The sequence below is a fragment of the Bidens hawaiensis genome, unplaced genomic scaffold, assembly GCF_021521415.1.
Source record: "Bidens hawaiensis isolate Kalapana, Puna unplaced genomic scaffold, B.hawaiensis_p1.1 tig00042700_1, whole genome shotgun sequence".
Classification (NCBI taxonomy): domain Eukaryota; kingdom Viridiplantae; phylum Streptophyta; class Magnoliopsida; order Asterales; family Asteraceae; genus Bidens; species Bidens hawaiensis.
The window spans coordinates 1-67,701 of NW_027497566.1; the positions used below are offsets into that span (position 1 = coordinate 1).

The following is a 67,701-nucleotide window of genomic DNA, read 5'->3' on the forward strand; positions in this document are numbered from 1 at the left end:
GGGGAATAATTGCTAGTAACGTACGTTATGAATACATGACACGTATATGATTGCTTACACATGTAATGTGTCACAAAAACACTTGTTAAAGTCACACACGATTCACAAACGAAACACGAAACATGTTATGTGCATAGGTATTATGTGCCGGGTCTAGAGACTCGATAATATTCCGACACTTAGAAAAATCTCTTTGTTGTTTTAGAACGTTAGAGAGAGTTTTTTGGTGACGCGCATCTTGGTGATTTATTTTGGGAAATTCTTCGCAAACAGTGAGTTTCACCTTCCCCTCTTTAAACTGTTTTCAAACGCTTTTCACTTGGGGGAGATAACATACTCCACAACGCATTTAAGATTTTGTTATAAATTATATATCACTTGTAAAGGCTAAGTGGCAAACGAAACATTTGAAGTCCTACACATCGAACCGGTTAATATTTAGAATAGCGAGTCACTGTTGAGTAGTACTACTGGGTTTGACAAACCCCACCCAACGCTAAACTCGACTGGAGGTCGAGCGGGTGTAATTTTGGCTAACACGTACCATGGTCTGGAGGACCTGGTGACAAGGCACTTATTAAACGAGTCAGTTTCGGTGTCGAACACTTAGTAATACTTGTTGTATAGACTAGCTACCTATCGATATATAATTTGACATAACACTATCTGTAACGCAAAACGCTGTAACGCTGTAACGCAAAACGCTGTAACGCTGAAACGCTGTAACGCTGTAACGCAAAACGCTGTAACGCTGTAACGCTGTAACGCAAAACACTGAACGCAAACGCTAAACGATTTATTTTTATATAACTTGTGAACTCACCAACCTTGTGTTGACACTTTTAGTATGTTATTCTCAGGTAGCCGAGGCGGGCGCGCGGTTTAGGAACATGCATTGTTTGAAAAACTTTTAACTATGCAAACTTACTTTTAACTGTTATCATTGGTTTTTAAATCGTCCTGCGTGACGTAACATTGTTTCTATGGTTTTACGCTTCCGCACTTATTTTCATTTAAACGTTTTTATGGTTTGATTATAACTGATGATTCCGATCCTGCCAGTTCACACCCTCTGACGGTAAAACTCCGTTAGCGGATTTTGAGGGTGTGACATATATCAGAGTTAAAGGTTGTAAAGCGGAAGACTTTTAATAAAATATTATTATATTCAAAAGGTTTGAAACACCTGTTAAGTTATACAAAAGTGTTTGGATATTAAAACCATGATTTACATTATTTTAATATTAAAACATCCTGTGAGCCATCAGATCGTCTAACGGCTATCCTCTGTCTCCAAACACCTATTCTTCATTACCTGTAAAACAGTTATAAAAATACGTCAGCAACACATGCTGGTGAACACGCCGACACAAAATATTTTAAGTTACTCAGTTATCCCCTCGGGTATCTTGTGACCCGGCCCATCGTGGCTTAGGAAACAACCAAGTTAAATATACTATTATAAACCTCCAGTTATACTTGAAACCTCTCAGCTATACCGCAGCATCGAGGTCTTGGCAACTATTCAATATACACGAGATAATCCCCTCTCGGACATTACTTGGGTCCGGCCCAACGTGGCGGAGGCATTAGCAAGTGTGGTGCGGTGTGCCCACCGTCTGCCCACATATGTAAGGATCCAGACAAACGTATACAATAGCCTGAGGGCCAGTATTACTTTTGTTTATAAAGTTTTAGGGATATAATCCCATGCAAACATTAAAGACTTTGTTTTATAAAAAGTTGGACGTATTCACCTTTCTTCTTGGTTGGTGTTTCTCACCAATTTGTCTCGTTACCTCGGACCTATAGTACGAGAATAACATTTTATAAGTACTAGATCAACGATCTAGCTTCAAACCTTTAGTCTGATGCATAACATTTACCTTGACATTTTATCTCTTTATAAATATAAGGACCTCTAGTCCTTTCTTTTTAATCATTTATAAACCTTTGTTTCTTCTTCGTGAAGAAAACATATATTTCAAATTCTTATTATAAGAAATATAAAATCTTTATATAAAATAAAGAAGTATTATTTTATCTATAATCTCGACTTTATAAAATCTTATTTCCACTTTATAAAATCAAGGTACGGGCTATATCCCTGACTAGGTCTAAGCCATTTATATTATAATAATCGGGCAGAACCCCTACATTGAATGGCTTATTTATAAAAATGCTTGTGCTTTACTTGAACAGCACTTCTACTTTAAGGTAAGTCGAGAGGGTATTTAAGTAGGGTTATGGCACGCATCTCGAGGTAAGGCTTGTCGGGATATCGCCATCTCGGATTATGGCACGTAAATCGAGATAACGTGTAATTGGAAGTATGAGTTGGATGGTGAGGACCACCCCCCATGGCCGGCCTATTTATAGAAATTTTTGTGCAACTTCGCGTATCGCGAAGCTGCACTAGCTTCGCAGAGTCGCCGCGTAGGCTTGCCATGTGTCGCCACGTGTCGTTCCTGTCTCTCCACGTGTACTGCATCTTCGCGTATCGCGAAGATGCACAACTTTGAATCTGTTTATTTTTAGTCCCTTATCTTTTGGTAACTTGCCATATCTTGATCTTATCATCATCCAAAAATACAAAGGCGGCTCTTAAGCGGCTCGCGGCGATGCGAGCGTGCGCCATCATAGCGCCCATCGCCCTTTACCCGAGCCCGTGCGCGTCGGGTGCTTCGCACCCTCCGCTAGGACTAGGGAGAGTGGTTGACCATTTAAGAACATTTCCATGGAATGTTTTCTCCTTATAAAGTGCTTTATTTTTCTTTCTTTTTCCGATGTGGGATGGAGTCTCCTTACTCCATTCCTTAACATAAGCTACTTCCATTCTTTGTCTTATTTTTCTCTTTACATTTGCCATGAATATTTTTAATCCTTAAGTTTTATTTATTTATCAAATTTGGACCAAAAGTTTTGTGATGTTACAAGTTGTTATTCAATTGTTTGTAAAAAAATCCTGAGCCTTAACGTCAATCGAGCCGTACGGACTAAAACGCGCAAATATTCCAAAACCGAAACCAAGTAATTAAACTTATAAAGTCTAAGGTTAAGAATGAAAACTTAATTATTAATTTTCAACTTAAAGGATTATGAAACTTTAAGGTCCAAAGTGTAAATATTATTTAAATTATATTATTAAAATATCTAACCCTACCCCGCCCCCCCCCCCTTCCCGTTTTTCCGGCCACCGTCGCCAGTGGCGGTGCCGGCAATCCCAAAACAACCTCCAAAACCTCAATCTTTGACCCGTATTGTTAGTTCAATGTGTTATCCGCCAATTAACAATGATATCTAGTGTATTAATTATATTATAACAACCTGTAGCCCCGAATTAAGCTCGTGATGCCCACCTGATTTCCCGGAAATCAAATTAATTTGTTTGACGCGTAGACGCTCCAATTAGTAGTATAAATAGGACCCCCGTTTTCAACCCAGCCCGCTCATTCCCCTTAATCCCCTCTAATACAGTGATTTTTCTGTAATTGGGAGTTCTTTTCTTAGATTTTTGACGACCTCAATCTTGGGCAATTCTTAACGAAAACAGGTAATTAATATATGGGTAATATCGGTTTTCACACAATTAACAAAACCCCTAAACTTATTGAGTAAACATGGAACAGATTAATCGATTGTAAATTATAGGGTTCATAGGTAGAAGACAAATTCTGTCATAATATATAAGTAATTGTTTTCATATGTTAACTGAATGATTAACATGGTCTAGTGGTTAAGGTTCTGGTCTCGTACACGCGAGACCCGGGTTTCGATCACACTTTAAACCCTTTTTTTTGTATATTAATGAAATATTGTTTAATTCAGAATGTGTATTTAAATAATTAAACTGCTTCCATTAACGAATATCATTCCTAGTCCAACTGGTTAAGACATGAAGGTTGTAATCAATTAAAAATCATAATAAATTTATAAAACCCTCTTTAAATAAAATAAAAATTTTGTAAAATAATTATAAAATATATCTCACCATGTCACACTTAAAAACCGAATTTTCCGTTTTCGTAAACCGTAATTAAAAATCGTTTATTAATCTTTAACGTAAACTTTATTTTACTAAAAATCACCTTGCTAAATCATGTATTATATTTTCGACTTATAAACCCTAGTTCAAGTATTTCGAACATGCAACCTTCATATCCTTTCCGTTGAAACACTTATATCGTATTAGTAACCGATTTCCATTCAAACCTAGTAATAGTATTATAATCAAAAGATATAAAATTTATAAAATATTAACAACCTTTCAATGTAAGTTATACAATAAAACAACCCTGTACGATTATCGATTAAGTCTCGTATTTACTTATTATAGTTAGTGCGGATCGCTCGTTTCGGCTTTCGTGACGCATTCGATTCTTTGCCATCGTCAACGCTTTCGAGTTTTTCTTTTTACCTCAACTCATAAGGTGAGTTTTCACAACCCCTTTTTAAATGTTTTCATATTTTGGGGTAGCATATGTATCTATTTCAAGATTTACAACTTTGCTTACAAACTACAATTCATATCATGGACTTGTATGTTTACTTGCTTATTTGTTATATACATGGATTTCAAGTGGTTGCCTCAATAAGTATGATCATACGCCTCCTTTGCACTCAGGTCCATTTGTATCGAGTGAAAAAGGGACCTCATATCCGAGTACGTTGGTAGCCCCAACTGGAAAGGACATTCGTTTGTTCTTTACACTCAGGTCCATTGCATCGAGTGTAAAGAACCCTTACCTGCGCATTTTACAAGTTTTCATGGAATTGTATGGTTTTTACGTAGTATATCAAACTGTGGAAATCTCACCAGCTATATTTATAGCTGACCATATTTTATACATATGTTACAGGTACCATGATTAGAGGTTGAAGTATTTAAGACGCTTAGTTTATTTAGGGTATTCAAATAAACGGATTACTATTATTGTTTATCTTTGATTTAGATGTACTTGTTTACTCTGGAACTTGTGTTACATGATGCTTGAAATGAATTAATGTTATTATTGTCACCAGATAGTGTTACGTGTGTTTGAACAATTTGTACATCACACTCGGGCATTTCCGCTTAAGCCAGGGTGTTACACGATCAATGAAAAAAGAGATTATTTTAAGAAAGTGAAAGAGTCTTCGCGAAAGGACATTGAGAGTTGTTTTGGTGTTCTTCAAAAACGTTCGCATTTTGTTAAAAATCCATGTCGTGTATGGTTGTTGGAAAAAATGAAAAGTGCTATGTATGCATGTATCATATTGTTAACATGATCATTGAAGACGAGGGGAGAGCAATATGTCCAACCTATATACAGGACGATGATCCACCACCAACTCTAGCAACTTTGGAGCAGAGACTAGAAAACGCGTATTTCGTGCGTTCAAAAGAAATACATGACGCTCTTATGGCGGATTTGGTCCAACATGCTTATATGTTTCGGCGCCTTCTGGGTGAAAATGAAGAAGAGGGCAATGATGAAGACCAATACGAGTTCGATGATGAAGACGAAGACCACTGCGATGGTGTTAATGAAGATGAAGACAAAGATGAGGACGAGGGAGCTGAGTTAGTTTTTTTGTTTTACTGTAATGTTTATTTTCTTAATGAAATGTTGTTTGTTTAGTTTTATTCAAAAAAAAATAGAAATGCAAAAAAAAAAAAAAAAGAAAGAAATTTATTGAGTAATGCTTGCTGTAGAGTTTATGACTACACCTATTTTTGATAAAATATTGAAATTCTGACTAGACCGCCACATGGCTTGAAATGCATGGAGGTTGGGCATTATGACTACACAGAATAATTCGTCCACATATGCAGATGGCGAGAAAGTACAACCGCACTGATGTTGCCACTCCAGCCTTGGCTAAGTGATAAAGACTTTTGCCGTTGGGAGTGAAGACTATGGTTCAAACCTTTGCATGTTAATAGATTATTTTTTGAAGTAGTTTAAGAGTAAGAGTAGAAATAGATGAGTATTATAACCTTAAGATGCATGAATGTTATTTTTAAATAAATTAGTTTGCTGCTAAGAGGTCAGCAACATACTTTATTGCCTGTTTGCCTTCAGCATTTAGCTTGGTCATGACGATTTGATTAGATTTGAGGTAATAAACGTACATGTGAATGATTGGCCTCCTGTTTTGGCATATTGCTCTCATATATTTTAGTAACTTTTTACTTTTACATTTGATTACTAAAATAACTTCTAATTTAAAAATCAATAAATATATTTAGTGGTCTACATGGTGTTTTAATAAAATATATAAATAGAACTACCTTATTCCCAAAGTCAACTTTTTTATAATAGGAAGTAGGAAACATGTATTGTATTTCCATTGAGAAACTTCTTTCAACACATCCATTATATAATCACATTTAAGTAAACGTTCACTATTACTTCAACTATTATCTTTTATTTATATATATATATATATATACACACACACACTAGATTTTATCCCCCGTATTACGGGAGTTGTTTTACATTATTCGTTTTTAATATTTATATATGTATATTTGGATTTTACTTTTATTTATTGTAAGAAAGTTAATAATTAATATACTTGAGGTTTGATGATGAAATGGTTTCACAAATAAATGATATGTTATAATCCGGTTTAAAAACTATCTGGGTTTGATGATACCCATTACCCGTTTATTTTCTTTATTATAAAATTGTTATTTTAATTATAAATAATATCTTTTTTTAAATAAAATAAGATATTAATTTTTAGTATATTCAAATCAAATATTTGATGAGATTATTTTTTTAACATAATGAGATGTTATAACCCGTTTAAGAGCTATCTGGGTTTGGTGAGATCTTTACCCGTGAATTCAGGTCAAATGCGTGAGAAACCTTCATTTACAAATAAAGTAATCTGATGGCTTGAGAGAATGGTTGTTTTACATTTTTCGTTTTTTAATATTTATTTTATGGATTTTAATTTTCTTTATTGTAAGAAAGTTAATAATATACTTAGGGTTTGATTATGAAAGGGTTTCATAAATAAATGATATGTTATAACCCGTTTAAAAGCTATCTGGATTTGGTGACCCACGACCCACCTGTGTTTTTTACTATAAAATTGTTTATTAATTATAAATAATATCTTTTTTTAAATGGATATTAAATTTTAGTATATTCCTATTTTGTAGGATTTGCATTTCAAATAATTGGTAAGACTAATTTTTAATTTAATGAGATGTTATAACCCGTTTAAGAGCTATCTGGTTTTGGTAAGACCCATACCCATGAATTTGGGTAAATCAATATGAGGTCTCCATTTAAAAATCAAGAAATCTGGTGGATCCCATAAAAATGGGGAGCGACCGCATCGCGACACATATGATTTTTGGGTTTTCGTTTACATATATATATATATATATATATATATATATAGGATGGTTCAGAAGAGAAATAAAATTAGAGTGAGAAGTGTGAGAAATTAATCTTGGCCATTGATTGTGTTTGATCTATGGTCATTAATTAAATGGCAAAGTTGTAATACTTATGTCTTATATTTAATTGATTTTAAAACAAAAGATAGTTTAGTATTTTATTGTGCAAGAGTTATTTAGGAAATTTTCCTCTCTTAATTGGATTTCCAAAACTACTGTAAATTACTTTGTGTTACATTGATGAAGATCCACCTAAACGTGAATAAGGTCAAGCTTTTATATATACAGATTGTCTTCGTATATATAAAGGATGTATACAGATGATACTTTTGTGTATTATATATGTAATGATTAATGTTGTGTAGGGAAATTAGGATATGAAGGATATAATGTGTAGTGTGTGGGCTACATGTTTGTTATTTGTTTATTTGTTATGTATGATGTCAAATTGTCTCTCTCTATATATATAGTTGACACACACATATATATATATATGGTGCTACTGTGTAGTATGTGATGATTGTTATGTAGGCTAATTATGTTATGAAGGATATAATGTGTGTTGTGTAGGATTCTTATTGTTGTATGACATATTTGTTGTGTTGGATACCATGTTTACATTCGTATTGTTTATGTTGTTTTGGTGTAGGAAGAATGTTAAATATTTTTAGGTGTAGGAAGAATGCTTAATTTAAGGACAATATGACGAGGAAGATTATGCTATTAGGCATCAACACGAAAAGCTAAAAGTCTAAAACATAATCCTACACAAATTTTAGTAAAGCCAATAATCCTACACAAATGTGTAAGCCGACTGCGTAGGTACTGAACATAATTTTACTTATAGGAATTGTGATATATATTTCATGTGTAGAGATCCATATGACTAATTGTAGAAAACGTAAACTAGTTGTGTAGGTATAAGTTAGTTGACTGTGCTTTATATAATAACATTGTTTATGGTATCTTGTGTATGTAGGCTATTTACTTTCTTATGTAGGCAATAACTCTAAAACCGTGTGCCAACGATTTATAATTTATAATGTGTAGGGAAGCTTATTTGCTGTGTAGGATGTCGTGTTTATAGTTATGATGCTTATTAGTTTGTTGAATATGTATTTTGTTACGCAGAATGCCATATTAAAGTGTATGAAGAATACTATGTTTGTTTTGGAGGACAATATGAAGGCATTCAAGGGAAAAATAAATTGGGATTGCAATAATTGGCTTCGGAATTTTGGTCGAAAGATTTCACAGACAAAAATATTGAATTTAAATATGGTATTATTATTATGTAAAAAATATGATTTAAAGATAATAATAATGTGGTTATGCTAAGTTACTATATTTGTGATTACTTACCAAAAATAAAAGTTTTAGTATTTTACTAATCTACCCTTATGATTAAATAAATCAAAAAAAAGAAAGAAAAAAACTTGATTAGTCAAAGCCACTTCTCACATTTCTCACACTAAGATCACTTCTCTCTTAAACTTAAGCCTATATGTATATATATATCTGTGTGTGTGTGTGTGTGTTTAAGTTTAGAAGAGAAATGATATTAATACGAGAAATAAATATGGCGTACTAGTTAAATTTTATGTTTTAAATGCTTAAAAATAAATGAAAAAAATGTAAATGCAACAATAAATGCATTCTCTCTTTAGTCCATGTCTGCTTGTAACTCTTGATAAGGTAACAAATAGGTCTGCTTATAACTCTTCTGTGTGACAAATAAGGTTCTTCAAGTGCATTCCAACCCTAATAAATAATACTGTATCCATGAAACCAAAAAAAAAAATCCATGCACATAAAATATCATATCTTTTAATTAATTAATATGATGCTATTTGAGATCATCTGCTCATGTTTATCCAAAAAAAGATGATTGTCCAAAAAACCAAATTGCCTGAACTTTGATTATATAATTATCCTTAGAATCTTTAGAATTTGAAATTGATTGATCATGATAAATTTGTTGTCATTAATATTCCGTGTATGACAAATTTTTAATTAGTTTTATATTTACAATTAACAATTGTATAATCAAGCAACATATAAAACCGAAAACTAAAACATAACAAAATGATTTGTTTCATTTCATGTGAATGTATTTTCCGGGAAAATGACAAAGACATACTAACCTTAAGTCATGTTTAAAAAAGAGTGAGTTAGTAGAATATTAGAAGATTTAAAATTACATAAAGTGAATGTAGTGATTATTATTTATAATAGTTGAAAGTATTGGATTAGGATTGTTTAAAATTTGAATACTAATCCCATGTTATTAGTTAATATTATGGGAAGCTTTTGGAATATTTAATTAATCGATATATATATTTTAACAACTTATAGAAGAAACAAAAGTACTAAATATTTTGGATTTTATGCAAGCATGATAAATGGCTTTTAACCAGATTAACTTTTTTTTTAAATTAATGTCAAAATGGAATATCCTCGAAATGTAATGGGGAGCATAATTAAGTCATAAATAAAAAAATAATAATAAATATTTCTATTAAATTATATTATATTAAGGCGTGAATCTTAATGAATTTTTATAATATATTTTAATAATAAAGGTAATAATTGTACTTTTAAAAAAATATTGTGTATAGCCTTATTGTTTTGAATATAAAACATAATAAACACTTTAATTATGTACTAACAAACAGGTAACACCAATATAACCCAATTCATTGTATTTGTATATTAATAAACTTAATTAAGTTAATATAATACTGAAATTATGTAAATAACTGATAAAAACGATATTATAGGTTTTAATATCCTAAATGACTTTTGGAAAACACAAGTAGTGGAATGTTATTGAAACAGATTTTTTGGTTTAACATTTTGAATGATTTTAATTAAATAATTTGTCTTATAAGACATATTAAATTAAATATATTTAAATATATAAAAAGTATAAATCAAGTCATAAAATATATGTTTATGAAGCATTTTGATTTGAGTTATGGAAAAAAATACTGAAAACTAAATATTGATTTTCTTATTGATAAAACCCTTTATGCTACACAAAAAAATCATATAAACAAATGACAGATACTTTATATATAAATCACTATACATATGGATTATAATTATAATATTCAATTTCAATGATTTAATTCTAAACACCAAGATATATATATATATATATATATATATATATATATATATATGAATGTATGTATGTAAGTATGTATGTATAATAGGTACTCTCCATGTTTGCAATATTTATATAAAATGTTTTGAGAAAATTAAGAAATAAACATTTTCCTAAGTTCAAATGCGTATGAGAAATTTTTAAATCCAAATTTAAAACCAATCTTGTATTAAAAATTATGCACGGCCATTCGCATTTTAAAAACAATTTGTAGTTTACCATACAAATCCAAATTCTTCGACAATGATGCATCTTTATTTTCTTTAATTTGCAATTGTTTGTGACTTTAAAATTTTATTCTAATAGACCCGCAACTTCAATTTTGATATTTTTTATTTTCTTATTTCACCATTAATGCTAATGAATGAATCGATATGATTTACATTAATAAAAATATTGAATTCATATATTGAAATGGCTTAAAGAATAAGGACTATATATTGAAATGGGTTAAAAAATGAGAGGATGGCTATGAGATTGACAAGTGGCAAGGATATGTAGTCTTTTATTAGATACGGCGGTGGGAATTAGGGTTTGTTATTTGCGTTGGGTGTGCTATGAAAAGAAATTGACAGAATAATAAAAGGACCCGGAAACTATTATTTGGGCGAGTTGACCCGAAATAAAGACCATTTATTGAATATTGGTTAAAAAAATGAGGAGTGATGAGAGCTTGACAAGTGGCACAATGAACTAGGTTTTTATTAGAGTAGTAAGATAGTTTGAGGACCGTGTATTATACGGGTAATTGATGAAAATTTTAAACTTTAACCATTAAGTGAAATACAGTCAACAAATATCGTTAATTTACAATTCATATTAAGATTACAAAAATTACATAACTAAGATCACACAAATATGCTACGAATAAGTAAAATTTTCCTTGTATACTACATTTGTGATTGTATTGGTTGGTATACATTGTTTATCAAAAATAAAAAATTTAAGTCCATGTCTACTTATAACTCTTGATAAGGTAACATATAAGTCTGCTTATAACTCTTTTGTGTGACAAATAAGGTTCTTCAAGTGCAATACAACCCTAAATAAATGAAAGTTTATCCATGAAACTAACAAATTAAATATAATATTCATGCACATAAAATATCATACATTTTAATTAATTAATATGAAGTCATTTGATATCATCTGCTCATGTTTATCCAAAAAACATGATTATCCCAAAACCATATTACCTGTACTTTGATGAAATACTCATTCTTACAATCTTTAGAATTTGAAATTGGTTGATCATGATAAATTTGTTGTCATTAATATTCTGTGTATGACAAATTTTTAATTGCTTTTTATTTTTACAATTTACAATCGTATAATCAAGCAATATGTAAAACCGAAAATTAAAATATAACAAAATGATTTGTTTCATTTCATATGAATGTAATTGCTACGCAAATGACAAAGACATATTAACCTTAAAGCTATGTTCAAATAACAGTGAGTTAGCAGAATATTAGAAGATTCAAAGTTGCATAAAGTGAATTTAGTGATTCTTATTTATAATTGTTGAACGTATTGGATTAGGAATGCTTAAATTTTTAATACTAATCCCATGTTATTAGTTAATATTATAAGAAGTTGTTGGAATATTTAATTAATCTATATATATATATGTGTGTGTGTGTGTGTGTGTGTGTCTATATATATATTAACAACTTATTAAAAAGAAAAAGAAGCAAAGATTTCGAATTTTATGAAAGCATGGTAAAATTACTTTTAGCCAGGCTAACAATTTTTTTTAACTTAATGAGAAAATGGAACATCCTTGAAATGTAATGAGGAACATGTTAAGTTATAAATAATAAAAAATAAAAATAATAAATATTTCTATTAAATTACATTATAATTAAGGTGTGAATTTTAATGAATTTTTGTAACATATTTTAATAATAAATGTTATAATTGTAATTTTTTTAAAAAAAATTTGTGTATAGCTTTATTATTTTGACTATAAATCACAATAAACACTTTAATTATGTACTAACCAACAGGTAATATAAAATTAACCCCAATTAATTGTATTGTAAAAAAATAAAATTAATAAGTTAATATAATATTGAAATTATGTAAATAACTTACGAAAACGATATTCAAAGTTTCAATATCCTAAATGACTTTTGAAAAGAGAAAATATTGGAATGAGAGTGAAACAAATTTTTTGGTTTAAAATTATGAATGTTTTTCATTAAGTAATTTGTCTTATATGACAAATTAAATTAAATATATTTAAATGTATAAAAAATATAAATCAAGTCATAAAATATATGTTTCTGAAGCATTTTGGCCTGACTTTTGGAAAGAAAATATTGAAAACTAAATATTGATCTTCTTATTGCTAAAACTCTTTATACTACACAAAAAAGTCATACAAATAAATGACAGATAGTTCACATAGTAAATCGTTATGCATATGAATTATAATTATAATATTCAACTTCAATGATGCTAAACACCGATATATATATATATAGGGGTAGGATCTAAAGAGAACTCATCTTAAAGAGAGAACTATAGAACTATTAAAAACTATTTTTAACTTTTTTTTAAAAAATAATTTGCGATTTTTTTTTCTTTCCTTCTTTTAATAAGATGATATTGTTTCTAAAAAAACGGCGATGTAGTGCATATGTGCACTAATGTGTATTGCATATATACGATAGTGTTTTATTATATATAATACAACACAATTGCATTATACAATACACACTATTGATTATATGCAAATACAAACACTAATAATTGTACTCGAAACAAACTATCGCATATACGTAACACAACACTAATGCACATATGTACTTGAAGGGGTATGCACCCGCCTTAACATCGAGCGGGGCGGGTCAACCCACAAGATATAGACAAGAGGCTTGAAATCAGGATGTCATGAAGACACAAAGCCAAAACCTATGCTCGTGGCGCATATCACATATGCTCACGCATCACATATGCTCACGCATATCACATATGCTCACGCATCACATATGCTCACGCATCACATATGCTCACGCATATCACATCTGCGCGTGGCGCATATCACATATGCTCACGCATATTACATATGCTTACACATATCACATGCTCACGCATATCACATCTGCGCATGAAACATCTGCCCGTGAGAATAAAGAGAAGACCTTGCGCATCCCCGGGATAGGCGCATAAAGGACAACACAACAAATGAGACAATAGTCTAATCCAAATCAGGATAAGGACAACCATGATTGTACTCATCAGACAACCTTCCAGAAGGTATCTTTTAAGGAATAAAAAATGTGCTGATGTTGACAGCTGCCAATGAAGGGTGGACAACTCAGCAAAACCCATGTGCCACCACGTGATGGCACATGGGTCAGGTAAAATACCTTGGTCAGAGAATAATCAATGAAAAAGCACCAGGTGTCCTAAGTACACGTGGCGCGAAGCAATAGGAGGAGGCCAAAAAGGCCTAATTGGGTCTGAGCCCAATCATTGGAAACCCTAATACTATAAATACCACACCACCTCCACAGTTGGGGTCAAGCAAGAAATATATTCTGAATCCTTTACTCATTTTCAGATTCTTAACTTCTCCTGCAATATCTTATTCTCACACCGGAGGGTTACCCCAAAGAGGACCCCTCTGTCCCTTTCTGAGGGGTAAGCTCACGGTGCTGTTCGTTTTGTAGGGGGAAGAACTCGTATCTCGGAAAACCATCGGTGATATAGCACACTCATACCCGAGGAACGTAGATCGAATACAAGTAAGTCGATACACGTTTCTTCATTGGCGCCATCACCTGTTACAACGGCAACAAAACCACTATTTCATCAGTTTTCTCTCTGAAAATCTTCACCATGGTTTCCGGTGTTCGAAACAATGATCAAGTTCTGGAGGATAATGAGCTTGAGGATGTTAATGAGGGACATCAGGTTCTGAGGGTGCCGCGTGACACTGCGCGCACAACCAGTAACCATCCCTTCAACACAACACCTCATAGCCATCCTGAAACTCCCCCAGACGATCTCACGTTCCAAAATCTGACTGGTACAAAACAAAAAGGACCAATGGGTCCGGAAGTTGAAACCAATGACCCTAAAGAATGGCTCATAAACGAACAACGGCGTTTAATGGACAAATACAATGAGCTGGTAAAACACAAAAAGTTAGCCGACTTAACACAAAGGCTCGCATTTGATAAACAAACCATTCAGGGAACAACAAAAAAGGCGCGCGCGCCGGAAGACGGTCATTCTGTTCACACCGAACACGCTGATATTAGTGATGAGGAAGAGGTGCACAGCATGAGGAAGATGCGAGATACTCATGCAGGAGGTTCACAACTTCGCGCACACATGAACATATCACCTGGAGCCAAAGCTGATATGGATCTATACACACCATACAATCCACAAGCGAAAGAGCAAGTGGACGTAACCACACCATATAGGCCAGCCATCTTGGTAAAACATTCAAAATACACTGAGCGCATTGCGAAGGCTCCCAATCAACACAAAACCAAGATGCCAAGTGGTTTAGGCAAGTACGATGGTACAACAGATCCAGATGATTTCTTACAAGGTTTTTACAACACTGGAAACCTAGAAAGCTGGACGATGCCAACATGGTGTCACATGTTTGCTCGCTGTCTCACGGGCGCAGCGCGTGTCTGGTTCGAAAGCTTGCCGACAGGACAAATCGATGGGTTCGAAGAGCTATTGGAAAAGTTCCAGGCTCACTTTGTACAGCAGCGCAGACACACGCGCGACCCCGATGACATCATGCACTGCGTGCGCAGGAATGATGAAACCATTGAGGACTACATAACTCGTTTCAATCAGGAATCTCTTGCAATTGGAGGCATCACTGAACAACTTTTGCGCGTTGCCTTTATACAAGGTGCGCGCAGTGATCAACTCCGCAGAGCTCTCGTGAGCAGAGAAGGCATGCCAACCACTTGGGCTAAGCTTATGGAAGCATCGCGAGTCTTCGCGCGAAATGAAAAACAAATTGCCCAAGACAGAGCAAGAGATAGAGGGCATCAAACAGAAGCACCACGCAACAATGAAAGGAGGGGCAAACAAAACTCCGTATGGTCCAGGTTGCAACAAACCAATTATTCTCCCGCAGAAAAGCAAGCGCAACAAAGTTCACCCAGCCCCAAAAAGACATTCTTAATCGCGGAGAGGGTGACAAGAAGGAAGGCGGCAGAGAGCCTAATAAACCTCTACCAAGAATATGGACTCCCCTCACCAAAACGCCTTCGCAAGTGTTAAGCACAGAGAATGTCTAGTTTAAAAGCCCCAGGCCATTACTCCATAAGGGACCACCAAACAGTGGCAAATATTGTGAGTTTCACAAATCCACAGGGCACAACACCGATGCATGCCACCATTTGAAGGATGCGATCGAAAAAGATGTAAAATCAGGCAAGTTGGCTCACCTAGTAAAAAACCCAAGACCAGAGAACGAACAACCAGACGGAGCCTCAGCCAGTAAAAAATTCAAAAGAATCTGTGTAGCTGAATGAGGAAGGCAAGGGCAAAGATCGAGGAAGAGAAGCGCGCAAATCCAAGGGGATTGGCGCGAGCAACAAATAATCTTTCCAAGAATCAGAGTAGGCCCGTCTATCAGCAGTCCTCTAGTCATCACTGCACACATCGCTCATTATGAGGTGTCAAGAGTCCTGGTGGACACCGGTAGTGAGTCAGACATCATGTATGAGCAATGTTTCGGGAAGTTGGATCCAGAGGACCAAGCAAGGCTCGAAGTTGTGAGTGCACCAATCTCAGGTGTCTCAAACGAAATTATTCACCCCCTAGGTCAGATACAATTCGAACTAACTATGGGGGATGAGAAGCACAAGCGAGCTGAAATTGTCAACTTTCTGGTCTTGCCCACCACTTCATGCCATAGTATGATCTTGGGTAGAGGAACGATTGCCTAATTCAACGCCATACCGTCACCAGCGCATGGCGCGTTGGGGTTCCCAACACCAACAGGAGTAACATTTGTGTATCGAGATCATTTATGCGCAGTAACAAGTATACCTCGAGAAGGGAGAATGAAGCTTCCAGTGGCAAACAACGCGCCAGAGGAATGGATTCTCAACCCAAAATTCCCAGAACAAACAATCACAATCGGAGCTACGATATCAGATGACACAAGGGTGAGAATGAAAAGATTGCTCACAACGTATACGTCAGTCTTCGCTTGGCAACATTCAGATATGACTGGGGTTTCGCGAGACCTGGCGCAGCACTCTCTCAACACATTTAAGTCTGTAGAGCCAATTGCTCAAAAGAAAAGAGTCATGCGAGACGAGAAGGCAAAGGCCATGAATGAGCAAGTAGAAGATCTACTGCGTGCGAATATCATTCGCCCAATACGATACCAAACATGGGTAGCCAATCCTGTGATGGTAAAGAAGAGCAATGGGTCATGGAGAATGTGCATTGATTTCAAAGACCTCAACAAAGCGTGTCCAAAAGATTGTTACCCCCTCCCAAACATTGACGCGAAGGTGGACTCTGTGGCGCCATTTAAGCTCAAATGTTTCCTGGATGCCTATAAGGGCTATCACCAAATTCAAATGGCACCGCAGGATGAAGACAAGACTGCTTTCAGAACTGACAAGGGTGTTTTCTGTTACAAAAAAATGCCCTTTGGTTTGAAGAATGCAGGAGCCACTTACCAAAGACTCATGGATGCAATTTTCAACGAGCAGATTGGAAAAAACTTAGAAGTCTACGTGGATGATTTGGTGATTAAAAGCAGGGAGGAAAAACAAATGCTCAAAAACATCGAAGAAACCCTTCGGCGCCTAAAGGAAGTAAACATGAAGCTCAACCCGAGCAAATGCACATTCGGCGTGGAAGAAGGGAAATTTCTCGGCGTAATGGTCACCAAGGATGGTTTCAGGGTGAACCCAGAGAAGGTGGAGGCTATCCTCAGCATGCCCTCACCATCCACCATGAAGGAAGTTCAAAAGTTGAATGGTAGATTGGTATCAATTAACAGGTTCCTAGCAAACCATGCAAGCAAATCTACCCCATTCATTAACACATTGAGAAATTGCTTAAAGAAAAGCCAATTCAAGTGGACGCCTGGGGCCGAGCAAGCTTTCAGTGAGATAAAAGAATGTCTGATAAATCTGTCTGCGCTCACAGCTCCACTACCTGGTGAAACTTTAACGTTATACCTGTCAGCAGGAGAATGCGCCATTGGCGCAGTATTGTTGGTGGATCGCAAGGGAATCCAAACACCAATTTTTTATGTAAGTCGGGTGTTGACAGATCCGGAGACGCGCTACACCATCATAGAAAAGTTAGTTTTATCACTAACGCATGCGTCGCGCAAGCTTCACAGATATTTCAATGGTCATTCTATTGAAGTCCTGACTGGTTACAACATCCAGCAAGTCTTGCGGCGTCCCGCGCTCTAATGAAGGCTGACAAAATGGGCGCTGGAATTAGGGGAGCACACGATCACCTATAAGCCTCGTCCAGCAATCAAGGGACAAGTCTTAGCTGATTTCATCGCAGAAATCCCTGAAGGAAAAGTCGAAGAGGCTCAGCGCGAAGTAGACCCTCCGTAAGCCAATAATGAAGAAAATGTTTGGAGATTATTCACTGATGGAGCTTCAAACAACGAAGGGTCCGGCGCAGGCCTCAAACTGGTGGATCCAGAAAATCATGAGTATACCTACGCAATCAGGTTGGATTTCAAGAGCACCAACAATGAAGCTGAGTATGAAGCCCTGCTGGCTGGTTTGCGCATCGCGCACAAGTTCGGAGTTAAAAAGCTAAAGGCTCATGTAGATTCATACCTGGTAGCAGCACAAGTCAATGGCCTTTATGATGCTAAGGAGAACACCATGCCTCTGTATCTAGAGCAAGCGAAGAAACTCACCGAACAATTTGACTTTTTCAGAATCATACACATTCCGCGCAGGAAAATAAGTCCGCCGACGCACTAAGCAAAATGGCATCAACCAGCTTCGATCATTTTGGCAAAGATGTCAAGGTGGAAGTAATGAGCAACCCGTCAGTGGGAGCGAAGTCTTTTCTTGTAATTCATACAACACCTTCATCATGGATAACTCCAATAATGGAATTCTTGAAGGAGGGAAAGGTACCAGACGATCGCGCACAGGCGAGGAAGATAAGACACAAGTCGCAGAACTACGAACTGCTCGATGGTACGTTATATCGACGCTCTTATCTTGGACCACTCATGAAATGCCTAGACGCTGAGGAAGCAAGCTATGTGATCAGAGAGATACATGAAGGAATCTGCGGAATACATGCTGGCCCTTGCATGGTGGTCGCCAAGGCAATGAACGCAGGTTACTATTGGCCAAGCATGTACTTGGACGCGTTAAAAGAGATCCAAAAATGCAAAGCGTGTCAGAGCTATGCGCCAAATACCATGCGACCAAAGAACAACTTGATTCCGGTGACCTCCGCATGGCCTTTCCACAAATGGGCAATCGATATTGTGGGTCCCTTACCACAAGCGCAAGGGCGAGTAAAGTTTTTGGTAGTGGCAGTAGACTATTTCACAAAATGGGTTGAAGCCAAGCCACTAGCAAAAATCACAGCCGAGGCAATGAAGCAATTTATTTGGAGCCACATCATATGACGTTTTGGCCTGCCAATGGAAATTGTGAGCGAAAATGGCAAACAATTCACTGACAGGAAGATATCCAGTTGGCTCAAGGAATTGTGCATCAACCAAGTCTTCACTTCAGTATACCACCCTCAAGGGAATAGCCAAGTGGAGCGCGCGAACCAAAGCTTGATGAATGGGCTGAAGAAAAGGTTGGAGGGAGAATCCCATTCATGGGTTGAGGAGCTACCAAATGTCCTATGGGCGCACAGGACATTAAGCAAAACCAGCAATGGCGAATCCCCGTTCAGCCTAACCTATGGAACGGAGGCTATGATTCCAGCAGAGATTGGATGCCCATCCTATAGAGAGCTCATGATGAGTAAAAAAGACAACGAGCAAGAAAGGAGGTTGGATCTCAACTTACTTGAAGGGCGCAGAGAGGCGGCTATCATCAGTGAAGCCAAATACAAGAAAAAACTAGAAAAATATTACAATCAGCGCGTGAAAGAATGCCACTTCAAGAAGAATGATTTTGTCTTTCGGAACAATGAAGTTAGTCGCGCAATACCCCCGGGAAAGATGTCTCCCAATTGGGAGGGACCTTATCATACATGTTTCACACTTCTCTTTATTAATTTTGAGCAATATGACAACATTGTATTGACATCAAACTAAAAATAAAACGAAGTAAAACATACATGCGCGAGCTTCAAGCTCAAACGCGTTAACGAGTTTCTCTAAAACGTCAGGGCCTTAGCCCAATAATATGAGCCTTAGCTCAGGGCCTTAGCCCAATAATATGAGTCTTTGCTCAAATTACTCATAGCATCCATCCTACGTATTGCGCAACTGGACCATAAAAATACCTAAGCACAACTAAGGCAAAGCACATGCCAAAGCATAGTTGTTAAGGTCTCAGGTCGGGGCCGCGCATGGGATTATAATGGATATAAGCAGAGTAACACATACTAACACGTAAAGGCTAAAAAACTCATTCATAATTCCCTATAATAAATGCACGATAACGTCGCGCAAAAGAGGAACAATGAAATGCTAAGGCACGTGTCAGCATATTCAGAATATTGCAAAATAACTTGAAATATGACAACTGTTAAGGATTAAATAAAATAATTTCCTTACAGCCTTGTCCAAGTTTCAATGTGTAAGCATACCTTATATTCAACGAGCACAAACATGCAATATAAAGAGACGAATTGGGAATGCGCAAGATGCGAATAAGGGAAAAACAAAATTTCATTCCACAAACATAGAAGTTTACAAATTTACAAATGATGAGGTAAAAACTACAAATACAAAAAAAAAAAAAAAAAAAAAAAACAAGAAGGGCTTTTCAAGTCTCTATATCAATATCAGCCTCTTCATCGTCCTCATCATTACTTCCTCCCTCAGCATCTGGCGCAGCCCACTCCTCGTCATCTCCAAACTTACCATAATCAAGCTGTTCGTCTTGAATATAGTCGTCTTCTATTATGATAGCGTCAGGAGTAGGTCCTTTGGCCACGCCAGAGCCGCTGGCAGAGGTAGCGTTGCCCGCGCCATCATCACTGCCACCAGTTCCTTCACATTCATCAAGTAATTTTTTTAAAGCGCCAAGATCGGGCTGGTCAGCAAACGCGGCTATCTGCAAGTCACAAGGAACAGTATGAGTACAAAAGATTATGAAAATAAGTCAAGTAAACTCATTAAGGTTAAAATACCTGCTCAAGGATGGGAATTGGAGTATTCAGGTACTTCTCCCCCACCTCAGCCATGTCAGCGCAGACAACGTCGAGCTGATAAGGGTAGTCGGATGGATTCTTCTTTAGCATGCCATATTCATAACCATCCTTAAACCCTTCAGCTCGACCCACCAAGCGCGACGCCGCATTACAATCCATCACAAGGGTCTGAAACTCGTCTGAGTATTTCATCGCATAAGCGCAACGAGTCACACCCTGTGAAATCAGCCATTGACGGTCCTGCGCGAGGGAAGAAACAGACGTCTCAAGAGCAGGGATCTGAGAGTTTAACAACTCAACAGTTTCCTTGGCTTGTTTTAGCTCTTCTTTGTCAGACGCCGCTGCCGCCAAGGCTTCATTCTTTTCCGCTCGCGCAGCATCGAGCTCTTTCTTCAGGCGCGCAACCTCACTCTCCAATAAAGATTTGTCAATATTAACCTGCGCAATAGTTTGGTCACACGCCTCTGCTTCCAACTCCAGGTCACGTGCTCGACGCGCGTACTTGGCCGTGTCTGCCTCTGCCGCTTGCAGCTTCTCCCGCACAGCTTGCAGCTCAAACCCGCGCTTCACAAAAGCAGCGTTGGCACTTGCCCGGTTCTCGCTAAGTTCTGCTTGGAGTTTCTCAGCCCTCTCTCGGGCATCAGAAAGATTCCAAGCAGAAATCTTAGCCTTTTGCTTGGCCTCCGCAAGGGCATCACGTACCTTTATATAATCATTGCGAAGCTCTTGGGAGGCAGCAAAGAACGCAGACCCAGCAAAAAGGTGGTCATTAAGCAAGTCCACGCGAGCGCGGTCCTCTTGAAACCTCCTTTCAGCTGGAGGAACAGAGTGAGCCCAAAAGTCTTCACATACGCCCATGGATTGGAATGAGCTCTCTTCAGTGATATTCCAGCTCGGGCGGTATATGTGATCGGCTCCCTACAAACACAAAGCAACGCAAAGAAAGTTTTTAGTTATCTAAACACTAATTTGGAAGTCTGCACAGCGGAGCAAAATAAACTTATACCTGCGGAGAACCGGCAGAAAGGTTAGCGCCAGCTGGCGAGCTCCTGCCCGCCCCATGAGAAAAAGGCTGCGCCACGAAATCTCGTGGCGCTATAGGGCTTACGCGGCCACCATCAGAATCTTCAAAATTAACCTCCTCATCATCCTCTATAACAGGTCTCTTCTCCTGCGACTTGGAAGAATCAAAAATAGTCTCACGAGGAGGGCTGCGCGCAGGAGGAGGTGAGGGAGGTCTTGACGCTGTTAGATCAGTGTGTAAAATAGTCTCCTGCTCCTTAGTGATCCCAATGAGAGGAGATTCAGTACTTGTTGGAGCAGGAGCAGAACTAACGGCGCCAGCGCTAGCAGTGCCACCAGCAGCTTGTGTGCCAGCTATAATTCCTATTAAAAAACCAACAGGGAGAAATGATTCATGACTTGAACTAAAGGAAAAAATCAGACAATCAAAGCGCAATAAATACCTTGGCGCACCGCAGTCCGCGAATTAAACATCGCCATGAAGTCCATTTTCCCCCTTTTCGAGGGTAAAACAGGGGACTTCAAAACAACCTTCGGCGTAGCCTCGGCACCTTGCTGCGCCTGAGGTTGAGCCACCAACGTTGCCGGCTCTACAAACATTTGAGTGAACAAAGCTTCATTAATAACTATCAGAATCACGCTCATAAAACCACAAAAAATAAACAAAGTATACCTGTTGGAGAAGACGAAACAGCAGGCACAGCACCGCTTCCCTTGTCCCCCGCGCGCAGAGACGAGGTGGCGGCACCATACCTCGTGTGGACGGGAGGACTGCCCACACCTTGAGGCAAAGAAGACGAGGAAAACTTGGAAGTAAAACCCTTGGTTTTCTCAAGTCCCTTTGCCTGAGTAGGAGGAAGATTCTGGGCAACAGAGGCATCATCTTTTTTCTGTTTTTTACTGGCCCCTGTGCCAGTTTTGCCTTTAGCCTTGCGCTTGAGTTTTTGCGCTTCAGCTTCTTCCTCCTCCACTTCCTCTTCCACAAGCTCCAACTCATAATTAGCGAGCGCATCTACAATACGCGCAACAGAAATGTTAAAACCAAATTTGGTACTTTAAGGGCCTAAGCGCAAATACAAAGGCTTACCAGGCGCATCGCTGTAAAAACAAAATTCTAAATCGACAGGGATGAACATATCATCGAAGCGATCAGGGAAAGCAACTTCCCCAGCGCTCAGCGCGACAGAGCCACCTTCCGTATGCTCGTCATAGGCGGCGTGGATGTATTCCTTGCTTTCTGCATAAAACAAGACAAGTGATATCAGCAAAACGAATTATACTCGCGCAAAATTAATGCAATGAATAAACAACCCACCTGAGCCATCAACATGGATGACAGGCTCAGTCCCGCTGTCAATCCACCTCTTGCTCATGCCAACCCCCACCAACGCTTCCTCGCAAATTTTCCTGGCGGGGGATGGTTCAGCAGATAACTTCTTAACCCACGCGCCAGATGGATTCTTAAGAACGTCATCATCCGCGGGCGCGGAAGTAATCGCGCGCATAGTCATGCGGATGGGAATCACACCAGCCTTGATATAAAAGAATTTTTCAGCCCAGTCATGAAGGCTTTTGAAGGAAACAGTGCAGCACTTAACCTTCTGACTACGCGGTGTGAATGAGAACCAAGAATCTTGGATTTTCGGCTTATAAAAATATTGAAAACGCCGAGGGGTGGGCTCCTCGCGCTGAGCTTTACACATGAACTCAAAATGAGTCATGCGCACTAGTCCACAGGGATGAACCTGAGATATATGAATCCCGTAAAACTGGAGGAGCGCACCTATAAACCTCGTCATTGGAAGACGAAGATTACAGTGGGTGAAAAAATGAGAGTATAAAGAGATATAGCCGGCGGGAGGATCCGCCGCCGTTTGCCCGGTCGCCGGGAGCAGACAGCCATACTCAGGGAGAAAACCCTGAGAGGCGACGAGATTATCAAAGTCAGATTGTTTCAACTTGCAGGGAATCTCATCCCATCTCTTCACCGCCTTGTTCTTTCCTCCCTCCTCCGACGAGGCCTCGGCAACCCGTTTACCCTTTCCGGTCTTCTTCAAAGTAGACATAACCACTGATTTTACACGGCCTTTACTAGGGGAAATTGTGGTGTCTGGGTTATCAGACATACAATTGCGAATCGAACAATATGGTTACTTTAAGCACGGAAATCTGGAAGCAAAGATAATGGCTCTTAATCGGAATGTAAATTGAAGAAGCAAAAGCTCTGAAAATGACAATGGAGATGAAGAAAAAACCGTTCAAAAGGTTTGGTTTTATAGGCCCAGGGGAGAGAAAGAGAAACAAGTAATAATCAGATCTACGCTCACGCGCCCCCACGCGCAGGCGTAGGCCAACATAAGCGCGACACGTGTTCCTGACACTGTATGAGGAGACGTGAAAGGCAACTGTAGCACCTCGAGCACGCGAAAGGTCTGACACATAACGTCTCCATCTCTGATGCATGTCAGCATCAACCAACCACGTGCATTGACGATTCGTTTTAACCCAAGGGATAGAATTTCGCGCAACGCACATATGAGAAATGAAAAAGAAAAGACAAACCCTGTTAAAAGAGCAAACTATTAAGTCTAATATCTATCTTACCTCGCTCGCGCGAGACAAGACACACATTAGACAAGGGGGCTTGAAGGGGTATGCACCCGCCTTAACATCGAGCGGGGCGGGTCAACCCACAAGATATAGACAAGAGGCTTGAAATCAGGATGTCATGAAGACACAAAGCCAAAACCTATGCGCGTGGCGCATATCACATATGCTCACGCATCACATATGCTCACGCATATCACATATGCTCACGCATATCACATCTGCGCGTGGCGCATATCACATATGCTCACGCATATTACATATGCTTACGCATATCACATGCTCACGCATATCACATCTGCGCATGAAACATCTGCGCCTGATAATAAAGAGAAGACCTTGCGCATCCCCGGGATAGGCGCATAAAGGACAACACAACAAATGAGACAATAGTCTAATCCAAATCAGGATACGGACAACCATGATTGTACTCATCAAACAACCTTCCAGAAGGTATCTTTCAAGGAATAAAGAATGTGCTGATGTTGACAGCTGCCAATGAAGGGTGGACAACTCAGCAAAACCCATGTGCCACCACGTGATGGCACATGGGTCAGGTAAAATACCTTGGTCAGAGAATAATCAATGAAAAAGCACTAGGTGTCCTAAGTACACGTGGCGCGAAGCAATAGGAGGAGGCCAAAAAGGCCCTAATTGGGTCTGAGCCCAATCATTGGAAACCCTAATACTATAAATACCACACCACCTCCACAGTTGGGGTCAAGCAAGAAATATATTCTGAATCCTTTACTCATTTTCATATTCTTATCTTCTCCTGCAATATCTTATTCTCACACCGGAGGGTTACCCCAAAGAGGACCCCTCTGTCCCTTTCTGAGGGGTAAGCTCACGGTGCTGTTCGTTTTGTAGGTGGAAGAACTCGTATCTCGGAAAACCATCGGTGATATAGCACACTCATACCCGAGGAACGTAGATCGAATACAAGTAAGTCGATACACGTTTCTTCAGTACTATATTGTTTTTTTAGTATTTTTGTATATAATATAACACTATTGCAATAATAAAATACAAAAAATTGCATATATGCTATTTAACATTATTGCACATATCAAAATACACACTAGTGCACATATGCAATAAAAAAAAGTCGATGTATTGCATATGTGCACTACAACGAGTTTTTTTTTTGTTTTTTTTTATTTTTTTATATTTTTCAAGTAAATGGTAACATAATATAAGAATAATGACAAAAACGGAAATTTAAAAATATTTTTTTTAATTAAATTAAAAATATTTCTTTATTAGTTCTCTAGTTCTCTCTTTAAGAAGGAGTTCTCTCTTGATCCTCTCCCTATATATATATATATATAATATGTATTCTTCTTGTTTGTAATATTTATACAAAACGTTTGGAGAAAATTAAGAAAATACATATTCTCCTGAGTTCAAACGCATATGAGAAAATTTTAAATCCAAATTTGTAACCAATCTTATATACAAAATCATGCAATGCTGCTCGACTCCCCGTTTAAAAATAATTTGTAGTTTACCATACAAATCCAAATTTTTCGACAATGATGCACCTTTATTTTATTTAATTTGAAATTTCATGTGACTTTAAAATTTTGTTTAACAGGCTTGCAACTTCAGTTTTGATAATCTATTTTTTTTTATTTCACCATTAATGTTAATGAATGAATCGGTTAGGATTTACATTTAATAAAAATATTGAATTCATATATTGAAAAGACTTAAAAGATAAGAACCACTATTAAAATATGTTAAAAAATGTGAGAAGTACTATGAGATTGACAAGTGCCAATAATGAGTAGTCTTTTATTAGAGTAAATAGATATTTGTGTGTGTGTGTGTGTGTGTATATGTGTGTGTGTGTATAACAAAACATATCTAATACTAAACAATCAAAAAGATTAAAATACATTAAAAATTTACAGTATGGTTTGGTTTCATGTGAACAGTTTTCGTTATAAACTTCAAACTAAACCATTCGCTACATTTTGAGAATTTTGGAATCGACCAATCAACTGAAAGTAAATGATAAAAACCAATTGTGAAACCAAAATACGGCCACGGTTTCAAGATTTTAAACCAAACCATGAACACCCTTAATTGTTACGTGATTACCAAGACATGTTTTTAAATACCCGTCAAATCGTGCGGGCACCACCCGCCTAATATATATAAACAAATAGTCACATTCAAGGAATTTTTTTTTCTGAATTTCAGAAGAGAAAGAATGAAACAATAAGCACAACAATTTTTAAAATTTTTTCAAACTGAAAAAGTAAATGGTTCATCTTATCAGACATGCTCATGCAATATGAAAGTGACAGAAATATAATAAACTCTAGAAATTGAATGAAAGATAGAGATGATAAGTTTTCTTATTGTTTTTATATGATAAATGTGATTTGGATCAACTACTAAGAATAAAAGCTTGAAAATTTGATGGAATTCATTTTGCCAAAATAAATAATGCCCATTTGCTCTTTGCTTTTTGTGTTTTCTTCTATTGTTTATATGTTGCCGCCTCTTGCATTTAATAACACTCCCACGTCTGGTTTTGAAAACTTTTTTTTTTCAGTTGGTTAAAAAGCATTTACTTTTTTAAGCTATAATTAATTATTAAAATAGATTTCAAAAAATTAAAATGAGTAATAGTTGCAGTTATAAAAACTAATTACCTTCGAAAGTATATTATTATATTTATGACATACGTAATTTAAATTTTCTTTTCTTTTAAGAATCACACAAATAAATTTTCCTCATTTATATATATTTTTCTTGAGCATCTTGTTGAACATATATGTAAATAAAAATAAATAGTATATTTATCCATAAAGCATGCATCTAAATTGCTTTTTATTACCGGTGAACACTCTCTCTCTCTATTGTACACACACTATACTCTTAAAATCACCATACTGACATTTCACATGATTTAAACCAACAATCACTTAGTTTGAAAGTATATGATCATTTACTACCGGAATATCTTCTTGGACCTAAATTGTACTTCTCATCAACAACCATAGCCATTGTAACATCACCTTTCAAATGTCCCGAATCATTGAAACATGTTCCTATAAATGAATCCAATTCAGCATTTGTGTGATGATTAATAAGTGGGCATCCATCAAAGTCAAAAGACATATTTTCTCAACAATTGAATTTTAAAACATATTATTCCAATATTTTAAATAATCTAGGAAAAAAGAACTTGTAGTAACTCTAAACATCATATCAAATTATATTAATAAGAGAATATTTGTCACACCCCGACTAGCACAATGCGGAAGCGTAAAACAGGAATGTAACAGACACCTCTGGTATCAACACATTGTTTATAAAGAAACATCACAAACTAATTTACAATATATTACATTTCATTGTTCTATCATTGTTTTACAGTCTAGGTGATACAAACCAAACTAGTTCGTTAACTATACGATCTTACTACGAACACCCTTGCTTCTATTCACATAGCATCAACCACACACCTTGGGCAAGTAACATATCACCTAATTATTCCGATTTAGGTACACCTGAAAAGCAGTTTAAAACGGATCAACTACTAGAGTGGTGAGTTTCACGAGTTTCAAGAAAACAATTATGAGTATTCACAAGTTAACACTTGTAATCATGATATAAGTAGGTATGTATGTAAATGATGTAATTATGCTAAGCTATAGTGAAGCCTTGACTGTTTGTGCTGCGTGCATCCATTTCCCACGCCCAATCAACCACTGTGGCCCCCTTTCCGCCTACAATACGCCCCAAGTAGCTATGTCTAACACTATATAGCGTGTTGTATAATAATGGTCATGTGCAAACGGGGTAAAGTCTCAGCAATACATGCCGGCTCCGTTTGGGTTTGTCAAACCAATAGTACTATTCACAAGCCACCGGCTCGAAGTTAATCACTGTGATCGTGGGGACTTTCATGTGTTAGCAATTAGATAATTCACATCAATACATGTTTCAGGTATGTATATGTAATCAAACATGTTTTCCACCCCAAAAGTGCGTAAAATAGTTTAGAATTGGGGCCATGAAACTCACAGTTTAGTAGATAATCAGTAGCACGTCGGTTCAAGGTTTGTGTAACTTGTAATCACGGTTCCCTATAATCAATATTATATTAATATTTTAATATTATTATAATCTCAATACTAAACTGGGCTGTATAACTAATTGGGTATAGCTGGAACGCCCAGAAAGTGGCAATAAGCTTAGGTTGTGATGTTGTTCAATGTCTAATACTTAAAACTGAACTTGGCTCAAATTCCCGTTTTCCTAGCTGGGCCAAGTTGCTCGTTTACGTGTTCAGAAAACAGTTATGGAGAAATGAGCTTAGGTAAATGTGTTGGTTAATAAAATGATTAAGTTATAAAGAAAGATCACATATTGGGGTCCCGGATTAGCTACAGGGCTCGTTTCCGTTAATTCAGTTTGATTTGAGAATAAACGCGCACAATCTATCCAGATTGTTCAAGTTTCTCACAGAAAGGTTCGTTTTTACTTAATTAATCCAAAAATATGATTTTTGATCATTCTTGGTGTTTTGACATTCCCGCAGGTTCGTTAGTCGCGAACTTGCCGGTTTTTATAAAAACTGAATTTGTTTAATCTTCAAATTAGCATAATTAATTAACCGTTAATCATTAAATTATGAAAATTTAGCCACTTATCAAGTAAAATATGTAGATTTTTATAAAAATATTTCTGGAATTATTTACTGATTTATTAATTTATAAAAATTCATTTTATCAGCTATATTTTGCCTGAAAATCGTCCGTTTACCCCAAACAATTTCCAAAAATTCCTGTATACTCAAGTTATGTCCCAAAACAACCTGTATCAATTACAGAATGTAAAAAGCTCGTGCAATATTCTTTTCGGCCCAAATTCGGCTATAAAATTCATACGAACACAAATGCACAAAACACCCTTAGACTTCTCCAAATGATCCCAAAATTCATATGTGATCAAAATACATCAAATATGAGTTCCCTGAAAAATTTCATAATTTTTGAAGTAATTTAACTATTTTTCCCAAATAAACGTCCCAATTCGGTAATAAATTCGCCAAATATTCTCGGATGGTCTAAAAATTACCAAATTTGAACAGGGACTCAATGACATGGTCCCTAATGTCTCTGAAAAATTTCAAGTCCTAATAAGATGCACATCATAACCTTAACCTAAACAGCCCGTAAGCGAGTGTTTCAGCATTACCTTAGCGGTTTCGGTTCGTTTCCGCCTTTCTAATCAACTTTTCAAGTTCTTGTGCTCCTACGTAGGCTAGATACAAGTCCTATATCACAAACCAAGAAAGTTTCATCAACATAACAGCCCTTAACTTAGGGTTTCGGCTGGTGCACAAAAACGAACTTTTGAACCGTAAAAATGCCGTTTCAACCCTTTAATCCGTGTTTATGGCCAAAAAAAACTATCAAACCAGGTTCCTTACCATGTGTATGATCAAAACATGTTTATGAATCATTTTTAGGGTTTTTACATGGTTAGGAATGATTTTTGGTAATTAAAACATGTTTATATGGTATTAATCAAGGTTAAACAAGTATAAAAGTAGCTTATTTAAGTTGTTTATCTTAGGGTTTATGTAAACTTGCTGGAGAAGAAGGTTATTTCCAGATTTTGCTTGTGGATGAATGTGTAAAAATATCTTAGAACTAGTTTATATGTGAAAGAAATCAAAGGGGGGGGGGGGGGTTCCAATATTGCGGCCGGAGGGTTGCTTGGGCCCCCTTGGGCCCATTTTGGCCCAATTAACCGATTCCAAAGGCCCAAACACGAGAAGCCCAGCCAAAATTTGGTTCGGGTTCGGTTATTGGCGCGAAAAACTTATCGGGTGTGTCAAACAGTGCGAAAACGAGTGTTTTTCGGCTAGTTTTGTGTAAAATTATAAAAACATACTATATGTTTGTAAAAATCGAAAATATTTTCACGGATCGCTTAAAACATTTCAAATAAGTGTTTGGTAAGTCTTTTTCGGCTTAACGGATCATACAATGCTTGGTTTGTAACTATCTTTCGTGTTTAAATCTATAGCGGGTAGTTAAACGAGCATGTTTTCGTTTAACTTGTTTGCTATCGAACTAAGGCCATATTACCAATATTTTAGCTTATATTAAACGTATATCACTTATAGATGACCCCCGGGGATATCTGGGTCATAACCCGACCCGTTCGGTTAATCGTTCGTTTGTTACGCAAAAAGCGTTTATTTGCTTAATCGACAAATATGTATTGAGGTGTACCTTGTTTTGGCTCAAATGTCACAATATTATAAATCTTACTACTTTTAGAACCCATTATATTTCCCTAACCTTGAAGAATAAAGTTTCTCTCCAAATGTATAAAAAAATTATAAAAAAAAAAAAACTTTTTTCCGTCGATTTATCACAAACCCTTTAAGAAGTTTTGTATTTTTACTATCACAAAAAAACTCTTTCTCAAAAAATGTGCTTAGGTAAAATACTTTCAAAGAGACTTTTAATAAATTATGGAAAGTAAATCGTGCAAACATTCAAGGTTTTTATAGTTATATAGTAATAATTGTGTTAGGTATAATAGATTCTTAAAAATGACTAGATTTGTGATCTTTTGTATCACAAATTTTGAATAATTTATTTAGTGAAAGGAAAAAAAAAAGCATAAAAAAGCAGCCCAAGGTACCTCTTTCTTGGTTACCACATATCCATTTCAAATTGGGAACCCCCATCCCCATGCCTTGTCTATTTGTAGTAGCAATCTAGGACCCCTCTTGCTTTATGACCAAATCATCTTAAAGTCTTACTGAATATTTGATTAGGTTCCACAATTAACTTTAATTTACCATTGTGGCATTATGTAATTTTTAGGAGCGATATCACATTATTGTTACACACTCGATTATGTGTCAGACTGAACTCATAATTGATGTTCTATTCTTTATTTTTTTGTAACTGATCGTTTTCAATTACAAACAATTTATTTTTAGTTATAAGAGAGTGTTTCTATTACTTCAGTTCAACATCAATTAGACAAAAGTTCTTAGTATGTGTTTGTTGAAGTATATTTCAGTATATAAATCCAACCAAGTTTTAAGCTAAATAAAAGTATAAACTTATTAATTTATAAAATAATGAGTCAAAAGTTATACATTACTCAAAATTCTAATAAACTTTTTGTTATATATATATAAATTATATAAAAACTAAGGCTATAGTTATAAAAAAATTGTAAGGTTGGAATTTATTGACTATTCGATTCGGATAATATTTATACCATAAATGATAAAACCATAACCGAACAACAAAATTCGATTGTAGAAACTATAATTGAACCTCGGTTTATGTTGTTTGCGTTATATTTTGGTTATTATTACCTACATGTAACACCTACAAAGATCATGACCATCAACCAATAAAAGAAACACAACATCATGCAGTTGAGTGTACAAAACACCTGATATGTTGGGTCATGAACTCATGAAATATAGGTTGACCAAGTAAACTAATGAGTTGACCAGGACCCTTTAGTCACAACAAGTGGTGCTCCATGCGCATTGTGTTGCGAGGTCATTTTCTTAAGCATGATCCACACTTGAACACTAACTCAAAGCAAACCGATTCCACGTACGGGCACTTGAACACTAACTCATTTATGTAACATGAGTCACACAGCATGAATGGTAACGATATTTAGTAGCATAAGCAGTTGAGAGATGAATAGTAATTGATTCTTCTTCACTTGTGAAAATAGTAATTAGGTGTGTGTCCCATCTAGGTAAAGTTGCTATCATGGACAGGTGTAGGTGTGTATGGGTTCTTGATTTTTGTATCTTAGACCAATTATTTGATTCTCTTTAGCATGAAAAGAAAATATCCAATTGACCCATCAGGTGCTTGCTTGCTTTGTGTGTGTGGTCAGTGGTTGTTAGTGCAGATTATTCACTAACAGGGTTAACAAGTTTCAAGTTCTCTAATGTGGGACACATCCACAAGATTCTTATATGAACTTAAAAGGCTGGCTAGAAAGTAATCCAACTTAAAACGGTCGTAAATTTATGAACAAAAAACGTTGTAACAAGTTGGACGTTGTGACGAAAATGGTCATACGCAATTTGCATGAGTCACGAGCCCAAACGCTCTCATTTGGAGCCCCGATTTTGACTTTAAAGCCTTTCTCCTAATGCTTTGACACTTCTTGATCACGGTTTGCTAAGCAAAAATACGTTTGATATTAGACTTTCGTTAGTTGCCATGTTTTATTAGTTGACGAATTTATATAAGACGATACGTGCCACATTTAGAATCGTCTATATAAGCAACATATTATAGCCTCGAAAGAGCATGTATACGCTTTTATGTATGCTTACTTCCGCTCTACACAAGATCAATAGTAAGAAACTAAAAATACAAAATAATAAAGTTGGAATGGATGTTTGATGGCACATATAATTGTTACAAATTATTGACATAAATACTAGAAACAAAAACACTCCATGTGTGACCATAAAGTGATATAAATAAGAGTGAAGCAATTGAAAAATGACAGAAAATTGTGGATGAGGAATAAGTGAAAAAAACACCACCACATGCCCCCACTCTTTGGACTTAAAAATACTTATATGGTGGCTTTCCTAATGGTGGAAATAGCACCCACTTCAGGAACAAACTTCTGCCTAAAGATTCATGGTGCTTTCTTTCTTACAACTTTAGTTTCACCAGAATAAAATGGTGGCTAAACTAAACTAAACTAAACCAATGCACCTATGTAACCTCTGTTTCATCAAGCACACCACCAATGGCTGCATCTTTAGTTTTCATTAAAATCCATTCTGCTATAAATTCATGGGAAAGGAGCCACTCGCGTTGCAGGCGAAGAGGTCTGCACCGAGACGTTGAACAAGATGACCTTCAATATAATAATGCAAACTGTCTATCGTCATATTACAGTGTCTTTGTCGCTCGACTCGCGATCATGGTATGCTTCAATAACCAAAATAATTTAAAACTTATTTAATAAATGAAGATCTGTTTGTGCAGGTAATGTTGGCAATTCTTATAGGCTTGCTTACACTTCTCACATGGCATTTCACTAGAGTCTACACAAGAACATCATTAAACGCTTTGGCATATGGTTTGCGGTATGAGTTGCTACAACGGCCCGTGTTACGTATGTGGAGTATTTTAAATTCTACTGTGGAAATTACAACAGCTCAAGTTAAGCTCTCTGAGTTTGTGATCAGAAAGTATAACAAGCCTGAAAGCCAAGCAGAGCAAGTTGAGGTTTATGTTAATTTATTTAAATTTTTGTTGAATATATGGAAAACTAATGTGAATCTTGTAATTTGTAAACTGTTTCATCAGGTATATGAAGTTATGAGAGAGGTCACTTGGGCATTATTTGCAAGTCATCGAGCTCTTAACTCGATAACAATAAAGTACAAAAACGGTTTTGTTCAAGCGTTTCATAGGGATCCAAGAGACAACAGTACATATTACATATACAATGATCTCACAAACTACACAATGGCGGGACTTTACGATGTCAACATTGTTGGAATACCGTATGCCCGAGACACATAATTAGGTTAATGTGGCTAGTTGTGTTTGATCCAAGTCGGGTCATACCCAATAACGAGTTAGACACACACCAATTATGTATTTGTTAAGATAAGATCTATGAGACAAATACAGAACACGATACATTCAGAAAATCGGGTTTCTGAATACTTACTTGAAAGTGTTAAATAAATTAATTGGTTAATTTATTTATTCAAATAATTATTATTGGAATGATTATTTAACTATGTGTTCTTTTATAAAATGGTTTATAAAAGATGGGGTGTTTATATATTTTATAAAGTATAAAATAAATAAAATAAAAAAAAATATATATATATATATATATATGGGGCCGGTTTTGGGTGGGCCCCACACCCCAAGATTTTGGTCAATATTTTGTCATGGGTTTGGTAAAGGTTGAGTATTGGTTACTTGACTAAAAGACCTAACACCAAAATGATTTGATTAAAAGATTTTTATAAAGATCAAGATCAAGACACTTTCAAGTAACTTTTAGAAAACCACTTTTCCTTCTTTCTTTCTTTGTTCTTGGGTTCGGCCGAGAATTCAAGAAAGGAGGTTCGGGTCTCGGTTATTCGTGTTCAAGCTCCCTAACATAGCTCGGTGTGTGTTGGAGGCTCGGGGTATATTCCGTTTGAGGATTTTTCCTTTGAAAGTCTAGCATCAACATCATCATCTTCTTCAACATCAACTACACTCTTAAAGGTTTAAGAATGTAAGTTTTACAAGCTTTGATAGTTTAGTTTTTCCCGTATTATTTGATCCTTGCTTCGGGTTTCTAACATATAGATTATTGGTAATCTTATGACATGAATAAACTAGGTTGTTCATGAACACATATCATATAAACTTGTAATATATATATATATATATATATATATATACATATGGATAGATATGTTTAGTTTGTAAATATCACGCTTCCGCCTTAATTGTGACTAGTTAAATGGTTAACTTAGTATAAATTTTCCGTAGAAACCCAACAAATGGCATCAAGAGCCGGGATACGGGAAACTAAGCTTCGGGTTTTCGGTTTTATATTTCCCCTTGAAAGATTTTATACAAAAATAAACATGCATGATTTTTTGTATTTAATCTTGTTATTTTTGGGCTTTGTTCAAAAAAAAAAAAAATATATAAAACCGAGTTCATGGGCCGAAGCCCAATTCGGATGTGATTGGGCCGAAGCCCACTTCATTAGGTTAATGGGTTAACCGAGAAGAAAAATAAAGGAGGGAAGAAAGTTAAATGGGCCGAAGCCCATTTTGGTCAAATGGGCCGAAGCCCATTAGACTTTTCATTGGGCCGAAGCCCATGTGTTTTGCACATGTGGGCCGAAGCCCATAATCAAGTTATTGGGTCAAGCCCAAATGGGTTGGGCTAGGCCCGATAAGGTCAAGGGGTTTTGGAACGGGTTCCTAAGACATAACGGGTTATGTTTGTTAAAACTAGACCGAGCCGTAGACCAAATGAATGTTTGTTGTGATTGTTATTAATTATTCAAAGTTTCGGTTTGTAATAATTAATTAGGGGCAATTTTGTAATTATTTATTCATATGGGTATGTAATAAATAGTTTATTTGTAATATCTTTATTTTATAGAAAAAATGTATTAGGACATTTGTTATGTAAATTTAAAGAAGATTGCAAAATTGGAAGTTTGGGCCTTATTGGGCCGGGTATGGTGACAATGGGTCTCACAAGCCCATTAAAGGGATTCAAGCCCAAATGGACCTAAGCCCACCCATTGAGCCCAAATGGAAGCTTATGGAAGCTAAGGCCCAAGTTCAAGCCCAATGGATCACAACGGGGTTGAAGAAGATGCTCGAAGCATTTGGATGCGGGATCGAGTGGGAGCTACAACATCCATGTGTCATGTGTCCCTTAGGATTGGACCTAAGACACACACTTGTTTCGGCTAACAAGTGTGGTCTAACTTAGTGGCTCGTGTCTAGTATAATTGTGTATGCTTGTTAATTGATTGTTTGAATATGTGGTTGCTAGATATTAGGATATCAACTTCGTCACATAGAATTAATTAACAAAGCATAAAACGGGTTCTAATAATTATCGGTAATTACGTGACACATAGTTTAATAAAATGGATTTATTAACTAGCCGTCTCACGCCCATAATAAAATGGTTTTATTATAAATTAGAATTTTGAAAATGGTTTCAAAATAATCATGTTACTAAATGCATGTTAGAACATGATTTAAAGTTTTATAACTAGAATTATTAAAACTAAAAATCCCTTTTAAAATTAAGGATAACAAGTTAAACACCATCCTTTTGTATTAACGCTTAACATATTAGTAAGCTCTTAGTGGGAAAAAGGTCACCTAACCGCGTAGAGTAAATTAATATGTTGAGGTAATATTGGCATATAAATGGGAAAAAGGTCACCTAACCGTTTGTATGTTAATATTACAAGTTAATACAAGTAGGACGACTTAAATTAGAACCATGTGAAGAGGGTCACCCAAGCATGGGGTCTAATAGGTGTTGATGGGATAAACATGCCGATACGAAATATGATTTCGAACCGGTCCCATAAACTCTAGAAGTTGCAAAAGGGTTTGCGATTGTTATGAATAACTACCTTGATAAACCGACAATGGGAAAAAGGTCACCTAACCGGAGTCGTGTTTATCGTTGGATTCTAGATTTTAATTATTAATTATATTTGGTATATATAAAAGGGTATTAATAATTAAAATATGTAAAACACTAAAATGAACTTAATTAAAATTCTGCAGATGGCCGCACACGTCGACGACAACATAATCCCTAACGTCCAAAACGTATCTCTCCGATCTATTCTCGCTAAAGACCGTCTTAACCACAATAACTTTTCGGATTGGTTCCGAAATTTAAGGATTGTTCTAAAACAAGAAAAATTATATCATGTTTTGGAAACACCTATCCCCAATGAACCGGAAGAGGGAAGTGAGGTCGAATATATGAATTGGGTCCAACACACGGAAGATTCCATTCAAGTGTCATGCCTCATGTTGGCGACTATGGTTCCCGAAATCCAAAAGGATTTCGAACACCATAATGCGTACGACATGATTACTCAACTTAAGGAAATGTTCCTTAAGCAATCGAGGGTTGAAAGGTTCGAAACGGTTCGAGCCTTGCATGCATGTAGAATGGATGATAATCAACCAGTTTCAACTTATGTACTTAAGATGAAAAGTTACATTGATCGTCTCGCCAAGCTCAACTGTCCCATCTCAAAAGAGTTAGCAACGGATTTGATCCTTAACTCTCTGTCGAAAAGGTTCGACACTTTCGTGTTAAATTATAACATGAACGGGTGGGACAAAAACATTGGAGAACTTCACTCAATGCTTAAAACAGCCGAGGCGAGCATGGGTAAAAGGGTTTTACCCGTGTTTGCGATCAATGAAGGTAGATCCAAGAATCGATCTCAACCCAATCCTAAGGCTAAGGTAGCAAAAAGAAAGGGTCCTCCTATGCATCTTAAAGGTAAGGGCAAATCACCGGTTATGGCAAAGAAACAAAAGGTTGTGGAACCGAGGGGTCATAAGGATGATCCTTGTTTTGGTTGTGGTGAGACCGGACATTGGAAACGCAATTGCCCGGTCTACCTAAAGAAGCTAAGAGACAAGAGGAATGCGGGGCATGCCTCGGGTAATGTCTTTATGATTAATATTGAGCTAAATCTTATTTCTTCTAACACATGGGTATTGGATACCGGATGTGGAACTCATATTTGCAATTGGTTGCAGGGGTTCAAAAGGAATGAAGACTTAAAGAAGGGCGAAGTGAGTCTTTTCATGGGCAACGGTGCAAGGGTGCACGTGGTCGCTAGAGGAGACTTCACTTTATCGCTTCCAAGTGGTTTGGAAGTTGTTTTGAGAAATGTTTTGTATGCTCCTAGTTTGACTAGGAACATTATTTCTGTGCACCTTCTTAGACAATGTAACTTTGACTTTAAATTTGTAAAATCAGAAATGCATGTATCATCTAATGGTATCTTTTATTTTAAAGCTGTACCAAACAACGGTATTTATGAATTGGTTCATGATAATACCTTAAATAGCTCATTATATCAAACTTCCACTAAAAGACTCAAAAAGGATTTGAGTGATTCCTACATTTGGCATTGTCGTCTTGGACACATAAACAAGAATCGTGTAAATACTCTCCAAAAGAATGGTCTTTTGAAAACAAATGAGTTAGGTTCGTTTGATGAGTGTGAATCTTGTATTCAAGGCAAGATGACCAAAGAACCTTTTAAAGGTACAAATGAAAGGGCTAAGGACTTGTTAGGTATCATACATACGGATGTATGCGGACCTCTCAAGCCCACTAGTAGGAATAGTGAAAGGTACTTCATTACCTTTACTGACGATTTTAGTCGATATGGGTATGTGTATCTAATGAAACACAAACATGAAGCCTTTGAAATGTTCAAGGAATTTCAAAATGAAGTACAAAATCAGCTCGACCGAACAATCAAGGTACTCCGCTCCGATAGAGGAGGCGAATACCTAAGTGATGCTTTTCAAAGTCATCTTAGAGATTGTGGAATTATTTCACAGCTCACTCCTCCTGGTACTCCTCAACATAACGGAGTATCCGAGAGAAGGAATCGAACACTGTTGGACATGGTTCGATCAATGATGGCACGAAGCTCACTACCACCATCATTTTGGGGATATGCGCTACTTACAGCGGCTCGCATTTTGAATATGGCCCCGACCAAAAAGGTGGATCGAATACCCTATGAAATGTGGCATGGAAAGGTTCCATCCTTTTCATATTTAAGGGTATGGGGATGCATAGTTTATGTTAAACGTGACACCCCAAATAAGCTTGAGGCTCGATCCATCAGGTGTATCTTCATAGGATACCCAAAGGATGATATAGGATATATTCTATGATCCTAGTGAACAAAAGGTGTTTGTTTCACGCAAAGGATACTTCTTAGAAACTAAGTTCCTTATGGAAGGACCTAGTGAAAAGAGAGTGGAACTTGAAGAGGTTCAAGAATCACTGGATGATACACAGTTGGTCGATACTAGTTTTCAACACGAGGATGTTGAAGGTGATCAAATGGTTGATCATACACACGTTGCTCGCAGATCTAGTAGGATTAGTCGACCTCCCAAGAAATATGGATTTCTCGTGGATGATTGCTACTTGGTCGATTCGGATGAACCGATCTCCTACAAAGATGCTATGTCACAACCTGATTGTGACAAGTGGCTTGAAGCCATGAGCGCCGAGATGCAATCCATGCACGATAACCAAGTTTGGGAATTGGTTGATCGTCCACTTAACTCCAAAATGGTTGGATGTAAGTGGGTCTTCAAGAAGAAGACCGATATGCATGGAAATTTAGATACTTACAAAGCACGACTTGTAGCAAAAGGTTTCACGCAAACTCAAGGGATTGATTATGATGAAACCTTTTCGCCGGTCGCGATGCTTAAGTTGATCAGGATATTATTTGCCATTGCAGCTCATTTTGATTATGAGATATGGCAAATGGATGTCAAGACCGCTTTTCTTAATGGATATCTTGAGGAAGATGTCCATATGGTTCAACCTAAAGGTTTTGTCGATCCATCTAATCCTGATAAAGTATGTAAGTTAAGGAAATCAATCTACGGGTTGAAACAAGCATCACGGATGTGGAATCATCGTTTTAATGAAGAAATCAAAGCGTTTGGTTTCGTCCAAAACGGTGATGAGGCGTGTGTGTATAAATAGGCTAGTGGGAGTATAGTCATGTTCCTTATTTTGTATGTCGATGATATACTTTTATTTGGAAATGATATACCAAGTATGGAAAACGTTAAAGCGTGGTTAAGTAGTCGTTTCTCAATTAAGGATCTTGGAGAAGCGACATATATCTTGGGAATAAAGGTCTATAGGGATAGACAAAGGAAATTGATCGGACTCAATCAAAGTGCATACATTGATAAAATCCTGAAAAGGTTCAGGATGGAAAACTCTAAGAAAGGTTTGGTACCTATTCCTAGAGGAACCGTGTTAAGCTCATCCCAAAGTCCTAGCTCTAAGGAAGAGCAGGATAGGATGAAGCATGTTCCTTATGCTTCGGCAATAGGATCTATTATGTATGCAATGATGTGCACTAGACCGGACGTCTCGTATGCTTTAAGCATAACGAGTAGATACCAACACAACCCAGGTGACAGTCATTGGATGGCTGTCAAGAATATATTAAAATACCTTAGAAGGACTAAGGATATGTTTTTAATATATGGGTCTGGTGAGGAGGAACTCGTCGTAAAGGGTTACGTGGATGCGAGTTTCCAAACTGACCGAGATGATTCTCGGTCACAGTCGGGATATGTCTTCATTTTGAATGGAGGCGCTGTTTCTTGGAAGAGTTCGAAGCAGGATGTTGTCGCGTTATCCACTATAGAATCTGAGTACATCGCCGCTTCAATGGCAGCCCAAGAGGCTGCATGGATGAAAAAGTTCATCATGGATCTAGGGATTATCTCTACCATTCAGGAGCCCCTAGAAATATTCTGTGACAATGAAGGTGCTATTGCACAGATCAAGGAGCCTCGTGCTCATCAGAAAACGAGGCACATTGAGCGCAGATTCAACTACATAAGGGATGAAGTTGAAAAAGGAAAGATATGTATTCATAAAGTTCATACCGATCAAAATATTGCGGACCCACTCACGAAGCTCCTCGATAGGCCAAAGCATGAGGGTCATGTTTGTGCATTAGGACTTCGGTATTCTAGTGAGTGGATTTAATCTGTATTTAGTGTTTGTATAAGAACGAATGTAATGGGTATCTCATGAAAATTAATTATATTTTAATTTTTCAATGAGTTATGTTCTATATTTGCATGTTTAATCCATGAATGACTTATGTTGTTCTAAAAGTCCGTAGTCGATCATACTTGTGGGAACAAGTATGAAGGTAAGACTATTATGAACCCGGATTGGTTGATATTCATGTGATGAATATAGGGCATAGGTTTGCCACCAAGGTTCATAGATATTTGTGGGATACAAATGTTGGACATGATCCGCTCTCAAGGATCACTGCATGGAGTTAGTGCAACTGATCATAAGTAATCCTTGAGTAAAGGCGAGTATCATTGTGTCCTTTGACCTGAGATGCATATCGGATCTGGTTTTTCATCAAGTCTGATATCTTGACTCTCTTCTTTGTTATTTCAGTAACACGATGACGTATAAGAAAGAGCTCAGATATCATATGAGATGTCAACGAGGATGTATGCAGTCAAGATGGAATTTGTTCCTCTTATGTGTTGAGAGTTTAGATGTTTAAGGCCTGTTAAGTTAAATCATTGAGAGAATGATCACTCTGTGTCTCTTCGATTTGACAGGACATCTAGTAACAAAGGGATATAATGATAAGACTTACCTATATCATATCAAGTATGGACTTGAAGGGGATGATGTTATTGAATGGCACTTAGTCAAACACACTAGGGGTGGTGACCTGTTGTTAGGCGGTATTCACCATTAGCATTAACTTCTTATGAGTCACGTGCAAGTGGGAGATTGTTGGAATACCGTATGCCCGAGACACATAATTAGGTTAATGTGGCTAGTTGTGTTTGATCCAAGTCGGGTCATACCCAATAACGAGTTAGACACACACCAATTATGTATTTGTTAAGATAAGATCTATGAGACAAATACAGAACACGATACATTCAGAAAATCGGGTTTCTGAATACTTACTTGAAAGTGTTAAATAAATTAATTGGTTAATTTATTTATTCAAATAATTATTATTGGAATGATTATTTAACTATGTGTTCTTTTATAAAATGGTTTATAAAAGATGGGGTGTTTATATATTTTATAAAGTATAAAATAAATAAAATAAAAAAAAAAATATATATATATATATATATATATATATATATGGGGCCGGTTTTGGGTGGGCCCCACACCCCAAGATTTTGGTCAATATTTTGTCATGGGTTTGGTAAAGGTTGAGTATTGGTTACTTGACTAAAAGACCTAACACCAAAATGATTTGATTAAAAGATTTTTATAAAGATCAAGATCAAGACACTTTCAAGTAACTTTTAGAAAACCACTTTTCCTTCTTTCTTTCTTTGTTCTTGGGTTCGGCCGAGAATTCAAGAAAGGAGGTTCGGGTCTCGGTTATTCGTGTTCAAGCTCCCTAACATAGCTCGGTGTGTGTTGGAGGCTCGGGGTATATTCCGTTTGAGGATTTTTCCTTTGAAAGTCTAGCATCAACATCATCATCTTCTTCAACATCAACTACACTCTTAAAGGTTTAAGAATGTAAGTTTTACAAGCTTTGATAGTTTAGTTTTTCCCGTATTATTTGATCCTTGCTTCGGGTTTCTAACATATAGATTATTGGTAATCTTATGACATGAATAAACTAGGTTGTTCATGAACACATATCATATAAACTTGTAATATATATATATATATACATATGAATAGATATGTTTAGTTTGTAAATATCACGCTTCCGCCTTAATTGTGACTAGTTAAATGGTTAACTTAGTATAAATTTTCCATAGAAACCCAACAAACATATCATCGTCTCATCATGGATGGAACGATCAAACGATCCACAGTAACATATCAGCAGTCTGGTACCGAGAACAACTGGATCCTGACACCGGTGAGAAGATTGGGAAGCAAAAGGCAATTCCTCCAGACGAGTTGATTAATATTGCAGGGATATCTCAAGTGCCATATGGAGCAGCCTCATGGCATGTGGCTGTGAGTAAATTTACGAATTCGCCCTTGCTTTCTGCGGCTATGCCGGTTCGGGATGCGGCTCAGGGGAGTATCGTGGCGGTTGTGGGTGTGACCACCTCGTTGTATAGCGTCGGGCAGCTTATGAAAGAGCTTGTTGAGTTTCATAGTGGTCATATTTATTTGACATCTCAAGAGGGTTGGTTGTTGGCCACTTCTTCCACAACTCCATTGCTGAGGAACTCAACAGGTGGACCCAACCTCATGATGGCGGTTGACTCACAAGACCCGGTCATACAAACCGGAGCCAAGTGGCTGCTAAAAGCCTATGGGAAGAAACCACCACCTAACCATGAGGTTCATATAGAGAAAGCCAGATTAGGCAACGAACTCTATTACATCGACTCGTTTTTCTTAAATTTAAAGAGACTTCCTATGGTACCTTTACTTCTCTCTTTGAGTTTCATATATGCATATATGTGTGTGTTATCGTATTCTTATACGTATATGGCATTTACAGGTAGGTGTTTTAATAGTTCCAAGGAAATACATAATGGGGAAGGTGGATGAGAGAGCTTTCAAGACATTAATGATACTTATATCTGCATCTGTATGTATATTAGTTATAGGATGTGTTTGTATATTTGTGTTAACAAATGGAGTATCAAAGGAAATGAAGTTAAGGGCAGAATTAATTAGCCATTTGGATGCAAGAAGGAAAGCAGAGGCATCTAGCAACTACAAGAGCCAATTTCTAGCAAACATGAGGCGAGTTTGTTTATTAAATTTCTTCTTTCTTTTTCTTATTTAAACAGTTTTTTTTTATTAATCACAGCATGGTTTTCATGTTACCATTTACAGTCATGAATTGAGAACACCAATGGCTGCAGTCATAGGATTGCTTGACATTCTTATATCTGATGAATGTCTCACAAACGAGCAATACGCAACAGTTAGCCAAATTCGTAGATGCTCAACCGCTCTCCTACGACTTCTCAACAATATTCTGGACATTAGCAAGGTGGCATCATAAAAAAAACTATAATGTTTTCTCGCTATGTTTAAGTTATATCCTAACAGAGTTATCACTCATAAGTTGCAGGTTGAATCAGGAAAACTGGTTCTGGAAGAAGCCGAATTTGACATGGGGCGAGAACTTGAAGGGCTAGTCGATATGTTTTCTGTGCAGTGCAAAAACCACAATGTGGAAACAGTTATAGATCTCTCGGGTATTTGTCATAACAGCATAATTATCATTTTAATCTTCCCTCAATGGTTAATATATTGTTTTGTGATCAGATGATATGCCAAAAGTTGTTCAAGGGGATTCTGCTAGAGTTGTTCAGATTTTTGTTAATCTAATCAGCAATTCAATCAAATTTACAACGTGTAAGACGAATGTTCTATTAATAACTTCATCAAGCTTTACTTACAAAAGCTAAATTAGAAATTGGCTTACAGCAGGATACATTATTCTGAGAGGATGGTGTGAAGATCCACATTCTTTTATCGAAAATGGTAATTTTTTGCTTGAGAAAAGTTCTTGCAAGAAGGACAACAAAGTGATTCTTTGGTTCGAAGTTGATGATACTGGATGCGGTGTAAATTTCCTTAATTAACGAATGAACATTATGCATTCTGTTTTTTATTATTCAAAAGACTATGATTTGTTATGTTTATATCTTATTATTGTATAGGAATCGATCCAAGCAAATGGGAGTCAGTATTTGAAAGTTTCGAACAAGCCGACCCGTCAACAACTAGACTGTAAGCAATACTACCCAATTTTGAACCATATTTTGTATACATTTTCTGATTTTTCTTTCAATAAGTTCAGGCATGGTGGAACTGGTCTTGGACTCTGCATCGTTAGAACTCTGGTAAGATAAACCGTATTTCTAACCAGTTATTAAAGTACTTTCTTGTGGAACATATTTTTGATGTCTGAAAAAAGATTAATAATAATAATGTTATTAACAGGTTAACAAAATGGGTGGAGAAATTAGAGTTGTGAAGAAGAATGGACCAGGGACCCTAATGCAACTTTATCTACTACTTGGTACACCTTTAGATATACCACCAGAAAATTACAAATTGAAGTATGCAGATCATAACTTAAAGGTTCGCAAAGTTCTTTTCACATTATTTCATTATTTTATATAATTAAATACAACTTAAGGTAACTGTAATGTAATTACAGGTAGTGCTTGCTTTAAATGGAAGTACGGGTCGGATGATTTTGTCCAAATGGTTATTTAAAATTGGAGTGCAAACGTGGGACGCATGTGAGTGGAACGAGCTCACACACATACTTCAAGACTTGTTTATATCTTCACGTTTCACACAAAACTTAACGTACGAATGTTCAAAAGTTGAACCAATAAGCAAGCAGGAAATCGACTCTTCGGTTTTCATCATAGTCATTGATATCGGATTGCTTAATTTAAGCACGGATATATAGAAAGAACAGCTCAATTTCTTGGATATATTCGACAAAAGAGCAAAGTTTGCATGGGTTTTAAACCATGATACATCCAACACCATTAAAATGGAGCTTCATAACCGAGGACATTTGTTGATGGTAAACGAACCGTTATACAAATCAAAGTTGATTCAGATAATGGAAGCTGCCATTAAAGAAAAAATGATTTCTTTAAGACATGGTGATACTGATACACATGAATTTCTTGAAATTGATAATGTGCATTCGGATCCGGAAAGTTCAAACGACTCTGAAAAGTCAGCTAATTCTAATTCAACAGGAATAGTTCAAGTTGAAGAAACTAGGCGTGCGGTTTCTTCTTCAAGATATGGAATTGTAAACAACTGTTTTCTTGAACTAACTGAAGTTTGTTCAGAGAGGAACAAACCGGGGGCAAATGAGTCATTTCCAGTGGCAAGTAATAATGGTAATGCACGGGAGAAGTGTGTGCAGTATGCAGAGAAGACCGTTAATGTTCAAAAGTCGCTTGAAGGCGTACGCATTTTGCTGGCAGAAGATACACCAATACTCCAAAGAGTAGCAACTATAATGCTTGAAAAAATGGGTGCCACGGTGGTAGTTGTAGGAGATGGATTGCAGGCTGTTGAAGCTTTACAAAGTCCCTTAGAAGACAGAATGACAGCTCAGCAAAAGATGCGGGACCCGCCACCGTATGACTTGATACTCATGGATTGTCAGGTAATTAAGTTATGAAATTTTATAGCTTATAAGTTATATAGTTATGTGATAGTTTATGATTTGATTGATATTTTCGAGATATTAGATGCCCAAGATGGACGGTTATGAAGCAACGAAAGCAATTAGAAGGGCGGAAATGGGAACCGATTTGCATGTCCCGAATGTTGCATTGACAGCACATGCCATGTCATCAGATGAAGCTAAATGTTTAGAGGTCGGGATGGATGCTTATCTAACAAAACCTATTGACTGCAAGCTCATGGTTTCCACCATTTTGTCTTTAACTAAGTTACAACCTAATTCTCACATAATAAGGAGCACAGAATAATATGTTACTTCACAAGTTAGAAGAAAACAGCAGGTTTATAATTATAAACTATAGAATGTATCAAAGTATAGCAGAAATAGTAGCATATAGGAGCAGAGTTTTGACTTAAAACATATGAAAAATATATAGTTCTTTTTGCTTAAGTGTTTGTTGTGGCCAAAAAGAATAATAATCAAAGTGTGCTTGATCAAGTACACTAAGTTTTTCCATAAAGTTATGTATATGATAATCTTTATAAACATATATTGTATACTATGAAATCAAACCCATAAATTGCAATAAGAAATGTTGCCTTTTTAGGGTGTTTTAGCAAATCTTCGTATTGACATTATCACAAATCGCTGGTGAGCAATTATGATCCAGTCAAGAAGCTCTAATTCTTCGCTGGTACTTTTTGATCGGTCTTCTAAGTCATCTACCAGGTGAGATTTTGCAAGTAACAGAGCTAACACAGAATAATATACTGCATTATATGCATTACCGGTTATAGAATCTTTGCATAAACGGCAGGTTTCTTTTCCTGAGTTGGCGATTTGTGTCATTGCAATTTCAGTTTGGTTCTTGAACCCGATTAACTAATGTCAAAATAGTTGATGAAACAAGTAAAAAAATTGGTGCAAATTCAACTGTCAAATATCATAAGTTTACAAAGATTTTATAACAAAATGCGTGAATATCAATATATATCAAAAGGATAGATGTTCAAAATTCAAAAAAAAAAAAAAAACTATAAGTATTTCAAAAACTGATATTCAATTTTAAGTATTACAGACATACAATCTTTTCATTCTCGTCTTCCAAGGTATCTCCATATTATTCATTGATGTTAACCGCATCCGATTCATATTCAACCTCATCATTCAAATCCTCTTCATCCTCTGACACAAAGTCTTCCTCGTCAAGTTCTCTCAATCTAGAACTTCTTCGGTTTTCTAAATGCATGAAAAGGAATTGCACACTCGTATGCCCATCTACAAATGTACTCTTTTTCACGAGTTATGTGTTCCTTACGAATAACATTTGAAATATTATCATTTTCACGCTTTCCCATATTCAATACACTTTCGGGAACCTTTGTAGCACCAAAAGGATCTACCATTGCATCATCCTCAATGATAATGGTTTCATGTCCATAACTTCCAATATTCATCGAATCACACCCGCTCTTAAAGATTGATTATCATCTTTTTTTTCCCTTCTTTTTCATTTTGTTATTGAGAAGAGCATCTCTACATTTTATTTAGTCTTCTTTTGTGAACTCAGAACATGAGGCAATGTTTCCCTTTATATGTGCAATGTGTTGTTTTAGTCTATTGATTCCTTCAGGCATCTCGCGTTTGCATAAAATACATTTCACTATATCTTTGTTGTTAAGATCCACCATGACTCCATATTCCCATCCCGGATCATTAGATTTTCATTTAAGGTGCTCTTGAGTTACGGTTGATGCAGTAGATGGGGTAGTTGTACTAGATGATGACATTACTTAAGAATTATACGACCTGCAAGGCTGCAACAATAATGTGTAAATCAGTAGATGTAAAGAATTATATGACCTGCAACAATAATAACAACTAAATGTGCTCTTTCTATGTTGCCTACATATAAAGGTTGAGATGGTAAAAAATTAGTTCAATTGCTGCAGACTGCCACATAATTTAGGGCTGTCATTTTTAGCCGAAACGGAATCTAAAGCCACTTGAACCCGAATTATAGAATACCCTAAAAACTTGAACACTGTCAACTTGAACCTTAAATAGGTCGGTTATCGGGTCATTTTTTTTCCAATAAAAACCCCAAACAACCTGACCCAAAAAAATCTGAACATTTATTGTCTATTTTTTATAGATGTGTTTTGGTTTGGAGTCTTTGGTATTTGGAATATTAGATTTTGCGACTTTTGAACATTATCATATCATATCGTCCATTAATATTTGAATTTGATGAAATTATTTTATAAGCACAGTAAATGTTGATATTTTGTGTGAAAAAACATTTCTTTTCCATTTTACATCTAACCCGGGAAACAGAACAACCTGACCCAAACAACCTGCACTCTTAAATGGGTCGGTTATTGGGTCACTTTTTCCTAGCCAAAAACCCGAACAACCCAGAAAAAAAAACCCAAGAAACACCCCTACCGCATATAATTCTAAATTTCTAATACTGAAAAATATGGTCTAAAATATCCAACCAGTTGGAATACCATTTGCCATTGGAGGTTAGTTTGAATACTGTTGCACTTTCAGTTAATTTATTCCTTACTAGGTTATTAACCGGTGTACGACACGGATGAAAATAGAGAAATCTTCAAGAGAAACATATGTAATTTCAGACGACAACATGATTTTTAATCACAATTCATATTTATATGAAAACAATTATAAATTTGATTATATTGATAAAGCAATTAAATTTCCACAATTTAACTTTCCTTAAATTGGTTGAGTTTTTTTTTAATTCATATATAGTTGTTCGGTGTATGGGCTAGCCCAACTTTTGTTTTATTAGGTTAAATGTCCTGTGTTTAAGAGTCAAAAATGACAAGGAAAACAAACAATCATAAAAGACATTTGTTTATTGTAATGCTATCAAAGCAAACCAAAACATAAAATTCTAACAAAAACTCTAAACCTGAATCATAAAAACTATTGAAGAAACGTGGATCGACTTACTAGTAGACGAGCAACTTTCCTCGGGTATGAGTGTGCTATATCACCGATGGTTTTCTGGAGTATGAGTTCTTCCACCTACAAAACGAGCAGCACCGTGAACTTACCCCTCAGAAAGGGACAGAGGGGTCCTCTTTGGGGTAACCCTCCGGTGTGAGAATAAGATATTGTAGGAGAAGATAATAATAATCTGAAAGTGAGTAAGGATTTAGGGTGTATTTTCTTGCTTACCTCCCCTTGTGGAGGTGGTGTGGTATTTATAGTGTTAGGGTTTCCAATGATTGGGCTCAGACCCAATTAGGGCCTTTTTGGCCTCCTCCTATTGCTCCGCGCCACGTGTCCTTAGGACACCTGGTGCTTTTTCATTGATTATTCTCTGACCAAGGTATTTCACCTGACCCATGTGCAATCACGTGGTAGCACATGGGTTTTGCTGAGTTGTCCACCCTTCATTGGCAGCTGTCAACATCAGCATATTCTTTATTCCTTAAAGGATACCTTCTGGAAGGTTGTCTGATGAGCACAATCATGGTTGTCCTTATCCTGATTCGGATAAGGACGTGGTTGATTATGTGCATGTGTGATATGCGCCCATCCTGGGGATGCGCGAGGTCTTCTCTTTATTCTCACGCGCAGATGTTTCATGCGCAGATGTGATATGCGCAAGCATATGTAATATGCGTGAGCATGTGATATGCGCCACGCGCAGATGCGCCACGCGCAGTTGTGATATGCGTGAGCATATGATGCGTGAGCATATGTGATACGCGCCACACGCAGATGCGCCACGCACAGATGTGATATGCGTGAGCATATATGATGCGTGAGCATATGTGATGCGTGAACATATGTGATATGCGTGAGCATATGTGATATGCGCCACGCGCATAGGTTTTGGCTTTGTGTCTTCATGACATCCTGATTTCAAGCCTCTTGTCTATAACTTGTGGGTTGACCCGCCCCGCTCGATGTTAAGGCGGGTGCGTACCTCTTCAAGCCCCCCCAGTCTAATGTGTGTCTTGTCTCGCGCGAGCGAGGTAAGATAGATATTAGACTTAATAGTTTGCTCTTTTAATAGGGTATGTCTTTTCTTTTTTATTTCTCATATGTGCGTTGCGCGAAATTCTATCCTTTTGGTTGAAATGAATCGTCCATGTACGTGGTTGGTTGGTGCTGACATGCGTCAGAGATGGAGACGTTATGTGTCAGACTTTTCGTGTGCTCGAGGTGCTACAGTGGCCTGTCATGTCTCCTCATACAGTGTCAGGAACACGTGTCGCGCTCATGTTGGCCTGCACCTGCGAGTGGGGGCGCATGAGCGTAACTCTGATCAGTACCTGTTTCTTTCTCTCTCCTGGGCCTATAAAAGCAAGCCTTTTGAGTGGGTTTTCTTCATCTTCATTGTTATTTCAGAGCTCTTTCTCCTTCAATTTTTATTCCGATTAAGAGCCTTTGTCTTTTGCTTCCAGATTTCTGTGCTTAAAGTAACCGCTGTTTGATTCGCAATTGTATGTCTGATAACCCAGACACCACAATTTCCCCCAGCAAACGCCGTGTAAAATCGTTAGTTATGTCCACTTTGAAGAAGACCGGCAAGGGTAAACGGGCTGCCGAGGCCTCGTCGGAGGAGGTGGGGAAGAACAAACCAGTGAAGAGATGGGATGAGATTCTCTGCAAATTGAAACAGTCTGATTTCGACAATCTCATCGCCTCTCAGGGTTTTCTCCCTGAGTACAGCTGTCTGCTCCCGGCGGCCGGGCAAACGGCGGCAGATCCGCCCACCGGATATATCTCTTTATACTCTCACTTTTTCACTCACTGTAACCTTCGTTTTCCGATGACAAGGTTTATGGGTGCGCTTCTTCAGTTTTATGGGATTCACATATCCCAAGTCCATCCTTGTGGACTAGTGCGCATGACTCATTTTGAGTTCATGTGCAAGGCTCAGCGCGAGGAGCCCACCCCTCGGCGCTTTCAATATTTTTACAAGCCAAAAATCCAAGATTCTTGGTTCTCATTCATACCGCGCAGTCAGAAGGTTAAGTGCTGCACTGTTTCCTTCAAAAGCCTTCATGACTGGTCTGAAAAATTTTTTTATATTAAGGCTGGTGTGATTCCCATCCGCATGACCATGCGCGCGATCACTTCTGCGCCCGCGGATGAGAATGTTCTTAAAAACCCAACTGGCACATGGGTTAACAAGTTGACTGCTGAACCATCCCCCGCCAAGAATATTTGCGAGGAGGCGCTGGTGGGGGTTGGTATGAGCAAGAGGTGGACCGACAGCGCGACTGAGCCTGTCGTCCAAGTTGATGGCTTAGGTGAGTTATTAGCTCATTGCATTTTTTCTGCGCGAATATAATTCGTTTTGCTGATATCATTTGTCTTGTTTTATGCAGTAAGCAAGGAATACGTACATGCCGCCTATGACGAGCATATGGAGGGTGGCTCTGTCGCGCTGGGCGCTGGGGAAGTTGCTTTCCCCTATCGCTTCGATGATATGTTCATCCCTGTCGATTTAGAATTTTGCTTTGACAGCGATGCTCCTGGTAAGCCTTTGTACTTATGCTTATGCCTTTAGAATACCAAATTTGGTTAACATTTCTGTTGCACGTATTGTAGATGCGCTCGAGAACTATGAGTTGGAGCTCGCGGAAGAGGAGGTGGAGAAGGAAGAAGTTGAGGCGCCCCAACTCAAGCGCAAAGCTAAAGGCAAAACTGGCGCAGGGGCCAGTAAAAAACAGAAGAAAAATGATGCCCCTGTTGCCCAGAATCCTCCTACCCAAGCGAAGGGACTTGAGAAAACCAAGGGATTTACCTCTAAGTTTTCCTCGTCTTCTTTGCCTCGAGGTGTGGGCAATCCTCCCGTCCACACGAGGTATGGTGCTGCCACCTCATCTCTTCGCGCGGCGGACAAGGAAAGCGGCGCTGCGCTTGCTGTTTCATCTTCTCCAACAGGTATACTTTGTTTATATTTTGTGGTTTTATGAGCGTGATTCCGATTGAGTTATTAATGAATCTTTGCTCACTCAAATGTTTGTAGAGCCGGCGACTTTGGTGGCTCAACCTCAGGCGCAGCAAGGTACCGAGGCTGCGCCGAAGGTTGCTTTGAAGTCCCCTGTTTTACCCTCGAAAAGGGGGAAAATGGACTTCATGGCGATGCTCAATTCGCGGACGGCGGTGCGCCAAGGTATTTATTGCGCTTTGATTTTCTGACTTTTTTTTTTCTTTTAGATCAAGTCATGAATCATTTCTCTTTGGTTTTTTCATAGGAATTATAGCTGGCACACAAGCTGCTGGTGGCACTGCTGGCGCCGGCGCCGGCGCCGTTAGTTCTGCTCCTGCTCCAGCAAGCACTGAATCTCCTCTCATTGGGATTACTAAGGAGCAGGAGACTATTTTACGCGCTGATCTAGCGGCGTCAAGGCCTCCCTCACCTCCTCCTGCGCGCAGCCCTCCTCGCGAGACTGTTTTTGATTTTTCCAAGTCGCAGGAGAAAAGACCTGTTACAGAGGATGATGAGGAGGTCAATTTTGAAGATTCCGATGGCGGCCGTGCAAGCCCTGTAGCGCCACGAGATTTCGTGGCGCAGCCTTCTTCTCGTGGGGCTGGCGCTGACTTTTCTGCCGGCTCTCCGCAGGTATAAGTTTGTTTTGCTCCGCTGTGCGGACTTCCAGATTAGTGTTTAGATGACTAAAACGTTGCTTTTGCGTTGCTTTGTGTTTGCAGGAAGCCGATCACATATACCGCCCGAGATGGAATATTACTAAGGATAGCTCATTTCAATCCATGGGCGTGTGTGAAGACTTCTGGGCTCACTCTGTGCCTCCGGCTGAAAGGAGGTTTCAGGAGGACCGCGCTCGCGTGGACTTGCTCAACGACCACTTTTTTGCTGGGTCTGCGTTCTTTGCTGCCTCCCAAGAGCTTCGCAATGATTATATAAAAGTGCGTGATGCCCTTGCGGAGGCCAAGCAAGAGGCTAAGATTTCTGCTTGGAATCTTTCTGACGCTCGAGAGAGAGCTGAGAAACTCCAAGCAGAACTTAGCGAGAACCGAGCAAGTGCCAACGCTGCCTTTGTGAAGCGCGGGCATGAGCTGCAGGCTGCGCGGGAGAAGCTGCAGGCGGCCGAAGCGGATGCAGCCAGGTACGCGCGCCGAGCGCGTGACTTGGAGTTGGAGGCAGAGGCGCGTGATCAAACTCTTGTGCAGGCTATCACTGACAAATCTTCATTAGAGAGTGAGGTTGCGCGCCTGAAGAAAGAGCTCGATGCTGCGCGAGCAGAAAAGGATGAAGCCTTGGCGGGCAGCAGCGTCTAACAGAGAAGAGCTCGATGCTGCGCGAGCGGAAAGGAATGAAGCCTTGGCGGCAGCAGCGTCCGACAGAGAAGAGCTAAAACAGACCAAGGAAACTGTTGAGTTGTTAAACTCTCAGATTCCTGCTCTTGAGAAGTCTGTTTCTTCCCTCGCGCAGGATCGTCAATGGCTAGTTTCACAGGGTGTGACTCGTTGCGCTTATGCGATGAAATACTCAGACGAGTTTCAGACCCTTGTGATGGATTGCAATGCTGCGTCGCGCTTGGTGGGTCGAGCTGAAAGGTTTAAGGATGGCTATGAATATGGCATGCTGAAGAAGAATCCATCCGACTACCCTTATCAGCTCGACGTTGTCTGCGCTGACATGGCCGAGGTGGGGGAGAAGTACTTGAATACTCCAATTCCCATCCTTGAGCAGGTATTTTAACCTTAATGAGTTTACCTTGACTTATTTTCCTAATCTTTTGTACTCATACTTTTCCTTGTGACTTGCAGATAGCCGCGCTTGCTGACCAGCCCGATCTTGGCGCGCTAAAGAAATTACTTGACGAATGTGAAGGGACTGGTGGCAGCGATGATGGCGCGGGCAATGCTGCCTCTGCTAGCGGCTCTGGCGTGGCCAAAGGACCTACTCCTGACACTATCGTGATAGAAGACGACTCCATTCAAGACGAACAGCTTGATTATGGTAAGTTTGGAGATGACGAGGAGCGGGCTGCGCCAGATGCTGAGGGAGGAGGTAATGATGAGGGCGATGAAGAGGCTGATGTTGAGATAGAGACTTGAAAAGCCCTTCATGTTTTTTTTTTTTTTTTTTGTTTGTAGTTTTTATCTCATCATTTTGTAAATTTATAAACTTCTATGTTTTGGAATGAAATTTTGTTTTTCCCTTATTCGCATCTTGCGCATTCCCAATTCATCTCTTTATATTGCATGTGTTTGCTTGTTGAATATAAGATATGCTTGCACATTGAAACTTGAACAAGGTTGTAAGGAAATTGTTTTACTTAATCCTTGTCATATTTCAAGTTATTTAGCAATATTCTGAATATGCTGACACGTGCCTTGGCATTTCATTATTCCTCTTTTGCGCGACGTTATCGCGCATTTATTATAGGGAATTATGAATGAGTTTTTTAGCCTTTACTTGTCAGTATGTGTTACTCTGATATCCATTGCAATCCCATGCGCGACCTCGACCTGAGACCTTAACAACTATGTTTTGGCATGTGCTTTGCCTTAGCTGTGCTTAGGTATTTTTATGGTTTAGTTGCGCAGCATGTAGGATGGATGTTGTGAGTAATTTGAGCTAAGGCTCGTATTATTGGGCTAAGGCCCTGAGCTAAGGCTCATATTATTGGGATAAGGCCCTGACGTTTTAGAGTTAAAACTCGTTAACGCGTTTGAGCTTGAAGCTCGCGCATGTATGTTTTACTTCGTTTTATTTTTAATTTGATGTCAATACAATGTTGTCATATTGCTCAAAATTAATAAAGGGAAGTGTGAAACATGTATGCAAAAGGTAATAGAACACACAGTAAGAGAAAATAGCGCGCATCATTATTCATAATGGCTTAAAGGGCCTTTATTACAAACTTGACAACTTTTACATGAAACATTTTCTAAGCTGTGCTGTGTTCCATGTGCGCGGGATCTTCTTTCCCTTCAAATCTTTTAGAGCGTATGCGCCTTTTCCCAATTCTTCCGAGACTTGATAAGGTCCCTCCCAGTTGGGAGACATCTTTCCCGGGGGTATTGCGCGACTAGCTTCATTGTTCCGAAGGACAAAATCATTCTTCTTGAAGTGGCATTCTTTCACGCGCTGATTGTAATATTTTTCTAGTTTTTTCTTGTATTTGGCTTCACTGATGATAGCCGCCTCTCTGCGCCCTTCAAGTAAGTTGAGATCCAACCTCCTTTCTTGCTCGTTGTCTTTTTTACTCATCATGAGCACTCTATAGGATGGGCATCCAATCTCTGCTGGAATCATAGCCTCCGTTCCATAGGTTAGGCTGAACGGGGATTCGCCATTGCTGGTTTTGCTTAATGTCCTGTGCGCCCACAAGACATTTGGTAGCTCCTCAACCCATGAATGGGATTCTCCCTCCAACCTTTTCTTCAGCCCATTCAGCAAGCTTTGGTTCGCGCGCTCCACTTGGCCATTCTCTTGAGGGTGGTATACTGAAGTGAAGACTTGGTTGATGCACAATTCCTTGAGCCAACTGGATATCTTCCTGTCAGTGAATTGTTTGCCATTGTCGCTCACAATTTCCATTGGCAGGCCAAAACGGCATATGATGTGGCTCCAAATAAATTGCTTCATTGCCTCGGCTGTGATTTTTACTAGTGGCTTGGCTTCAACCCATTTTGTGAAATAGTCTACTGCCACTACCAAAAACTTTACTCGCCCTTGCGCTTGTGGTAAGGGACCCACAATATCGATTGCCCATTTGTGGAAAGGCCATGCGGAGGTCACCGGAATCAAGTTGTTCTTTGGCCGCATGGTGTTTGGCGCATAGCTCTGACACGCTTTGCATTTTTGGATCTCTTTTAACGCGTCCAAGTACATGCCTGGCCAATAGTAACCTGCGTTCATTGCCTTGGCAACCACCATGCGCGGGCCGGCATGTATTCCACAGATTCCTTTGTGTATCTCTCTGATCACATAGCTTGCTTCCTCAGCGTCCAGGCATTTCATGAGCGGTCCAAGATAAGAGCGTCGATATAACGTACCATCAAGCAGTTCGTAGTTCTGCGACTTGTGTCTTATCTTCCTCGCCTGTGCGCGATCGTCCGGTACCTTTCCCTCCTTCAAGAATTCCATTAATGGAGTTATCCATGATGAAGGTGTTGTATGAATTACAAGGACAGACTTCGCTCCCACCGACGGGTTGCTCATTACTTCCACCCTGACATCTTTGCCAAAGTGATCGAAGCTGGTTGATGCCATCTTGCTCAGCGCGTCGGCAGACTTGTTTTCACTGCGCGGAATATGTATGATTCTGAAGAAGTCAAATTGCTCGGTGAGTTTCTTCGCCTGCTCTAAATACAGAGGCATAGTGTTCTCCTTGGCGTCATAAAGGCCATTGACCTGTGCTGCTACCAAGTATGAATCGACATGAGCCTCTAGCTTTTTAACTCCGAACTTGTGCGCGATGCGCAGACCAGCCAGCAGGGCTTCATACTCGGCTTCATTGTTGGTGCTCTTGAAATCCAACCTGATTGCGTAAGTATACTCATGACTTTCTGGATCCACCAGTTTGAGGCCTGCGCCGGACCCTTCGTTGTTTGAAGCTCCATCAGTGAATAATCTCCAAACATTTTCTTCATTATTGGCTTGCGGAGGGTCTACTTCGCGCTGAGCCTCTTCGACTTTTCCTTCAGGGATTTCTGCAATGAAATCAGCTAAGACTTGTCCCTTGATTGCTGGACGAGGTTTGTAGGTGATCGTGTGCTCCCCTAATTCCAGCGCCCATTTTGTCAGCCTTCCTGAGAGCGCAGGACGTCGCAAGACTTGCTGGATGTTGTAATCAGTCAGGACTTCAATGGGATGACCATTGAAATATCTATGAAGCTTGCGCGACGCATGTGTTAGTGATAAAACTAACTTTTCTATGATGGTGTAGCGCGTCTCAGGATCTGTCAGCACCCGACTTACATAATAGATTGGTGTTTGGATTCCCTTGCGATCCACCAACAACACTGCGCCAATGGCGCGCTCTCCTGCTGATAGGTACAACGTTAGAGTTTCACCAGGTAGTGGAGCTGTGAGCGCAGGCAGATTTATCAGACATTCTTTTATCTCGCTGAAAGCTTGCTCGGCCTCAGGCGTCCACTTGAATTGGCTTTTCTTTAAGCAATTTCTCAATGTGTTAACGAATGGGGTAGATTTGCTTGCATGGTTCGCTAGGAACCTTTTAATTGATACTAATCTACCATTCAACTTTTGAACTTCCTTCATGGTGGATGGTGAGGGCATGTCAAGGATAGCCTCCACCTTCTCTGGGTTCACCTTGAAACCATCCTTGGTGACCATTACACCGAGAAATTTCCCTTCTTCTACGCCGAATGTGCATTTGCTCGGGTTGAGCTTCATGTTTACTTCCTTTAGGCGCCAAAGGGTTTCTTCGATGTCTTTGAGCATTTGTCTTTCCTCCCTGCTTTTAATCACCAAATCATCCACGTAGACTTCTAAGTTTCTTCCAATTTGCTCGTTGAAAACCGCATCCATGAGTCTTTGGTAAGTGGCTCCTGCATTCTTCAAACCAAAAGGCATTTTTGTGTAACAGAAAACACCCTTGTCAGTTCTGAAGGCAGTCTTGTCCTCATCTTGTGGTGCCATTTGAATTTGGTGATAGCCCTTATAGGCATCCAGGAAACATTTGAGCTTGAATGGCGCCACAGAGTCCACCTTCGCGTCAATGTTTGGGAGGGGGTAACAATCTTTTGGACACTCTTTGTTGAGGTCCTTGAAATCAATGCACATTCTCCATGACCCATTGCTCTTCTTTACCATCACAGGATTGGCTACCCATGTTTGGTATCGTATTGGGCGGATGATATTTGCGCGCAGCAGATCTTCTACTTGCTCATTCATGGCCTTTGCCTACTCATCCCCCATGACTCTTTTCTTTTGAGCAATTGGCTCTACAGACTTGAATGTGTTGAGAGAATGCTGCGACAGGTCTCGCGGAACCCCAGTCATATCAGAATGTTGCCACGCGAAGACCGATATATACGTTGTGAGCAATCTTTTCATTCTCACCCTTGTGTCATCTGATATTGTAGCTCCAATTGTGATTGTTTGTTCTGGGAATTTTGGGTTGAGAATCCATTCCTCTGGCGCGTTGTTTGCCATTGGAAGCTTCATTCTCCCTTCTCGCGGTATACTTGTTACTGCGCACAAATGATCTCGGTATACAAATGTTACTCCTGTTGGTGTTGGGAACCCCAACGCGCCGTGCGCTGGTGACGGTATGGCGTTGAATTGGGCAATCGTTCCTCTACCCAAGATCATATTATGGCATGAAGTGGTGGGCAAGACCAAGAAGTTGACAATTTCAGCTCGCTTGTGTTTCTCATCCCCCATAGTTAGTTCGAATTGTATCTGACCTAGGGGGTGAATGATTTCGTTTGAGACACCCGAGATTGGTGCATTCACAATTTCGAGCCTTGCTTGGTCTGCTGGATCCAACTTCCTGAAGCATTGCTCATACATGATGTCTGATTCACTGCCGGTGTCCACCAGGACTTTTGACACCTCATAATGAGCGATGTGTGCAGTGATGACTAGAGGACTGCTAATAGACGGGCCTCCTCTGATTCTTGGGAAGAATACTTGTTGCTCGCGCCAATCCCCTTGGATTTGCGCGCTTCTCTTCCTCGATCTTTGCCCTTGCCTTCCTCCTTCAGCTACACAAATTCTTTTGAATTTTTTACTCGCTGAGGCTCCATCTGGTTGTTCATTCTCTGGTCTTGGGTTTTTCACCAGGTGAGCCAACTTGCCTGATTTCACATCTCTTTCAATCGCATCCTTCAAATGGTGGCACGCATCGGTGTTGTGCCCTGTGGACTTGTGGAACTCACAATACTTGCCACTGTTTTGTGGTCCCTTATGGAGCAATGGCTTGGGGCTTTTAAACTGGACATTCTCTGTGCTTAACACTTGCGAAGGCGTTTTGGTGAGGGGAGTCCATATTCTTGGTAGAGGTCTGTTAGGATCTCTGCCGCCTTCCCTCTTGTCACCTTCTCCGCGATTACGAATGTCTTTTTGGGGCTGGGGTGAACTTGGTTGCGCTTGCTTTTCTGCGGGAGAATAACTGGTTTGTTGCAACCTGGACCATACGAAGTTTTGTTTGCCCCTCCTTTCATTGTTGCGTGGTGCTTCTGTTTGATGCCCTCTATCTCTTGCTCTGTCTTGGGCAATTTGTTTTTCATTTCGCGCGAAGACTCGCGATGCTTCCATAAGCTTAGCCCAAGTGGTTGGCATGCCATCTCTGCTCACGAGAGCTCTGCGGAGTTGATCACTGCGCGCACCTTGTATAAAGGCCACGCGCAAGAGTTGCTCAGTGATACCTCCAATTGCAAGAGATTCCTGATTGAAACGGGTTATGTAGTCTTCAATGGTTTCATCATTCCTGCGCACGCAGTGCATGATGTCATCGGGGTCGCGCGTGTGTCTGCACTGCTGTACAAAGTGAGCCTGGAACTTCTCCAATAGCTCTTCGAACCCATCGATTTGTCCAGTCGGCAAGCTTTTGAACCAGACACGCGCTGCGCCCGTGCGGCAGCGAGCAAACATGTGACACCATGTTGGCATCGTCCAGCTTTCTAGGTTTCCAGTGTTGTAAAAACCTTGTAAGAAATCATCTGGATCTGTTGTACCATCGTACTTGCCTAGACCACTTGGCATCTTGGTTCTGTGTTGAATGGGAGCCTTCGCAATGCGCTCAGTGAATTTTGAATGCTTCACCAAGATGGCTGGTCTATATGGTGTGGTTACGTCCACTTGCTTTCTCGCTTGTGGGTTGTACGGTGTGTATAGATCCATATCAACTTTGGCTCCAGGCGCTATGTTCATATGCGCGCGAAGCTGTGAACCTCCTGCATGAGTATCTCGCGTCTTCCTCATGCTGTGCACTTCTTCCTCATCACTAAAATCAGCGTGTTCGGTGTGAACAGAGTGACCATCTTCCGGCGCGCGCGCCCATTTTGTTGTTCCCTGAATGGTTTGTTTATCAAATGCGAGCCTTTGTGTTAAGTCGGCTAACTTTTTGTGTTTGACCAGCTCATTGTATTTGTCCATTAAACGCCGTTGTTCGTTTATGAGCCATTCTTTAGGGTCATTGGTTTCAACCTCCGGACCCATTGGTCCTTTTTGTTTTGCACCAGTCAGATTTTGGAACGTGAGATCGTCTGGAGGAGTTTCAGTCTGGCTATGAGGTTTTGTGATGAAGGGATGGTTACTGGTGGTGCACGCAGTATCGCGCGGCGCCCTCAGAAACTGTTGTCCCTCATTAACATCCTCAAGCTCATTATCCTCCAGAACTTGATCGCTGTTTCGAACACCGGAAACCATGGTGAAGATTTTCAGAGAACTGATGAGATAGTGGTTTTGTTGCCGTTGTAACATGTGATGGCGCCAATGAAGAAACGTGGATCGACTTACTAGTAGACGATCAACTTTCCTCGGGTATGAGTGTGCTATATCACCGATGGTTTTCCGGAGTATGAGTTCTTCCACCTACAAAACGAGCAGCACCGTGAACTTACCCCTCAGAAAGGGACAGAGGGGTCCTCTTTGGGGTAACCCTCCGGTGTGAGAATAAGATATTGTAGGAGAAGATAATAATAATCTGAAAGTGAGTAAGGATTTAGGGTGTATTTTCTTGCTTACCTCCCCTTGTGGAGGTGGTGTGGTATTTATAGTGTTAGGGTTTCCAATGATTGGGCTCAGACCCAACTAGGGCCTTTTTGGCCTCCTCCTATTGCTCCGCGCCATGTGTCCTTAGGACACCTGGTGCTTTTTCATTGATTATTCTCTTACCAAGGTATTTCACCTGACCCATGTGCAATCACGTGGTAGCACATGGGTTTTGCTGAGTTGTCCACCCTTCATTGGCAGCTGTCAACATCAGCATATTCTTTATTCCTTAAAAGATACATTCTGGAAGGTTGTCTGATGAGCACAATCATGGTTGTCCTTATCCTGATTCGGATAAGGACGTGGTTGATTATGTGCATGTGTGATATGCGCCCATCCTGGGGATGCGCGAGGTCTTCTCTTTATTCTCACGCGCAGATGTTTCATGCGCAGATGTGATATGCGCAAGCATATGTAATATGCGTGAGCATGTGATATGCGCCACGCGCAGATGCGCCACGCGCAGTTGTGATATGCGTGAGCATATGATGCGTGAGCATATGATGCGTGAGCATATGTGATACGCGCCACACGCAGATGCGCCACGCGCAGATGTGATATGCGTGAGCATATGTGATGCGTGAACATATGTGATATGCGTGAGCATATGTGATATGCGCCACGCGCATAGGTTTTGGCTTTGTGTCTTCATGACATCCTGATTTCAAGCCTCTTGTCTATATCTTGTGGGTTGACCCGCCCCGCTCGATGTTAAGACGGGTGCATACCTCTTCAACTATATATAAATTTGAGAATAGAAATAGTAACATATCTATACTGAGTTCAATTAGTACAAGCATGTTTAATGTATAACTTAGAAAGAATACAATAAAAACATCAAAAGAGATAATATGCAGTTAGGCGTTATCAAACCAAAAATAAAATATCTTTTAAGAAACTATAAGCACCTTTTGGATCTTCCCACAAAGCAATGTACCAACACACCACCTGTTCTTTTAGCTTTGTTAACGAAGCCAAAACAGTTGTCAAAAAATTTTGCAATTTTTACATCCTCCCTGTCGTGTACTAAATAAAGAAATGATGAAAAATATAAAAAGTTTCTCAAATAATATCATTGATTAAAAAAGAACCATCTTACCACCAACAACTTTGTAAGTGAAATCATTCAGGTAGAATTGAAGTGGCAAAAGTTACTATGCAAGTAATGTTCAAACTTTTCAAAAGGGTCTTATTATTAGCAGCTCCCACAAAACTGAAATAAAGACCCTAAAATATTGGCCTGAAATCTGATCCAAAAACAGCTGCTAATATTAGCTACTGTTAAAATTTTAAAATTATAAGTTTGTTGAATCTGAAATGCCTAAATTGTCCTTACCTTTGCATTATTTTTAACCTTGAGCTCTATCTTGATTAAACCTATAATAACTATGAACTCATTAAAATTTAAGTTGTATTATGTTATTTATCTTTAAAATTAAGCCACAAGTTCATTGAACTGTACGTGAGCCATTGGGCATGAAGTTCGTTTATTTAAAAAACGAATGATCACTAACAAAAATTTTATTTATTTAATTAAACTAACGAACATGAACACTATGTTTCGTTAATTCATTTACGTTCATCAACGTTCGTTTATGTTCATTCATTTGTGCGTTCGTTTGTGGTCCTTAAACCATGTAATTTTGTAGATGTTAATCATGTACTTATTGCTTTATATTTTGTTCGTTTGTGTTCATTTATGCTGGTTTACGTTTGTTCATTTATGTTTGTTCACTTATGTTTGTTTATGTTCCTTTACGTTATTGTTCATTTAGATTTTTTAACAAACTAACATAAACGAAGAAGCACGAACACAAATATCTATTCGACTAACTATTTGTGTTCGTGTTCATGTTCGTTTAAAGTTAAACTATTGAGAGTTAAATGGATGAACGCGAACATGCCCATGTTCGTGTTCGTTCGATTCATTTACAGGCCTATTCAAAATCCTTTTTAATACTGGATCATAAAGTTAAAAAACAATCACATTAAACTTCATTCTACATAAAACCTTTTATAAATCATATAACTTATGAATCTGAACGTAACAGATGACACTCCTCAACCTCGTGTCTTTCGAGACTACAAAACATGAAATCTTGAATTTGCTAAATAAAAAAGTTCAAGTGTTAAAATATTACTACAACTTAACAGTGAAATCAGTGTTCATATCTACCTATTCTAATAAAGTTAATAAATTAGGACACTTGTCATGTTTTGGTTAATTCTTACAAATTTTTTCCCTCCAAAACTAATATATGTAATAAATCAATAATTATTCACTTTTTTTTATACTATATTTATAATATCTATATATTTTTATAAATATAAATATTAACATATTATTTTACTATATATTTCAAAATACTTGGTGAATTCCAAAAATCAACTACAAATCATGTTTCTTAAATGAAAATTGTTTCGGGTTTTTTGTGGAAGTTAAATTTGATTTTATGGGTCAAAAGTTGGTAAATACATGTTTGATACAAGTTAACTACATTTGGGTCAAAATTTGTTACGGGTCAAAAATGAAAATTTTGAGTATTTTTAAAAGTTTGAGAATGCAAAATAAATTTATCGTTAAATTTGTTATGAGTTCAAAATGTTGACTTTAAAATGTCAAAAATATGAAAGTTAGAATTTTAAACATGATTCGGGTTTCAATTTTATTTTTAAGGGCATTTTTTTGAAATAATCAAAAGGTTCAGGATTTGGCAAATTGACTATTTTTCCCTCAACTATTAAAATTTAAGAAAAGATTGCGAACACTTTCGACATACCACCCCCATGCCTATCAATGCTTCTAACTTTTATCAAATTTGAAATATTTATGTCAACATTAATTTTTCCTTCAATCGTGATCAAAATGTTGTATGGGAAGCATGTTATGCAAAAGTATGCTCAAATGAAACAAAATATTCACAAAATTGAATTGGCTAACATACTATTTTTTATGTTGTCAAAGAAGCCCTCTAAAACTTATCAAAATCATTTTTATGATGTAGCTCAGAAAAACATAGTTCTTGAAGAACATCCATTGCAACAATTTAATATCCTACTCTCCTTTGATGGGTGGTAAATTGATAAATATATCAATAAAGATAACGCTCTTTTGTATTTAGGCTGAGTAGGTAGAACTACAATCGTATGAGAAGTCTTATTTTTGAAATTGGTTCATAACCAAAATTCTTTCAATTATACATATATGACACTGAGAATGAATTTTTCAATAGAAAGAAGCATTTTCTCGGGTACGATTTTGCTACGGACATTTTTTTTTATTAAGTTCATTTAAAAAAAACATTTTGTGATAAATAAAATCAATTTATGTACACATTGTATAGATATAAGCATAGATGTAATACATTTTTTTTCATATGCGCTATGTAATTATTTGTTTTACTTATAATTTTATAATTTGAATTATCCCGTGTGTGACACGGGCTATAAAACCAGTACTATGATATTTGTAAAGCGGGACTCATTTAAAAAAAATGATCCTTTTAAATTTGATTCGTTTGATAAATAGGAGATTACACATAACCCAAATACGATGCAAGGGTAGTAACCGTTATTAAAATTACCGTTCATTTTTCCCTTAGGATTCACAATAACTCTAGCATTATCTGCAAAAACAAAAGATGCATAGTTTCTAATCATACTCCTTTGCAAGCTGGATTCATTTGGTTTGTAGAGAAAAGTACCACGTTAAGAAAAAGTTACCTATGTGATTTGTATGTTTAATAAGGACATGTTATTCTCCTTAAAATGAGATTTTCCACTCATGCAGCACACAAAAAATTTACTTCAAAATTTAGAATCTCTTCATTACTTACAATATTACGAATACAAAGCTATTAGTGTGGATATTAAAACTAGGTTATAAACCCGTGTGTTACACGGGTTTGAAAAATAAAATCTCATTCATTATCTTATTATATGATTCTAGTTATTCAAATTGTGATAATCATGTACAAAAAACACATCAAAACTCAGTCACAAGAGCTGAAAATGTAAACAAATGCTTCTAAGTATATTGTTATGTTAGTTTTCAACATATCTTGCTACTGAACTAACAGTTGCAAGAGTTTCTATCGGTAAAAAAAATTACCAAATGATTCAAATTGAGGGTTTAATGATATTAAATTATTAACCATCCATAATCAACAAAAAATAAACATGTGTGGCTTACTTCATGTCTTTTTTTTTTTCTAATTCATGCCTTAGGTTATAAAATTAGAAGCAAGAGTAACTTCAAATCTGGTAATATCGGCAAATAAAGTGTAATATTAATAAAGCTATAGGCATTTATCACTTTTTTTTTCCGGTTTCAAATATGTCATCTTACTAAACTTTTAATTTTAGATGATGTTGACACATTTTACTCAACTCCAACAACACACAAGAAACTTAACAGTTATAGTGAGTTTTATATTTGTGTGTAAACGTAAAAAAAAAGTGTAAAGAAAACATATTATGAACAAAAAATAATATTTTTCTTAAAATGACCAGTTTTGACCCTAACTTGTACCAACTAAACCGGTTCTTATGTGTTGCACCGACTGACATGACCCGTCCATTTTGCCAGCTATAAGAGAACACAAGTAGCAAAACTCGTTTACTTAAAGGGTTGAACACAAGTTGAACTTGCCCGAAATTCTCCAAGTCATACTAAAACTGGTCTGTTTCAAATGGAATTTGTTGTGGCCTAATACATAAATCATAGCAGAAAAACTGTTACAAATGTTTTATTCACAACAAATAAGTATTTCATTGCAAACAAAACCATCATTCCTCCCATATATCAAGCAATTTTGAGATTCTAGTATAGAAGATATAACACAAACAAATCATAATAATAAACAAACAACTTAAAAGAAACAAATTAGTATTTCGAACACCTTGCTCATGATCTTACTTCTTACAATGATTTTGTATAAATTTGGTTTGCAACACTCATAGTTACAACCATTTTCTTATCATTTATAATAGTCAAGTTTACTTTATAGCCTTAACTTGCAAGATTTGAAATAAAAAAAATTAGTGTTGTACTTATAACAGACAACACAATGTCATCACCACCAGAACACTCTTCCAAAAAGATATGAATTTTACTTCATGAATATAAATGGATATAAACATATCAAGGAAACAAAACTCACTATGACACCACTATATTTTAGGGATCAAAACAATTCATTTTCTATATCAGCTTGGCCCGAAACTCTAGTTTAGAATCTCTTCATTACTTACAATATTACGAATACAAAGCTATTAGTGTTGATATTAAAATGAGATTTACAAAAAGGTTTTTTCCGGTTTGCTTTTTTTTCTGATTATTGGTGTCTTCTTTTTTCCCGATTTGTACATGATCAACAAACATCCCAACACCTCTCAAACATCCAATCACAAACATTGCATCACCACATAAAGAAACCAAAATAAAAACTATCAATCACAATAAAGAGGCTCATATCTGTTCAAAGTAATCAACCTGTGATAGCTATAATAGAGTTAGCATAGGGTACTTGACATCCTGCAATTTTGCCACGCCAAGCACAGAACTTCAGTGGCAGTGATATTTAATCTGCTACAAGTCTCCAAATCAAAGAGCCAACAATACCATAAACGATTGACAGTGAACAACAATCGAATTTTGAGCCGCCAAATGGAAATTAGGTTTAACAACTGGATTTGTGTGATTCACAAACAATGAGGGGGAGAGAAGGGGATGTAAATTAGGGTTGTGAAAAACGGATATGGTTCCAGAATTGATTTGAGTCAAAAATGGAAACGCATCTAATTGAATCGTAAATTTTGATTTTATTTTTGAATTATTTTATTAATAAGAAATTCTATAATTACTTGTTTTTTTTGGAATATTACAAAATTAACCAATAAGAATGAGGCAAAATGAATTTTTTTAATAGATATATATAGATTACATAACTTGTTAACAAATTCAAAAACCCTACAATTCCAATTCCAACTATGCACAAAATTAGCATTCAATGTTTCATAAACCCTAGAATTCGAATTAAGTGGATTTTAATCATCAAATGAACCATAACAGTCGAAACTAGACAATATAAACACGAACAGGAGATTAAAAAAATAATAATAAAATAAAGTAATAAAAAAAACCATACCTGTGATCAGAAGTATTAGGTTTTATATGTAAGTCAAACCTGGCCATTGACTGAGTTGACCGAATCCAAGTATTATTGACCACGTTGTAGAAAAGGGATTCAGAACCCCTTGAGGTCCGAGTGCTTAGCTGACTCCAATGCTGACTTGCTGAGTTGACCCATTTTTGCAACATTGGTAAAAGTACGTGTGCATAGTCTCATACAAAGTTGATGCGTGCTAAAAGCATTTCAAGTAAATTTGGTCTTGATAAAGTCGTAAAAGTGTTGCTCGAGACTCGAGAGAAGAGGGCATGGAAGGAACTCATGTGTTATAGGTTATGCCCCCTTATATATTAAGTAACACGCATAAACCTAACAAACCATATTTAGTGTAACAATGAGTTTTTATTAATGGTAAAAAACGATTTACGTTATCAATATGCATAGACCAATTTGCAACCCGTGTATTAAACTACTACTCACATAAACTCGTAAGACATCATTCACTTAGTTCCTCGATTAATCTTTCACATGAACGGTCTTTTACTATTAATCAAAGGTCGATAATGCACTCAAATGTATAATTCATTGTCTTTAAGGCACAATTTTCTCTTGGATTGTTTATTAAACGATCAACTCACACTATGATTCACGCTAATACGATGTTAACCAAGTTAGTTATCTAGATAATCGCCACTTTACAACTAGATATTGTGTTTTCATAGACTATAATTTCATTAGTTGTAGTCTACGAAACAACATAGATTTGTTAGATCTTGTTTCAAGTCTC

The 67,701-nt window shown here is 37.7% G+C and overlaps 1 pseudogene across 1 annotated transcript; it reads left to right on the forward strand.

The window, feature by feature from the left end:
• The first annotated feature begins 5,264 nt into the window (after positions 1-5,264).
• LOC143593763 (histidine kinase 1-like) lies at positions 5,265-46,478 on the forward strand (annotated as a pseudogene). The gene is made up of 15 exons (XR_013146188.1): positions 5,265-5,563; positions 33,287-33,518; positions 33,581-33,823; positions 33,905-34,090; positions 42,698-43,303; positions 43,386-43,633; positions 43,727-43,886; positions 43,968-44,094; positions 44,165-44,254; positions 44,327-44,464; positions 44,563-44,632; positions 44,703-44,745; positions 44,846-44,986; positions 45,066-46,046; positions 46,132-46,478. The product of XR_013146188.1 is annotated as a histidine kinase 1-like (transcript).
• The last annotated feature ends 21,223 nt before the right edge of the window (positions 46,479-67,701 follow it).